The sequence below is a fragment of the Nicotiana tabacum genome, chromosome 18, assembly GCF_000715075.1.
Source record: "Nicotiana tabacum cultivar K326 chromosome 18, ASM71507v2, whole genome shotgun sequence".
Taxonomy (NCBI): domain Eukaryota; kingdom Viridiplantae; phylum Streptophyta; class Magnoliopsida; order Solanales; family Solanaceae; genus Nicotiana; species Nicotiana tabacum.
Window position 1 is genome coordinate 58,232,848 of NC_134097.1, and position 72,089 is coordinate 58,304,936.

Here is a 72,089-nt window from a genome sequence, read left to right on the forward strand (position 1 = left end):
TTTTCCGCTGTATATGATTTAACTACACAAGTTTATTTGGTAGTCTGGTCCTGGCCTCATCACTACTTCGCCAAGGTTAGGCTAGGCACTTACCAGCACATGGGGTCGGTTGTGTTGATACTACACTTTGCACTCTTTTGTGCAGATCCTAGTGCTATAGACCTCGGACCACACTGAGATTGTTGTTTCTTGTTCATCAGGCGACCCGAGGTAGTCCTGTAGGCGTCCGCAGGTCTTGGCATCTCCCTCTATCCCTTTACTCCTGTTTCATTTACTTAGTTCAGAAACAATGTATCTTTTATTTCTTTTAGACCTTTGTAGTACTCCTAGACAGTCTGTGAAGTTGTGACACCAGTCTTGGGTAAATTTGTTATGGATTGGCATTAGCAGTATTATTAAATCTTTACAATACAGTCTTTCGCTTATTCAATTCTGTTGTTATCTAATTATTGGCTCTAAACTGTTATCGGATTAAAAATGGAAATACGGTAAATAGTTCAGTTGGTTGGCTTGCCTAGCTTTCACTAGTAGGTGCCATCACGACTCCCGAGGGTGGGAAATCTGGGTCGTGACAATTGTACTCATACTACACTTTTTCACCTTGCGTGCAGATCTTGGAGCTGATGTTGCGGTGTATGGCGGCAGTTGGCATTAAAGATATACATGTTTTCTGAATATAGCTTCCACTTGTATTTTGTTGCTTTAGATTTGCAAATCTATTAATGTATACTTCGAACAGATGATGTATTTATTTTGTACCAGCTTTGTAAATTTTAAGTCTTAAAAGCTCATGTTTTGTACTACTAATCCTTGTTTGTATAGAATTCGGTTATTTTTACTCATTGATTACTATTATTCTTAGTTGAGTGGTGTTGAATGTTATTTGTCTTGCCCAGTGGGTTGAATTAGGTGTCATCGCGACTAGTTGGATCTTGGGTCATGATGGCAAAACTGTTCTCTTCGGATATATTAGTCAATACATGAAGTGCTTTATCTATATTGATGGATTCTCTCCCAAGTCATTGGGGTGATGTGTTGGCTTGCATTTATCATAATTTTTCGAATGAGAACCTTCGAGTATATACTCAGGCGCTTGAAACTGAGTGGGAAAAAAGGACATTCAAGCTAAAATTAAGAAATCTTGGCTTCAAAAGACATGTCTTAGGCCTCGATTTTATCAACCTTGTCCCATAGACAAGCTAGCTAAGACTGATATTATTGTAAATCATTGTCACCAGCGTACTGAGGAGGATGACATGTAAATATAAACAAATGTATATATGACTTGTAATTGTGTAAGTTCTAGTATGAATATTTAATTTTCTGTCTCTTTTGTTATATTTTTTGTTGTTCATTGGTATATATAACAGAGTGTTGTAAGAGAATAACACTTAAAGAATCTGTGTTATTCTAGTCATGGATATCAATATAATACACACTAAGAAATATTTTCCACTTTTGATTAAACGTTTGGACTGTAGATGATGATTGAAAACTATGTGACCTTTCGATTCTACACTAAATGTGAAGTCATTATAAGAACTTATTTTTTTGAGTGTATATATCACATGCAATATTGATGGATGAAACTTGCACGATTGTGTCTTATAAGTATAATAGGCTATGACTTCAAAAAGTATAATTGTTTATCTGAATAAGGGTGATAAATTAAACAACAATTATTATTCTACATTGAATCGTAAGATATGGTATGTATTGAAAGAGCAAGATGCTCTAGAGAATATAAATTATATGATGTGTCACCATGAGGAGGATAATACTGCCCAACATAGGAAAGATCTCAATGCTTATAAAGCATGGATAAAAAAAGATTCCACTCTCCATGGAACAATTATAAGTTATAATGGTGATGATCTCATCCATGAATATAAATAATATCCTACTGTTCATGCCACACGGGCACACTTATGAGAGACATATAGCAGTACAACTCTGACTCGCCTTAGATAGTTGAAAATCAATTTTGACAGATACAAGAAGCTAAATGATCATAGTGTCAAGCAACACCATAAGGTGATGTTTGAAATAATTTCTCAACTTAAAAGTGTTGGTAATGTTCACTCCGATGAGCAGCAAGCAGTGTTCTAGTCTCTTTCTAATAGTTGGGAACTTTTGAAGGTTAATATATTCCATAATGATAACATAAAAATCTTTTCGATGTTGCCCATCATGTGGAGCTTGAAGACGAGTGTCTTGGTGCTGCAAAAGCTAACCTAATGCCTATGTGGCAATCTCAAGTGATAAAAAGCTTTTAGACTTTAAACATAAGAAAATTTGATACAAGGCAAAATGATAAAAAGACTGGATAGAGATACTTCAAGAAAACTAAGTTTCCAAATTCCAAGAGAGAAAATGGCATAACAAGAAGAGAGATAAAAGTAAAATAAAGTGTTGCAACTTTTAGCATTTGTTCTTCTTATATAAGATTTCTTTTCGGCAGTAATATTGTCAAGAGTACTCTAGAGAATGTTTTTATGGTTCCGACACATATGATGGTTTATTTGTGCTAAATAGTCATTATTCCATGTATGACTATTATGTGGGTTAATGAATCATGGCATATTAGATTAGGCCACATATGATAAGATCGGATGAATAGATTGATTAAGGAGGGATATTTAGTTTTTTTCTCCAGAATAGACATGCCAATTATTTAATATTATCTTATCGGAAAGATTACACATAAACAATCAGGGAAGACTGAGAAAACTAACTTTCCATTGCAATTAATCTATTAAGATATTTGTGATCCAATAAATGTGAGGGCTAGATCTGTGTGATGACCCGACCAGTTGTCTCCTGAGTTACCGCTCCGTTTCCCCCATTTATGCTCCTTACTTCTTTGTTTATCGGTTCTATGGGTGATCGAGTTGGTTGGCTCTGGTTCGGAGAGGTTTTGAGAAGGTTTGAGACACTTAGTCTCTTTTGAGGAAGCTTAAGTTGGAAAAGTTAACCGGATGTTGACTTATGTACTAGAGGGCTCAGATGTGAGTTCATATGGTTCAGTTAGCTTCGGGAGGTGATTTGGGATTTATAAGCGTGATCGGAATGAGTTTTAGAGGTTCGTAGTAGATTCAGGTTTGAATTGGCGAAGTTGATATTTTGGCAATTTTCGGTTGGTAGGTGAGATCTTGATATAGGGGTCGAAATGGAATTCCGAGAGTTGCAGTAGTTCTGTTGTATGATTTGAGATGTGTGTGCAAAATTTCAGGTCATTCAGAAGTGGTTTGGTTGGGTTTTTGATCGAAAGCGTAATTTGGAAGATTTTAGGAAAATTTGGCCTGAATCCGATGTGTTTTGGTTGATTTGATGTTGCTTGAGGTGCTTTGATGATTGGAACAAGTTTGAATAAGGTATTGGGATATGTTTGTGCTTTTGGTTGAGGTCCCATGGGCCTCGGGGTGATTTCCGATGGTTGATGGAAAGGTTTGAGACTTGTGAAGTTGCAGAATCTCAGCTGCTTCTGGTACTTCCGCACCTGCGGATTGGGGACCATAGGTGTGATGCCGCATATGCGGGAGACGATTCGCAGAAGCAGATTTTTGAGGAGTTGTTAGGAACCGCAGACGCGGCTGCGGACCGCACCTACGAAGTCGCAGATGCGGGAAGAGTATCGCAGAAGAGAAAATGGCCTGGTGAGCAGCGACCGCAGAAGCAGGTTGATCCAAAGAAGATAGAGGCGGTTCAGAGTTGGCCCAGACTGTCCTCAGCCACAGAGATTCGCAGCTTTCTTGGTTTGGCGGGCTATTATCGCCGGTTTGTTCAGGGGTTCTCGTCTATCGCATTGCCCTTGACCAAGTTGACTTAGAAGGGTGCTTCATTTGTATGGTCGGATGAGTGTGAGGAGAGCTTTCAGAAGCTCAAGATAGCCATGACCACAACTCCAGTGTTAGTTTTTCCATTAGCTTCAGGTTCAGATATCATGTATTGTGATGCTTCAAGAGTTGGTATTGGGTGTGTATTGATGCAGAAGGGTAGAGTTATTGCTTATGATTCTCATCAGTTGAAGCCCCATGAGAAGAACTAACCTGTTCATGATTTGGAGTTGGCTGCCGTAGTTCACGCGTTGAAAATTTTGAGGCATTACTTTTATGGTGTGTCTTGTGAGGTGTTTACTGATCATCAGAGCCTCCAACACTTGTTCAAACAGAAGGATCTCAATTTGAGGCAGCGGAGATGGTTGGAGTTGCTTAAGGATTATGATATCACTATATTGTACCATCCGAGAAAGGCCAATGTGGTGGCCGATGCCTTGAATTGAAAGGCGGTGAGTATGGAGAGTTTGGCATATGTTCCAGCTGGGGAGAGGCCTCTTGAAGTTGATGTTCAGGCTTTGACCAATCGGTTCGTGAGATTAGATGTTTTGGAGCCCAGTCGGGTATTGGCTTGTATGGTTTCTCGGTCTTCCTTATATGATCGCATTAGAGAGCGCCAGTATGATGATCCACATTTGCTTGTCCTTAAGGACAGAGTTCAGCATAATGATGCCAGAGATGTGACCATTGGTGATGATGTGGTGTTGAGGATGCAAGGCCGTATTTGTGTGCCCAATGTAGATAGGCTTCGAGAGTTGATTCTGGAGGAGGCCCATAGCTCGCAGTATTCCATTCATCTGGGTGCCGCGAAGATGTATCAGGATCTGAGACAGTATTATTGGTGGAGGAGAATGAAGAAAGATATTGTGGGATTCGTAGCTCGGTGTCTCAATTTCCAGCAAGTGAAATATGAGCATCAGAGACCGGTGGCTTGCTTCAGCGGATAGATATTCTCGAGTGGAAGTGGGAGAGGATCACTATGGACTTTGTTGTTGGACTTCCACGGACTTTGAGAAAGTTCGATGCTATTTGGGTGATTGTGGATCAGCTGACCAAGTCCACGCACTTCATTCCTGTGTGTACTACCTACTCTTCAGAGTGGTTGGCAGAGATCTATATCTGGGAGATTGCTCGGTTGCATGGTGTCCCAATTTCCATCATTTTAGATAGGGGCACTCAGTTTACATCGCAGTTTTGAAGGTCTGTGCAGCGAGAGCTGGGTACTCAGGTTGAGTTGAGCACAACTTTTCACCCTTAGACGGACGGGCAGTCCGAGTGCACTATTCAAATATTAGAGGACATGCTGCGTGCTTGTGTCATTGATTTTGGAGGGTCATGGGATCAGTTTCTACCGCTTGCGGAGTTTGCTTATAACAACAGCTACCAGTCGAGTATTCAGATGGCTCCATATGAGGCTTTGTATGGGAGGCGGTATAGATCTCCAGTTAGTTGGTTTGAGCGGGGTGAGGCTAGGCTATTGGGGACAGACTTGGTGCAGGATGCTTTAGAAAAGGTGAAGGTAATTTAGGAGAAGCTTTGTACAGCGCAGTCAAGACAAAAGAGTTATGCTGACAGGAAGGTTCAGGATGTGTCCTACATGGTTGGTGAAAAGGTTCTGTTAAACGTTTCGCCCATGAAGGGTGTTATGAGATTCGGAAGAAAGGGAAATTGAGTCCGCGGTTTATTGGGCCTTTTGAGGTGCTTTGGAGGATTGGGGATGTGGCTTATGAGCTTGCCTTGCCAACCAGCTTGTCGAGTGTGCATCCGGTATTTCATGTTTCTATGCTCCGGAAGTATATTGGAGATCCGTATCATGTTCTGGATTTCAGCACGGTTCAGTTGGATGATGATTTGACCTATGATGTGGAGCCAGTAGCTATTTTGGGTCGTCAGATTTGAAAGTTGAGGTCGAAGGATATAGCTTCAGTGAAAGTACAGTGGAGAGGTCGGCCCATGGAGGAAGCTACCTGGGAGACCGAGTGGGAGATGCGAAGCAGATATCCTCACCTGTTTGAGACTTCAGGTATGTTTCTTGACTCATTCGAGGACGAACATTTGTTTAAGTTGGGGAGGATGTGACGACCCGGCCAATCGTCTCATGAGTTACCGCTCCATTTCCCCCATTTCTGCTTCTTAATGTTTTGTCTATCGGTTTTATGGATGATCCGGTTAGTTGGCTCGGGTTCGGAAAGGTTTTGAGAAGGTTTGAGACACTTAGTCTCTTTTGAGGAAGCTTAAGTTGGAAAAGTCAACTGGATGTTGACTTATGTGCTAGAGGGCTCGGATGTGAGTTAGATGGTTTGTTTAGCTTCGGGAGGTGATTTGGGACTTAGTAGCGTGATCAGAATGAGTTTTGGAGGTTCGTAGTAGATTTAGGCTTGAATTGACAAAATTGATATTTTGGCGATTTCCGGTTGGTAGGCGAGATCTTGATATAGGTTTAGGAATGGAATTCCAAGAGTTGCAGTAGTTCCGATGTGTGATTTGGGATATGTGTGCAAAATTTCAGGTCATTCGGATGTGGTTTGGTTGGGTTTTTGATCGGAAGCATAATTTGGAAGATTTTAGGAAAATTTGGCTTGAATCCGATGTGTTTTGGTTAATTTAATGTTGTTTGAGGTGCTTTGATGATTGGAACAAGTTTGAATAATGTATTGGGATATGTTTGTGCTTTTTCTTGAGATCCTGGGGGCCTCGGGGTGATTTCAGATGGTTGACGGAAAGGTTTGAGACTTGTGAAGTTGCAGAATCTTAGCTGCTTCTGGTACTTCCGCACCTGCGGATTAGGGACCGCAGGTGCAACGCCATATATACGGGAGACGAGTGGCAGAAGTGGATTTTTGAGGAGTTGTCAGGAACTGCAGATGCGGCTGGGGACCGTACCTGTGAAGTCGCAGATGCGGGAAAAGTATCGCAGAAGCGAAAATGGCCTTGTGAGCAGCGACTGCAGAAGCAGTTAGTGTGACCGCATCTACGATGTCGCAAATGCGGGAATGCGATCGCAGATGCAAGTTTTGTCGTTAAGTGATTTTCGTAGAAGCGGAGGAATGAACTGCAAATTTGGTACCACAGAAGCAGGTGTTGGGCCGCAGATGTGAAAAGTTCTGGGCAGAAAGTATAAATTGTGGCCTTCACGAATTTTAGCTAATTTCACCATTTTCAACTCAGCTTGGGAGCTTTTTTGGGCGATTTGAAAGAGGGATTTCAAGGGAACTTCATTGAGGTAAGGAATTTGGACCTAAAACTCGTTTCTATGCTATTATTTCATGGATTAGAGCTAGAAATTATGGAAATTAAGAGTGAAAATTGGGGAAACTAGGGCTTGGAAACTTAGACCTTTGCTTGAGGATTTGAAGGACCATTTGATGTCGGATTTTTGATATTTTGATATGTATGAACTCGTGGGAAGATAAGGAATCTATTGATGTAAGAATTAGTGAATCCGAGATGTGGGCCCGAGGTCGGGTTTTTGGTAATTTCGGGATTTATGTTGTAAATTAATTATTTTCGCTTGGGCTTCGTTCCCTTAGCATATTTTGACGTCCTCGTTCTGATTTTGGATAGATTCAATGTGAGTGAAGGCCGATTCAAGGGGCAAAGGCGTCGCGATCTAGAGATTTGACCGGTTCGAGGTGAGTAATGATTGTAAATGATGTTCTGACGGTATGAAACCCCGGACTTGCACATCGTTGCGCTATATTGAGGTGACGCACACGCTTGATGACGAGCTTGGGGTCGTGCACTGTTGGGGATTATGACTTGGTCCGTCCCGAATGACTATTTTACCACGTATTTGACTGAAATCTATTTGCTATCATCATGATTTAGGCTGAATGCCATATTTGTGCCAACTATTTGAACCCCTCGAGGATTTTTACTGGTATTTCCTCACTATTTTGACTTTATACTTGAACTTAGTCATGTTATATTTCACTGTTTCGTACTCAGCCATGTTTACTATGTTTTAACAATTACTTGATCTTTTAAATGATATTTTGGGTTGAGAAACATATTTTACTACTGCCCGAGTGGCTTGTGAGGATTTTTGACTGAGTAAGGCCAAGGGACTATATTGTGAGGAAACATTTGATACTGATTATGAGGCCGATGGCTTGAGATATGTACGCCACGAGGTGACTTGATTGATATGAGGCCGTGAGCCTAGTGATGATGCCACAAGGTGGCTTGATATTGCGCTTGGGCCATAAGGGGCCCCTCCAGGAGTCTGCACACCCCCAGTGAGCGCGGGTACCCATTGTGATGTGAGATTCCGATGGGCTGGTATTATTCTGAGATGTTGCCCGAGGGGCGGATTTGTTGATACTGTGCCCGAGGGGCAAACTTCTATTTGTTTACTTTACCTTAACTACCTGTCAATTACCTGTTTACTTGTTGAAAAGGGATTTTACTTACTTCACTGGTTTATTGCTTTTAAATCATTTTGTTGCTTCATTATAGAATGCCTTGTGCCTTACATATTTTCTTACTTTCAGTTGTTATTTACATTTGTTACTCACTGAGTTAAAGTACTCACTTTACACCCTGCACCCTGTGTGCAGATTCAGGCGTAGCTGGTCCCGCTCTCGAGCGCTGATTCATTCCAGCTTCACGTGGATCTCGAGGAGTCTTTAGGTAGCTATTGGCGTTCTCAGCCCGGAGCTCCTCCCATCTCTTTTCCTTTATGTCCTTATTCAGTATTAAACTCTATAGTTACATTTGAGTATTTAGTGTTGTTAGACGCTTATGACTTGTGATACCCCGGTTAAGGTTGTGTTGGGTTGTTCTTCTGCGTATTTATGATGTTATCTGCTATCTATTGTTTCTTAATGCTTAATTGTTAATAAATTGGAAAAATGGGAAGTATCGGCTGGCCTTGTCTTCACGAGAGGCACCATCATGACCGAGTCCGGGTTTAGGGTCGTGGCAGTCTGATGCTTTATATTTCATTATGTTCATTGATGATTTCATGCGCTTCGATTATGTCTATTTGATTTCTCATAATTCTGTAGCTCTTGAATGCTTTAAGAAATATTTTAATGAAGTTGAGAATCAATTAGACAAAAGGATTAAGACCTTAAGAACCAATAGAAGGTGTGAATATCTATCAAATAATTTGAAGAATTGTGTAATCAAAAGGGCATCACCAGACGGTTAACTATTCCTTACACATCTCAACAAAATAGTGTAGTGGAAAGGATGAATAGAACACTATTGGACATGATAAGGTCCATGACAACACATTCAAATTTACCTATTTCCTTTTAGGGAGATGCGTTATTGACTGCAGCCTACATATTGAACAAAGGGCCTTCTAAATCAATTTCTTCTTCTCCTTATGAGCTTTGACTGGTCAGAAACAAAACTAAAATAATTTACGACCTTAGGGTTGTGCTGCATATGTAAAAGATTCTTTTAGCAAATTTGGTAAATTAGGTCCAAAAGGCAAAAAAAATATCTTTTTAAGATATTCAGAACACTCCAAAGGGTATGCATTCATTGGTGAATTAGAGGATGAAAGTGTTATTGATATTGAATCACGAGATGTCACATTTTTGGTAAATAATTTTTCTAAGAAGAGCAGGGTAAAGAATGGAGAGACACTTTATGAAATATTCAACTCATACAGTTAGCAAATGTCTTTTGACACGGTTGGTAATTAAAGTAATCAAGATCTTGTTCTTGATTCAAGTGGGAGTGGGAATTTTCAATCCCAAAATGCTTCTAACGACTCTAAATTTCAACTATGAAGAAGTACCAGGAAAGATATATCCAAACATACTTATGAGATTGAAGATTACTTTTTTGGTATCTCCTACGTAAATGGATGAGACAAAGTGTGTGACTGAATCTTTATCGAGCCCTGAAAAGATATGTGGATGAAAACAGTGAAAGAAAAATTAGAGTCTATGAAAACAAACAAATTCTGGATCTATTTGACTTCCGCATGGGCGTAGAGCTATTGGTAACAAATGGGTTCTCAAAGTTAAATACAAAGCGGATGGGTCAATAGAAATATATAAGGCACAATTGGTGGCAAAAAGCTTTAATTAAGGAGTTGGAATAGATTATGAAGAAACATATTCACCAGTTGTGAAATTTATCTCAATTCGCTTACTTTTGGCTATTGTTGCACGTTTGGATTTGGAATTACACCAAATGGATGTGAAGACAACTTTTATAAATGGAGAACTAAACGAGAAAATCTACATGGAACAACCTGTAGGTTTCATCGTTAAAGGCCAAGAAAAGAAGGTTTGTAAATTGAAAAGATCTATTTATAGCCTGAAGCAATCTTCAAGGAAATGATAGTTGAGATTCACAATGAGGTGATCTCGTATGATTTCACCATGATCAATGAAGACCATTGCATTTATGTGAAGAATGCCAATGGGATGTTTCTAGTTCTTTCTCTTTACGTGGACAATATTTTTAGCTGGAAATAATCTGAAGTATTTGAAAACTATCAAGTCATGACTTTCAAAGTCATTTGACATGAAAAATATAGGTAAGACAGATATATCCTCGGAGTTAAGATCCAAAGAAACCATTCTAAAAAGTTATTGAGTCTCTCTCAATAAACTTGTATAAAGAAAATTTTGGAACGCTTCCGAATGAATAATTGCAAACTCATGGATACTCCTATAGCGAGAGGTGAAATTTTAAGCTTTGAAATGTGTTCGAAATACTAAAAATGAAAAGGAAGACATATCTTGAGTTTTATATTCAAGTGATGTAGGGCACTTAATGGACGCTATGATGTGTACCCAAATATTTATTATGCCATAGGTTTATTAGAAGGTATCAATCCAATCCCCGAAGAGATCATTGGTAAGAAATGATGAGGATCTTCGATACCTAAAGGAAATTGTAGATTATTCGTTATGTTATAGTGGAAATAATTTACTCTTAAGAGAGTATACAGATGTGAGAGACACCATGGCAAGTAAATAAATAATATTACAATACATACCTACGCAAAAATGATAGTTGATCCTCTTACAAAATTAATATTTAAGACATGTTTGAGAAATATTTTGTGGCTCTAGGTTTGAGAATGATATGATAATGTTTATGTATTGTAAATATTTTGGTTATAATAATATACTCATCAAAGATATGTTATTGAAATTGTGTTTGTATTCTGAATGCATATGATAATATCCATGTGATGTATATAAGTGTGTCGAACAAGTCACGAGATCGGCTTTCTCACACGGGCAATTGCCTCTGACGTTGAGGAACGTGCAGAGATGAGACTATTAGAACCTTGATTAGCGCAATGTCATATATATTTTTGAATAAAATGGCCGGTCTTGACTGTGAGCACGTAATTTTTGCCTTACATGAATTACACCTACAGAATTTCAAAAATTAGATTTTTCTTTTTAATTATTTGTTATTTTAGGAACTATTGTAGAATTTTACTGATTGTTTGCCTTTTGTGTGCATGTTTAATTTTATTTTAATTCACAAAAAATACAAAAACAAGTGTTGCATTTGCATTTAGGACTTAATTTTACATTTTTTTTGATTAATTAGTAAATTAGTGTTTTACAAAAATTGGAAAATCACAAAATAACTCATTTTTGCATTTTAATTTTGAGTTTCGAATTTTGGTAGTTTTTCTTTTAATTTGGTATTTAATTATTTGTGGTAGTTGTTATTTAGATTTAATTAATTTAATTTGGTAGGATAATTTGTATTAGGAATTAATTTAGATTCTATTTATAATTTTGAAAAAAAAGAAAAATAGTTTTTAAAATAAATGGAAAAAAAAGAAGTGAAAAGAATTAGATTTTTGGGCTAATTTCATTAAATCCCAAGCCTAATTGATTTATTCCCCATTAACCCTTCCAAACCCGGTCAAAATCAGCCCATGCCCGCGATTTTTACCCGGTCCAATCCCACTCAAAACCAAACAACCCCGTTTTTGTGGTCCCTAATTTGAGCCGTTTGATCTCGTTCAAATCAACGGATGGGAATTGGTTACATGACAATATAAAACTGTCTAAAGGTTGACCCCCCCAAACCCGTCTCTCTCAATTCTTCATCTACAGAGATCCGAACACAAACCCTAGCGCCGCCTCATTTTCCACCGTATTCGCCCAGTGGCGCCACCCCCAAATATCCCTAAATCCACACCACAGAATCCCCTTCACCTCCTCTTCCCCAATCCCTAACTCCTTTCCCTCGAATCACCCCAAAACTTCTCGAATCTCAAATCACAGCTCGAACCCTAAAATTCCAAAATCCCAAATCGGCGAGTCTATTTGAAGATTTGAGATTGAAATAGACTTTATTCGCGTGTTTTCATATGAGAACACACGATTAAAGTCTATTCCGGTCAGAAATCGAAGATTTCCTTTGAAAGTTGTCAAAATTTCATTCGTTTGGTTTTAGGTACTTTCAACTTCTCTTCCTCTTCTTGCATGTATTTCTTTTTATTCGTTTAAGTTCTTTTTTTTCTGCCTCCTCTATTCTTCTTTGTTATGTGTTCATTTTAATTTTTATTCTATTGCATAATTAGATTAATAACCAAGTATAGTTTACTTTTGTTTTGGTTTTTTTTGTTTGTTTAAAATTAATTAATTCATTTCCTTTTTCTTTTGATTTTGGGTTTCATCTTAAAGGTTTCTGGTTTCTTTTAGCCCGTTCAATTGTGATTTTGGGATTATGGCTCGAATTGGGTTTTGAAAATCAGAAAGCCCAAAAGGGGATTCAACCTGGGTTATAAAGACCCATAACAAATTTTGGGTCAGTTTGACCCATGTTCTGTCTGGCTTCAAGGGTAATAACAGGGTATTTAAGGGGTAATTTGTGAAATTTTTAGGTTATGACTTGAACTTTTGTGGATATGAGTTGAACTATCACGACCCGGCCCACACTGTGCATATATTGTCCGCTTTGGGCTTCACCCTCACGGTTTTGTTCTCCCCCAATCGAACATGGGGAAAAGGCCTATGCACATGTAGGTCCAAGTCCTACTAATATAGCCCAGGACTCCCCCTCTCTTTTCCGATGTGGGATTCCTGCGAGCTACAGGAGTGCTACAGCACCTGTACTGTACTCACCCCACCAACAAGAACACAACGTCCTCGTTGTGGGTACCCACCCATCGTACCTATGTAACCTAGGCTCTGATACCAACTTGTCACAACCCAAACCCCGCTCCGGTCGTGATGGCGCCTCTCGTGAAGACAAGGCCAGCCAACAAACCCATATCGCCTTTTCAAAAATAGTTAAACATTAATAAACAGTTTAAATATGATTTAATGATATAATTAACGGAAGCACAACCCGACACAGCCCTAACCGGGATGTCACAAGTCACGAGCATCTACTAAGGTATAAATACACATGAAATCCTGGAGTGTACAAATACAGACTAATGAAATGAGGAGAGAGAAAAGCAGTGTTGCGGACGCTGACAGCTACCTTGCTAAACCCTGATGACTCTGCCTCCGATCAGCCAAAACATACCTGAATCTTCACACAAGGTGCAGAGAATAATGTGAGTACTCCGACTCAGTGAGTAATAATAATAAATAAAGACTGAAGGCAAGAAATCACACAAAAACACAAGGTATTTCATACTGAAGCAGTAAAATCACTTTAAACAGTAAAGTAGTGAGAAATCAAGTGAAAATCCCTTTTTTTTCCAACAAGTAAAGCAAGTAGTTTACAAGTGAGTAACAAAAATGATAGAAATGTAAACAGCCCCTTGGGAAAAACATGTACAACAAACCGCCCCTCGGGCATAATATCAACAGAACCAGCCCCTCGGGCTCAATATCAGAACATTGCCAGCCCTTCGGACTCAATATCAGAATAGTACCAGCCCCTCGGGCTCAATATTAGAACAGTAACAGCCCTCGGGCTCAATATTAGATCAGTAACAGCCCCTCGGGCTCACTCTCAGGATAGTACCAGCCCCTCAGGCTACCTCACAATCACTCATATCAGCCCATCGAGCATAGTATCAATCACTCAGAACAATGGGTACCCGCGCTCACTGTGGGTGTGCAGACTCTGGAGGGGCCTTTTACGGCCTAAGCACTATATCAAGCCACCTCATGGCATCATCACTCAGCATATCCTCACATCACTCAAGCCACCGCGTGGAATATAAAGTATCTCAGGCCCTCGACCTCATATCACTCGGCCTCATATCACTCAAGCCACCTCGTGGCATAAATAGTAAATCAGGCCCTCGACCTCACATCACTCAAGCCACCTCGTGGCATAAATAGTATCTCAGGCCCTCGGCCTCATATCACTCAGCATATCCTCATATATGACCCTCGGACTCACTCAGTCCGGAAATCATCATAAGCCCCTTGGGCATTTGTAAAACAATAGTTCTCAGCCCAAAAATACCATTTAGAAATATCATTTGAGTTTTCAAATCTGCATAAAAGCGGCTGAGTTTGTAAAACAATAATTATCAACAGGACTGAGTTTAAATATAAGTCAAAACAGTGAGAAAATAGTGATAAAAATTCCCAAAGAATTCAAATAATTGGCACGAAGCCCAAGTATGGCAATCAGCCCAAATCATGATGATAACAAATAAGTTTCAATCAAATATGCGGTAAAATCATCAATCGGGATGGACCAAGTCACAATCCCCGGTAGTAAAATGACCTCCGAATGCCTCGAATCTAGCCACAATAATTCGATTCAGTTAATAAAAATTATAGGAATTAATTCCATATGAAATTCTATATTTTCCATTAAAAATTCGAAATTGCACTCAAAATTCGTCCGTGGGGCCCACGTCTCGAAACCCAACAAAAATTACGGAATATGAAACCTCATCCAACCACGAGTCCAACCATACCAATTTTACTAAAATCCAACATCAACTCGACCCTCAAATCTTCAAATTAAACCAAGAGGGTTTTCAAGATTTTCCCAACTAAAATCACCAATTAAATGCCAAAACTAGTAATATATTTGGGTAATCTAACCAAAATTAAGTTAAGAACATTTACCCCGTTGTTTTCTTTGAAAATCTCCCGAAAATCGCCTCTCCCCGAGCTCCAATTTGGTAAAAATGAAAAATGGGACGAGTCCCATTTTCAGAGCTTGAATCTGTCCAGAAAATGTCGTGGGCACTGTTCACGCGTACGGTACTGTTCACGGGGTACTTTACACGGTACTGTATATGGTACTGTTCATGGGGTACTGTACACGGTACTGTTTCTGCAATTTTCTGCAATTTTTCCTAAGTCCGAAATCACTCCGAGACACCTCCGAAACACTCCCAAGCCCTCGGGGCTCCTAACCAAACACATACACTAACTCAACAACATCTTACGAACTTAACCGTGCGATCAAATCGCCAAAATAATGTCATATACCATGAATTAAGCTTTAAAATCCAAGAATTCTTTCAAATTTCATAAAACATCAATTTTTCCATTTTGAGTCCGAAACACATCAAACGACGTCCGTTTTCAACCAAACTTTACAGAAAGTGCTTAAACCATATATAAGACTTGTACCGGGCATCGGAACCAAAATACGATCCCAATATCATCACTTTCTAATCAAATTTTATTTCCATTTTCCTTAAATATTTTCAGAAAATAATTTTACTCAAAAATTCATTTCTCGGGCCTGGGACCTCAGAATTCGATGATTCTTGTTCCCATGAGTCACAAATAATGATATGAACATATCCCTTTAGTAGAAACTCAATTCGGAGCTCATTTGCTCAGTTCAATACCCATTTCACTCGTTAAACAATTAGCTCATGTTTCGTGTCAAAAACCCAATCGCGACTTGATGAAATTAGACCAAACTTTCCAGATCGGTCCTATAATTCATTATCAAAATTTTGGAAGTCCCGAAATCAAATTTCGATCTCTAAAACTAAAAATGGACCTTTGGAACATTACATGCTTATGCTCAAAACGGAAAAATCTTCCAAAACTTATCCGAGCCTCATGGACCCCGACAAAAAATGCCAACATAATTCATAACATCATTCAAACCTGATCAAATCATCAAAACACCTCAAACAACATCAAATTACCCAAAACTCATCGAATTCAAGCCTAAGTTTTCAAAAACTTCCGAAATACTTTTTCGATCAAAAACCCGACCAAACGATGTCCGAATAACCTGAAATTTCTCACACACATCAAAAATGACATAATGAAGCTACAAAAACTCTCAGAATTCGATTCTGACTACTATATCAAAATCTCGCCTATCAACCGGAATTCGCCGAAATACTAACTTCGCCAATTCAAGCCTAATTCTATACCGGACCTCCAAAACAAATTCAGATCACAATCCTAAGTCAAAAATCACCTAACGGAGCTAACCAAATCATAAAAATTCCAATCCGAAATCAAATACACATAAGTCAAATTTTGGTTAAACCTTTCAAATTTCAAGCTTCAACTGAGAACTGTTCTTCCAAATTCATTCTGATTAACCTGAAACCCAACACCAATGATTTACATAAGTCATAATACACCACATGGGGCAAGTAGTGCCCAAGAACTGGCGAGCAAAGTGCAAAAGCTCAAAACGACCGGTCGGGTCGTTACAAAGGTGCTTTTAGGACTAGATTGAAAATCTGATTTTTAAGCTAAGGGTATTTGAGCAAAAATGAAAATATCAAAAGGTTTAAGTGCAAATCTGAATCCCTTTTATGTTGCCCTAAGACTTGCCTATAAAGGCATCTTTTCTTCTTTAGCAAGTCAGATTTTAGAGACATAAAATCCTGAAAAATCTAAAACGACTGGAGCCTGGGGAAAAACCTTGAAAAAGCATTGAAATCCTTGCATTTCTTTGTTACAAACTACCAAAATTCTGTTTGTTTTGGGTTTCTGATTCTCTTCTTTAGCTAAAACCCTTGAAAAATTCCATAGTTATACTTCTGGTTTGAGAAATGGCTTGAGTTTTGGTTTGAAGTTGGGTTTTGAGTTGTTGTTCCTCCACTGTTTTATCGACTGTTTTTGAGCTGTTTCTACTGTTTCACTGGCTGAATCTGGGCTCTGTTCTGCTACTGTTGGTTACTGTTTCTTCACTTCTTTGTTTTCCTTTTATTTCTAGGTATTTCCTTCAAACCATGAATTGAAATGAAGTTTATTATGGCTGTTAAGTGAAGCCATGTAGTTCAAGTTGAAGAAATTGATAATTGTCACTTCTTTGTTGTATTACCATCTTTTAAGTTTGTTATATTTGGTTTTATGTTTCTTCTAGCCAAACTCTCTCATGTGTAGCCAATCATGTCATCAAATGCTACATGTTTATCTTAAGATTTAAGTATGGGTTTGTTTGAGTGTAATCGACTCAGAAACATCTTGGATTTTATGTAATATGCTAATTGAATCAATAGTCAGTTGTTTTGCATTCAACCATGCTAAATAGTACTATGTAGACTGCCTTTGAATTCTGTTTACCTTGTGTTTCAGTTAAATTATTATCAACATGTTTGTAGGGCACAAATGACCATTTACCTCATGGATGATTTCCAGGCTTATAGTTGGCAGATCTAGGCAGTACTTACTTTTAAAATCCATGTTCTATGGTTTATGTTTGAATGTTAGGTGTTTAAAATCACGGTCTCATAATATCAATCTCTCTAGGATTTATGAGTTTAATTGAGGTTCAAGTCCTCACGCTTTGATTGTAAAATAGTTTGAGCTTTTAAATTAAAGTGGCATACTGTGCAATTGGAGTCATTAGAGTAATTGCATTTAAGAAATAATTTTCTTTTAAAATGGCGTTCTGGCTTAGTGATTGTTTCACCCTTTACTCTGTTACTTTATTTGGTTAAAATTTGACATGGATTAGTCTGTAGTTCTAAATCCCAACGTATGCTGTTTTGTGCTATTCAAGGGACTCGATCATGAGTCCCAGCTTTGGGACGATAGTATGTCCTCAGAGTTGGGTTCCCTTTTGGGCTTAGCTTAAGCTATTGTGGAATCAGCCACTTGGTAGCCTTGCAATTTTCGATAGGCTATTAGGCTTCACTTCAAGCCCAGGCTTTGAATAGACTAGACTTCATTTAATATTGGTCCGTCTGTTTAAATGAATCAAGTCCTGGTTTTAGTTTAGAATAATTATAATTCCTTTAAACCGTCCTGAATTAATTATTTGGGCTTTTAAAAGTAGATTGTAGGCATGCCATATTAGGTAAGGCATAGTTTATGGCCCTCCAAGGTTTAGTTCAAGTTCCCTTTAAAAAATTGGAATCGAGGTGTGCCGTGCCAAACAAAACCTCAAAATGCATAGCCCTCGCTTAATTAATATTTTAATCCTTAGAAATTAAGGCATGCCATTTTGTTGAATTTTCCATGGCCCTCGCTATTGTGAAAAAGCGTAGTTGCTTTAGGCGCGCTATTTAAAAATTACTCTCCTAAACTCGGGTGTGCATTTATGTGACCCAAATCCAAACCTCAACAACGTTAGATAAATGTGTTGTGGACCATGGGTGCATTTATGTGACGTGGTTCAAGACGTGTTTTAGATGACGTTGAATCTTTCTTAAAAGAAATAATTAATTAAAAGCGGTTATAAAGCTAAAAATGCACAATAGGTTAAAAGATGTAGTAAATCAGATAATAGGCCAATTATTAATAGTTTAAGCGACCGTGCTAGAACCACGGAACCCGGGAATGCCTAAAACCTTCTCCCAGGTTAATAGAATTCCTTATCCAGAATTTCTGTTTCGCAGAATTATAAAGTAAAGTCGAAATTTCCTCAATTTGGGATTTTAAAATAAACCGGTGACTTGGGACACCAAATAAACTATCCCAAGTGGTGACTATGATAATTTAAATAAATAATCTCATTTCGAATAATGTCACTTTAATCAGAAAAACTCCCTTATATCGCCCTCGGGGTGGTAAAAAGGAGGTGTGACAGCTCTGGCGACTCTGCTGGGGATCATAACCTAGAATCTCTGGTTCAGGGTTCAAGAATTCGAGCTTAAAATAACTGTTATATTTGGCTTTATTTTATTATCTGATTTTTATATGTTTGGGCCTGATGTGCTAAATGCAGCTTTTTACCGCTTTAATATTATTTGAACTGTATATAAAGTGTTACGAAACCCTTCTCTTCTCATCTTCGGGAATGTGCACGCTGGCGTGACTCCTCTTTCTATTAGTGTCATACCTTGAAATAAGAGAGAAAATGTTTCAAAAGTTTCATGTCTTTTCTCTATTTTATTTTTTTCAAAGCTGACCGAACTACGCAAGTTTGATTCTCACCGGATGTGGGGTACGTAGGCAACCCCCATCGGGTCCAACTCCATTTTTGCAAAAATAACCCAAAAAATGAATTGTTGTTTATTTTGTCTTAAATAAAATTAGGTAGTGTCGTTCTTGTCTAAATAGCCTAAAATGTCCCCAAAAGGACGCCGAAAGGCCGTTTTTGCAAGAATAACCACCTACAACCCTTTTTTAAAATTTTGGCTACCGAGCAAGCACAACCTAAAATCTTCCCCTTTCGAAGTGCTGAAGGGCCGTATTTGCAAAAGTAGCTGTGTTATTTAAATGTTTGCGAAATTGACCTCTTTTGTAAAAAAAATTGAATAAATCAATCAAATTTAAATGTGCAGAATGAGCACGGGTCAAAATTTGCAAATAACAGTCATGACCAAGATTCCTTTGGAGCTGTATATGTGGTGGGAAGATCTAGGTGAATCAGGACAAGATAGGGTCAATCTCTACTTGGGAGGTCTCACCGGGTTATTGAAGATCAGGCCTAGAGGAGACATAATAAAGGCACTGATTACGTTTTGGGATCCAGCTCACAACGTATTTCACTTCTCGGATTTTAAACTCACACCCACTGTGGAGGAAATAGCCGGATATATTGGGATTACTGAAGCTCCTCTGAGACACAAGTATTTGGTCGCTCTAAGAGTCGTCGCTGCACACAAGTTTCTAGATTTGCTAAAGATAAGCAGGGGGTCCACTCCCCAGATTTGGCAGCTGGTTTTTCCACTTCATAGTTCATATACCAGCGATACAGACACATAGAGGGGTTCAACAATCCAAAAAGCAAAATTTGCAGCAAAGGGAATCGCCTAAAATTGGAAGAACACAGGTGCTTCGCTTTTATGGTGGTATTTTTGGGTCTTCTAGTGTTTCCCAGGAAAGATGGGAATATCGATATACGGATAGCTGGGGTCATCAGCACTTTGCTTACTCAGGCCAAAAGCACCCTCGCACCCATGATAGAGTCTAAAATCTTCCGAGCTCTCACAGCCTGCAAAGCCGGAGGAGACTTTGTTGAAGGTTGCAACTTGTTGCTACAAATGTGGATGATTGAACATCTATGTCATCGTCCTCAATACATGAACTATGGGTAGACATGGAAAAGCTACATAAAGGAGTTTTATACAAGGGTCGATGGGTTTAGCATGCCAGAAGGGGTCACAGAATGGATATCACATCTCCGCTCTGTCACTGCAAATCAAATAGAATAGACGTTCGGGTGGCTTCTTGTGGATGAAATCATATACATGCGAGCCACCGGGCCTCACTTCCGCCTGATGGGTCTCAGAAGTATCCAGCCTTATGCCTCATACCGGGTTTTGAGATAGTTAGGGAGATGTCAAATAGTGCCCAAGGATGAAGACCTTAGCTGCCATGTGGTCGAGATCAGTCCTGATGGACAGTTTCATGAAAAAGTAGTTCACCAGATTTGGAGTGAATGCCAATATCTAACAGCAAATACTCGAGTGCGCGATTTATCCCGAAGTGATGTCTCGCTCGGCTACCTCGCTTGGTACAAAAGGGAAGTTGAGTTTGGAAGGCCAATTAAAAGACCCCACCTCCAGGAGTTTGTCGAAGCATCACATGAACAGTGGGAGTGGTTGGCAAAAGAAAATGAATATCGGGCCACCATAAGCATGTTAGAAGGATAGATCAGAGACCTCATGTTCTCTAGTAATGTGCAAGCCGCTGCAGATGAGGGTGAGAATAAAAAGTTAGCCCAAGAAAATGAAGCCCTCAAAGCTCAAATCCAGAAAATGAGAATAGCTGCTAGAAACTCGAAAAGAAGCTGAGCAGATGAAAGGCTTATAGGCAGTCTGAGAAAGAAAGTACTCGAGTGTCAAGATGACTTAGAGAAATCTAAAGCCAATCTAGCAAGAGTCCGAGCACAACTGGCAAAGAATGCAGAAGGGTGGGCACAGTTCGTGCAACAAATGAAAAGAAAATATGAGGGGACAATCACCAATAAGAAGAGAAAGCTAACCACCCTTGAAAATGAGGCGGACAAACAGGCTAGGAACTTTAAAGCCGATATGGAACATTGCTATGCTTCGATGGACCAGATGGAGGAAGATATGCAACAGTTGCAAAATCAAAGCCATCATAACACTCAGGTGCTAGAAACCCGGAATCAGCAAATCGGGCGTTTGCTCCAGGAAAAAGGTATTGTCCAAGAGAGGGTTAGAGCCATTGCCGACTACATTGTCATGAAATGCCACGCATGTGAGGACATGACTCAAACCACTTTTTTCGCTGCAGTAATCAAATAATGAGTGATTTGGAGCGGCTTCAGGGTGATCTCGCACGTAGGCCCGTGGCAAGAACGAATGATGTCCCACGGGCCCCAGGAGTCGAAGCACTTATGTACTCCTGATTTTCACTTATTGAGTCTGTATTTTAGTTTTTTTTAGTTTAAACGTTGTTTTGAGTCTGTTTGCAGTTTTTAAAATTCTAAGAAATGAGTAGTCTTTTGTAATAGAAAAGTTTAGCAGTTTTATTAATGAAAATTGAAAATCCCAAAAAATTGTTTCTTTATTTTTCGCTTTATTTTTCTTAAACTACGCAATGATCTGATTCACGTGGCATCGTGATACGTAGGCAATCCTCATCGGATCCGGTCATGATTTTTGTAAATAAATCAAATAAGAGAGATGTGAAAAGAAAGAACCGAAAGAAAAACCAAAAAGAAAGAAAAAGAGAGCCAAAGAAAAAATCAAAAGAAAAACAAAAAAGAGAGCAAGGAAAGAGAGGAAAGAAAAGAGCGGAAAATGAGAATAGAAGCATAAAAAGCCCAAGTGGAAAGAAAAGAAATTGGGGAAGGTAAGGAAAGCCAGGATGAAACATGCAACCATTGCGAAACACGTAGAAACACATTTAACTGTATAGGTGCATCACGTCCCGACGTGTAATTACCTATGTGTTATTTGCTTCAAACTGATTGGTTTGTTGTCTACTGTTAAGTCCAGGTTTTATAGTAAGGTGGTTGGTTTTGTGGTAGTCTGGCTTCACATCCATACTTCACGAGGTCAAAAAGGAAGCTTTGAAATGTCTTCAGAAATCCCTCTGCCTACAGTTCCGATTCCGGAGGATAGTCCGATCTTGGCCATCCCAACTTCTGAGTCAGCAACTGCTGAGGAAAATAGAATTCTGCATCTCCGTATGATAAAAATGTGGGACGCCTTGGCAAATGGAAAAGAACCACCCAGTGCAATCCCTGGATTTCTCGAGCTTTTTTCCAGGGCAAGTGGGACCTCCAACACCCTTATCCAAATACCCCACTGGGATATCCTACCATTTCTTCCCATTATGTGGGAACACATTTTGAGGCTCGCCCCCAGATGTTAACTTCAGGTGCGGCTTCAAACATATTCACTGCACCACCTTGTTCAGCTATGGCACTACCTGCTTTACCTAGGCCTAGCTTCGAGCTATCTTCCTTCACATTTCAAGCTCCATCTTTCCCTCTGGAACATACCCAGTTTACTACCAGTTCTTACCCTCAGCCGCTTCGGTACGAGTTTACTGCAGGGCAGGAGAAAACCGCAAAAACCCCTGAACAAGAGGAGATTGCTAGAAAGATGAGAAGCATGGAGCAAAGTCTCAAAAATATACAGGGTCTGAGTGGGCAAACGAGTGTATCTTACGCTGACCTGTGCATGTTACCGCACGTACATCTACCCTTGGGTTTCAAAACCCCGAAGTTTGAAAAATATGACGGGCATGTGGATCCCATTGCCCACCTCAAAAGGTATTGTAACCAATTACGGGGAGCGGGCGGAAAAGAAGAACTGCTCATAGCTTACTTTGGAGAAAGTTTGGTCGGTATTGCTTTAGAATGGTATATGGATCAGGATATATCTCGCTGGCATATCTGGGATGACCTGGCTCGAGACTTTGTCAGGCAGTTTCAATATAACATCGACATCACCCCTGACAGAAATTCATTGTCAAATATAAAGAAGAAGTCCTCGGAGAGCTTCCGAGAGTATACTGTCAAGTGGCGCGAACAAGCTGCCAGAGGTAAACCTCCAATGGACGAAATAGAGATGGTCAGTGTCTTCCTTCAAGCCCAAGACGCCTATTATTGTCAAAACATGATGTCTGCGATGGGTAAGCCGTTTGCCGAAGCTATCAAAATTGGTGAAATGGTTGAAAATGGGTTGAAAATAGGGCGAATCTTGAGTCAGTCTGCTATAAGGGCTACTTCCCAAGCAATCCAAGGTGGGTCTGGAGGAGTAGCAAATCGAAAAAAGAAGGAAGAAGCAGCAATGGCAACTTTAGGTGCAAGAAAACCCCCTTCACCCAGACCTCTTTTCTCTGAAAGAACCCCACAACATTACTATCCCCACCAAGATGTGGCTTATGCTCCTCAGCCATACACAGTGATGAATGCCCAACCCTACGTCAGGCCCCAACAACAATTTAATCAGAACAGAGCTCCATTTCCCAGAAATCAACCTCCTTACCAAGCTCACTACAATCCCTGGCCTCCACGAAACAACTTCAATGCCCGTGCACGGGAGCCGCCAAGGAAAACAAACTTCACACCTATTGGTGAGTCCTATTCTAGCCTATTCCCCAAATTGGTCCAAATGGGTTTGTTGCAACCCGTACCCCTGAATAGGCAAAACCCAGAGTCACCCTCTTACCAACCTGGCACCCGGTGTTCCTATCATTCAGGGGCAGAAGGGCATGATACAGATAATTGTTGGACCTTGAGGGCTATGGAAGATCTGATAGAACAAAAGAGAATAGTGCTAAGGGACAAAAACGTTCCTAATATAACCAACAATCCACTACCGGCTCATGACAATGGGCCATTTATTGGAATGATCTATGAAGATAGAGAATTTGATCCAGCTCTAAAAGCCATCATTGCCATAGCCTATGTGGAAAAGAAGCCAAAAGCTATCGTAAAACAAGACAAGGGGGAGAAAAAGAGTAAAACCACCCCTCAGAAGACTGAAAAGAAAGTGGAAGTTGAAACTGGGGCAGTGCCCTCCAAAGATGTCGTTCTCTATATCCCTCAAGGCCGCAAGAAAGAATAGATGTCGTTGAGCCCTCCCAGAAGGTTTGAGTTAAACAAGGGAGCTCAAATGTATGTGCCCAAGGTAACCTACGTGATGCAAGGGCCAATAATTCCACCAAGGTTGAGTGAGCCCGTGGTTATTGGCCGCGCGCCACAAAAGCCTATGACGGATTCCACCATTGTGCCATGGAACTATAACAAATCAGTAGTGACTTACAAACGTAAAGCGATCTCGGGAGAAGTTAAGGAAAATAACCCTGCTGAGAGGTACCTCAATCTGGAGGAAGTAAATAATGCCACAAAGAAGCATTTCCCACTTAAGAAGCCAGTGAGTGTTGAAGAAGCAGAATCGTTCTTCTAGAATGAAAATAGCAGACTACGAGATAATCGACCAGCTCCGAAAGTCTCCTGCCCAAGTCTCCTTTTTGTCTTTGCTAATGAATTCAACTGAACATCAAAAAGTGTTGATTAAAACTCTCAACGAAGCATATGTACCCATTGAAACCACTGTAGAACAGTTGGAGAGGATGACAGAAAGGTTTTTTTGCAGTCAATCAAATCTCTTTCAGCAAGAATGATTTGCCCCCAGAAGGGGCCGCACACAACAAGGCTCTTTACCTGACAATTAAATATGAAGGGTATTATGTGAAAAGGGTCATGCTCGATGGTGGTTCTGGGGTAGATATTTTCCCACTCTCAACCCTGCAATGTATGGAAATCGGTACTGAGAGAATCAGACCCAACAACATCTGTGTACGTCCTTTTAACAACATAAAGAGGGATACAATAGGCGAGGTTGATCTAATTATGACTATCGGCCCGGTGGACTTCGAAGTGACCTTCCAGGTCTTGGACATGGATACTTCCTATAATTTCCTCTTGGGAAGGCCGTGGATTCACACAGCAGGGGTTGTGCCTCCTACTCTCCACTAGATGGTAAAATTTGAACATGAGGATCAGGAGATTGTAGTTCACGGGGAGGATGAGCAATCGATTTATCGGGACCCATCAGTCCCTTGTCTTGAAGCTAGAGAAGGAAGTGAACATATAGTCTATCAAGCTTTCGAGATTATGGTCGCGGACCAGTGTAAAGAGGGAAACCCTTGCCCTCAACCCTTTCTTTCAAATACATCAATTATGGTGGCCAAAGAAATAATCAGACATGGCTACAAACCCGAGAAGGGACTCGGGAAATCATTGCAAGGAATCGCTGAACCCATCACCGTGATTGCTAGTGAGAAGTTCTTTGGGGTATGTTTCTAACCCACATCAGCTGATGGAAAATGGGCGGATGAAAGAAAGAACAATGGTTGGGTCTTGCCTCAACCAATTCCGCATCTTTATAGAACATTTGTCAAGCCTAAATACAATGAGGAAGAGGAAGATGAAGCCTTTACGACTGAGGAAATTGAAGAATCTGTGGGGCCATGAGGCAGATGCTGTATAAAACCCACATGGTCCAACCAGGGGAAGGCTCAAGCACCGCTGAGGTGCTATACATGGGACCCGGTGCCAAACTGCAAAATTGGAAGGCTACTCCACTCCCAATCAGGCGGGAATCTCGATAGTCCAATCCTGCCACTTTTTCTGCATCGCGAGTTATTTCAGGGTGTAACTCAGATGTTTTCTTTAGTTTCTTGTCTTTAAATTTCCAATGTAAACCCTGTTATCTTCAAATTCAAAGAAATGAAATCAATATTTCATCGTTCATCTCTCCACTCTTTCTGATTGTTGTTATTTTTCTCTTTTATTTTTCTTCTTTCAGTTCTAATAATGTGGCTTTAAATAACATGACATGCTTGCGGACTTCATGCCCAGATTCAAACACACTGTCTAACTGTGAAATAATGAACCAAGAACTGGAATATGATGAAGAAGAGGCTTTTAGGGAAATAAATCGAGAATTAAAACAATTTGAGAATAAACCTAAGCGGAACTTAAATGATACTGAGCCGGACAATTTGGGTAGTTCCGAAGAAGTCAGGGAAACCAAGATAAGCATTCGCAGAGATGAGAAAACCCAGGACGCATTGATCCAACTCTTGTTTGAATTCAAAGATGTGTTTTCTTGGTCATAGGATGACATGCCAGGGCTGAGTGTCGATTTGGTGGTTCACAAATTGCCAACTTATCCCCGATTATCCCCCTGTTCAGCAAAAGCAAAGAAAGTTTAAAACTGATATCAGTGACAAGATTAAAGAAGAGGTCACAAAATAGTTGAAAACGGGGGTTATCCGAGTAGTTTGGTACACCACATGGTTAGCCAATGTCGTTCCAGTGACAAAGAAAGACGGGAAAACCCAAGTGTGTGTGGATTATAGAGATCTGAACAAAGGAAGTCCTAAGGACAACTTCCCTTTGCCGAATATTCATATCATTGTTGATAACTGCGCAAACATGAGATACAGTCTTTTGTGGATTGTTATGCAGGATATCACCAGGTGCTGATGGATGAAGAAGATGCAGAAAAGAAAGCTTTCACCATACCTTGGGGCACATACTGTTACAGGGTCATGCCATTTGGTCTGAAGAACACCGAGGCAACTTATATGAGAGCCATGACTGCCATTTTACATGACATGATACTCCAAGAAATTGAGGTGTATGTGGACGACGCGATCATCAAGTCCAGGACCCAAGATGATCATGTTCGGGATTTGAGAAAATTCTTTGAGTGGCAACACAAATATGATTTGAAGTTAAACCCAGTCAAATGTGCATTTAGGGTCCCCTCTGGCAAACTCTTGGGATTCATAGTCAGTCGGAGGGGCATCGAGCTAGATCCAACAAAGATAAAGTCTATTCGGGATTTGCCTCCTCCGAGAACCAAGAAGGATGTGATGAGCTTATTAGGCAGATTGAACTACATAAGCCGATTCATTGCTCAGTTGACATCCATGTGTGAACCCATATTCAAGTTGTTGAAGAAATATGCGGCAATCAAATGGACATACGAATGTCAAGAAGCTTTTGACAAAATCAAAGAATATCTGTCGAATCCGCTAGTCTTGGTCCCACCTGAGCTAGGGAGGCCTCTATTCTTGTATCTGACAGTCTTGGAAAATTCTTTCGGCTGTGTCCTCAGCAACATGATGTGACCGGAAAGAGAGAGCAGGCCATTTACTATCTGAGCAAGAAGTTTACCAGTTATGAAGCCAAGTACACTTTATTGGAAAGAACTTGTTGCGCCTTAACTTGGGTTGCTCAGAAGCTGATGCATTATCTGCAAGCCTACACCACTTACCTCATAACCAGGTTGGATCCTTTAAAATATATATTCCAGAAGTCAATGCCCACTGGGAGGTTAGCAAAGTGGCAGATCCTGCTCACTGAATTTGACATAGTCTACGTCACTCGCATGATAATGAAAGCCCAGGCGTTAGCAGATCACTTGTCCGAAAACCCGGTTGATGATGAATACCAACCTTTGAGCACCTACTTCCCAGATGAATAGGTAAACTCGGTAGAGGCAATATCCGAAGATACCAATGCTTGGAAAATGTTCTTTGATGAAGCGATAAACACAAAAGGTGTTAAAATTGGAGCAATTTTGATCTCACCCACTGGTCAGCATTATCCAACCACAACCCGACTTCGATTTTTCTGCATAAATAATACTACCGAGTATGAAGCCTGCATTATGGGTATGAACATGGCAATTGACCAAGATGTCAAGGAATTGATAATCATGGGAGATTCGGATCTGATTATCAGACAAGCTCAAGGAGAATGGGAGACCCGAGATGTCAAACTTATTCCCTACAGGCAACATCTGGAAGATCTTAGCAGCCGATTCAAATCAATAGAGTTCAGGTACACCCCCCATTGTCATAATGAACTAGCTGATGCACTTGCCACTTTAGCTTCGATGCTGCCGTACTCAGGCAATGCTCACATTGATCCCTTGGAAATCCAAATCCGGGAAAGGCATGGGTACTGCAATACGGTTGAGGCAAAACCAAATATTCAGCCATGGTATCATGACATCAAAAGATTTCTGAAAACTAAAGAATACCCCAAGCAAGCCAGTGGAGACCAAAAGAGAATCATTAGACGACACACAAGTGGTTTTTTCTTGAGCGGTGATGTCTTGTACAAAAGGACTCCGGATCTCAACTTGTTAAGATGAGTTGACGCCGAAGAAGCTGGAAGGATCATGTATGAAGTACACACAGGAGTTTGCGGGCCCCACATGAACGTGTATGTTTTAGAAAAGAAAATCCTTCGAGCGGGCTATTACTGGATGACTATGGAAAAGGACTGCTTCAATTTCGTCCGGAAATGTCATCAATGTCAGGTGCACAGTGATCTGATTCATGTGCCGCCTACAGAACTACATCCCATGTTAGCACCTTGGCCATTTGTTGCCTTGGTCATGGACGTCATTTGGCCGATTGAGCCAAAAGCTTCAAATGGACACAGATTCATATTGGTCGCTATCGACTACTTCACAAAGTGGGTGGAAGCAATTACTCTCAAATCTATCACCAAGAAAGCTGTAGTGGACTTCGTGCATTCCAACCTCATCTGCCGTTTTGGTATTCCTGCAACCATTATTACGGATAATGCTACAAATTTGAATAGTCATTTGATGAGGGAGATATGCGAACAATTCAAGATAACGCATCAGAACTCTACTCCTTATCGTCCCAAAGACAATGGTGCCGTTGAAGCAGCAAACAAGAACATCAAAAAGATTTTGATAAAGATGATTCAAAGTTCCAGGCAGTGGCATGAAAAGTCGCCTTTTGCATTGTTGGGGTATCGCACTACTGTGCTCAGGTCGGTCAGAGCAACCCCGTACCTTTTGGTTTATGGCACTGAAGCCGTGATACCCGCGGAAGTTCAAATCCCTTCTCTCCGAATCATTGTTGAAGCTGAAATTGAAGACAGTGAGTGGGTCAAAACCCGTTTGGAACAGTTAACCATAATCGATTAAAAGCGAATGACCGCAGTCTGCCACGGGCAGTTGTACCATTAAAGAATGGCTCGTGCCTACAACAAGAAAGTGCGGCCTAGAAACTTTGAAGTGGGGCAACTCGTCTTAAGGCATATTCTTCCTCATCATCAGGAAGCAAAAGGAAAATTTGCTCCTAACTAGAAAGGCCCATACATCATCAGAAAATCGTTGCCAAAAAGGGCATTATATTTGGGAGACATTGAAGGAAATGACCCTGAAACAGCTGTGAATGCAGATGCAGTCAAAATGTATTATGTCTAATCGTTCTGCAGCAATAGCATTGTCCGATTGGTATGACGAGGGCTTTCATTCTCGCTACCCCAAACACTCCAATCTTTTTCTAACTCTTTGAGCCGGTTACCTTTCTTTCATTACCCTCTTTGGAACTCGAAGGCGCTTGTAAAAATATGATGAAAACAAAAACAAAAACAAAAACAAAATATTTTCCCTGAACTACATTCGACTTGATTCCGAAAGGATACGTAGTCAGCCTCTCTCTGGGGTTCAGTCACACCAAAACAAAAATCCAATTTCCCCCAAAAAGTGAAACTGGGGCAGATGTTATAATAGTTCGGCGTCGATACCGCCTGAATAGTTCCAAAGTTGTAATTTGATCCAAATTCTTTCTGCCTAAACCTTGTTCAAGTCCTTCCGATAAATCGGTGAAAGGTTTTCCAAATCGGAGAATGCAACCGCTTGGATTCGATACAATCAAGATGAGAGAAATAAAATGAGAGAGTCTTATTGGTGAAAACCCACGGGCACTATAAGTCGACGGTGAGTAGAGAAACTGAAAAACGAGAGAGTCTTGTTAGTGAAAACTCGTAAAGAGCATTATAAGGCGATGGTGAGAAGAGAAATAAGAGAGGTCGATTGGCAAAAACCCGCAAAGGGCGTCGTTGATCGAAAAGAAGAAACCCCTCACCACCATCGGTATTGAAAGCGTCCTGGCAAGGTTTCTCGTTTTTAAAACACGGGTCGCAATGAGTTTATGAGAAGTTGGATGGTTGTGCAGATCAGGCATCTAGTCCAAGAAACATGTCATGTCCATTGAATTCTGCATGCACTCCAGATGAATCCTTTCCTCCCAGAAAGGGACACTCTTAAATTTATTTTTTTGTCCTTTGTTTACTTTTCTTTGAATCCCTTTCGGTCGAACTCTGTTTCTGAAACTAATACAAAGAAAAAGTGGCAAGATTGGTTTTACAGGTTTCTTCTTAATAAAAGTCAAGTACAAAGAAAATTGCCCAGCCTCACCGGGTGCATCAAGTCGATCCCGACTGGCCATGATGGCCGATGCTCCGAATCAGAATTATTGAAAATAAAAAGAAATCCAAAGTCAAATGCCCATAAAGGCAGAATAAGATGAAAAGGCCAAAGCCTCACACGGGTGAGCCATCATGTGAAATTCTAGTAGAAGCCAAGTTACCTAGTTTTAGAAGAGAAGTCAGTCTCTAGAAAACCAGCAAGCAGTAAAAGATTTCAGCAAAAGGGTTGGGCCGAGATCAAGTGATCAAAGCAATCAAGGCCCAAACTGACAAATTGTTCTTTGATTTGAAAACAGGTGCAATCCAAAATAACCTCGCAAGGAGCAGGTACAATAAAAGCAGGGCACATATAGACCAAATTGTCATGCAGTAGAAACTAACCCAAAAGGGGAAGTTCCTCTCATACTCTCCATGCATTCTCTTGAATAAAGCATTAAGAGTAAAATGAAAAGAAGAAGAAGAAGAAGAATCCCAAAATCATGGTAGCATAGGGTCTCCAATCTCTAGCTGTGTCCTTTATAACATAGGGTCTTATTCTCTAGTTGTCCCCAGCATAACCCGATGACCTCCCTGGCATAACCGGAGGACCTTTTTCTTTTTCCAGCATAACCCGATAACCTCCCCGGCATAACCCGATGATCTTTTTCTTTTTCCGGCATAACACGATGACCTTTTCTTTTTCCGGCATAATCGGATGACCTCCCCGGCATAACCCGAGGACTTTTTCTTTTCCGACATAACCCGATGACCTCCCCGGCATAACCCGAGGACCTTTTTCTTTTTCCGGCATAACCGAATGACCTCCCCGGCATAACCTGAGGACCTTTTTCTTTTTTCGGCATAACCCGATGACCTCCCCGGCATAACCCGAGGACCTTTTCCTTTTTCCGGCATAACTCGATGACCTCCCCGGCATAACCCGAGGACCCTTTCTCTTCCCCAGCATAACCCGAGGACCTTTTTTTTCCGACATAACCTGATGACCTCTCCGGCATAACCCGAGGACCTTTTCCTTTTTCCGGCATAACCCGATGACCTCCCCGGCATAACCCGAGGACCTTTTATCTTCCCCGACATAACCCGAGGACCTTCTTATTTTCCGGCATAACCCAAGGACCCTTTCTTTTTCGGCATAACCCGATGACCTCCTCGGCATAAACCGAGGACCTTTTCCTTATTCCGGCATAACTCGATGACTTCCCCGTCATAACCCGAGGACCTTTTCTTTTCTGGCATAACCCGGTCATCTTTCTAGCATAACCTGGAAATCTTCCTAGTTTAGGGCTTTACTCCCTACTCCCAAGGATACACAATCTTGATTTTTATTGCTTTCAATAGAGAAAAGTTTAGATTTTAGTTACAAATAACTCGCGAAATTTTCCTAGTAAAACTGAGGCAGAAAAATTTCGTTTGTTTGTTTATTTTGGTGTCTGAGTAGGTTGTACCTCGAGGCACAGGGTTCGAGACAACCAAAAGAATGAGTCTCAATCCAAAATAAAGAAAAGAAGAAAAAGAGCAAAAAGAAATGAACTCAAAGTGCTTGAAGTAGAGAAGGATGCAGACTATTCAAGATATGATTGAAGTCGCAAGCTCCGCATATCCCGCCTTGATCCAAAGTTGAAGAAAGAACCAACACCTACAGCTGACAAGCATCAAGATTCAGATCGGAGTCCACATCAAGAACCAGCTAAGACTCAAGATCAAGCTTCAAGAGATTTATAGATAGGAATCTTGTAACTCTTAGTTGATAGGCTTAGCTAGTTTAGCTTTTTATTTTCCATTTTGGTGTAATAAGGAGCTCAGCAAGTAGCAGCAGCATCAACAGTGAAATCACAGCTTCCTGGTAGTCCTAGCTACCAAAACTTCCAGAACTACACTGACCTGATTCCTTTATAGCCAAGGATATGTAGGCAACTTTTGAAGCAAGGTTCAGTCAGGCTCTTTTCAAAAATGCTTCTTATGGAGTGTCTAACGGGCAAAAATCCCTCATGATTGCTCATTTATCTTTGACCGAAAACCTTTCGTGTCTCCAAGCAAAGAGGGGCAGCTGTGAGCACGTGATTTTTGCTTTACATGAATTACTCCTACAAAATTCCAAAAATTAGATTTTTCCTTTTAATTATTTGTTATTTTAGGAATTATTGTAGAATTTTCCTGATTGTTTGCATTTTGTGTGCATGTTTAATTTTATTTTAATTCACAAAAAATATTAAAAAAATGTGTTGAATTTTCATTTAGGACTTAATTTTAAATTTTTCTTGATTAATTAGTAAATTAGTGTTTTACAAAAAATAACTCATTTTTGCATTTAATTTTGAGTTTTGAATTTTGGTAGTTTTTCTTTTAATTTGGTATTTAATTATTTGTGGTAGTTGTTATTTAGAGTTAATTAATTTAATTTGGTAGGATAATTTGTATTAGGAATTTATTTAGATTCTATTTTTAATTTTAAAAAAAGAAAAAGAGTTTCTAAAATAAATGGAAAAAAAAGAAGTGAAAAGAATCAGATTTTTGGGCTAATTTCATTAAATCTCAAGCCCAATTGATTTATTCCCCATTAACCCGTCCAAACCCGGTCAAAATCAGCCCATGCTCGCGATTTTTACCCGGTCCAATCCCACTCAAAACCAAATGACCCCGTTTTTGTGGTCCCAAATTTGAGCCGTTTGATCTCGTTCAAATCAACGGCTGGGAATTGGTTACATGACAATATAAAACTGTCTGAAGGTTGACCCCCCCAAACTCGTTTCTCTTAATTCTTCATCATCAGAGATTCGAACACAAACCCTAGCACCGCCTCATTTTCCACCGTATCCGCCCGGCGGTGCCACCCCCAAATGACCCTAAATCCACACCACAGAACCCCCTTCACCTCCTCTTCCCCAATCCCTAACTCCTTTCCCTCTAATCACCACAGAACTTCTCGAATCTCAAATCACAGCTCGAACCCTAAAATTCCAACACCCCAAATCGGCGAGACTATTTGAAGATTTGAGATTGAAATAGACTTTATTCGCGTGTTTTCATACGAGAACACAAGATTAAAGTCTATTCCAGTCAGAAATCGAAGATTTCCTTTGAAAGTTTTCAAGATTTCATTCGTTTGGTTTTAGATACTTTCAGCTTCTCTTCCTCTTCTTGCATGTGTTTCTTTTTATTCGTTTAAATTCATTTTTTTCATCTTTTTCTGCCTCCTCTGTTCTTCTTTGTTATGCGTTCGTTTTAATTTTTATTCTGTTGCATAATTAGATTAATAACCAAGTATAGTTTACTTTTGTTTTGTTTTTTTTTGTATAAAATTAATTAATTCATTTCCTTTTTCTTTTGGTTTTGGGTTTCATCTTAAAGGTTTCTGGTTTCTTTTAGCCCGTTCAATTATGATTTTGGGATTATGGCTCAAATTGGGTTTTGAAAATCAGAAAGCCCAAAAGGGGATTCAACCTGAGTTATACAGACCTATAACAAATTGATTTGGGCCTGTTTGACCCATGTTCTGTCTGGCTTCAGGGGTAATAACAGGGTGTTTAAGGGGTAATTTGGGGATTTAAGCTAGGGAATATATCTGTTAACTGAATAGGAAGCTTCCTAGAAGGTGCCTTTAGGACTAGATTGAAAATCTTATTTTTAAGCTAAGGGTATTTGAGCAAAAATAAAAATATCAAAATGTTTAAAGTGCAAATCTGAATCCCTTTTATGCTGCCCTAAGACTTGCCTATAAAGACATTTTTTCTTCTTTAGCAAGTCAGATTTTAGAGACATAAAATACTGAAAAATTTGAAACGACTGGAGCCTGGGGAAAAACCCTGAAAAAGCATTGAAATCCCTGCATTTCTTTGTTACAAGCTACCAAAATTCTGTTTGTTTTGGGTTTCTGATTCTCTTCTTTAGCTAAAACCCTTGAAAATTCCATAGTTATACTTATGGTTTGAGAAATGGCTTGAGCTTTGGTTTGAAGTTGGGTTTTGAGTTGTTGTTCCTCCACTGTTCTATCGACTGTTTTGAGCTGTTTCTACTGTTTCATTGACTGAATCTGGGCTCTGTTCTACTTCTACTGGTTACTGTTTCTTCACTTTTTTGTTTCCCTTTTATTTCCAGGTATTTCCTTCAATCCATGAATGGAAATGAATTTTATTATGGCTGTTATGTGAAGCCATGTAGTTCAAGTTGAAGAAATTGATAATTGTCACTTCTCTGTTGCATTACCAGCTTTTAAGTTTGTTATATTTAGTTTTATCTTTCTTCTAGCCAAGCTCTCTCATGTGTAGCCAATCATGTCATCAAATGCTACATGTTTATCTTAAGATTTAAGTATGGGTTTGTTTGAGTGTAATCGACTTAGAAATATCTTGGATTTTATGTAATATGTGCTAATTGAATCAGTAGTCAGATTTTTTGCATTCAACCATGCTAAATAGTACTATGTAGACTGCCTTTGAATTCTGTTTACCTTGTGTTTCAGTTAAATTATTATCAGCATGTTTGTAGGGCACAAATGACCCTTTACCTCATGGATGATTTCCAAGCTAATAGTTGGCAGATCTAGGCAGTACTTCCTTTTGAAATCCATGTTCTATGGTTTATGTTTGAATGTTAGGTGTTTAAAATCATGGTCACATAATATCAATCTCTCTAGGATTTATGAGTTTAATTGAGGTTCAAGTCCTCACGCTTTGGTTGTAAAATAGTTTGAGCTTTTAAATGAAAGTGGCATACGGTGCAATTGGTGTCATTAGAGTAATTACATTCAAGAAATAATTTCTTTTAAAATGGCGTTCTGGCTTAGTGATTGTTTCACCCTTTACTCTGTTGCGTTATTTGGTTAAAATCTGATATGGATCAGTCTGTAGTTCTAAAGCCCAATGTATGCTGTTTTGTGCTATTGAAGGGACTCGATCCTTAGTCCCAGCTTTGGGATGATGGTATGTCCTCAGAGTTGGGTTCCCTTTTGGGCTTAGCTTAAGCTATTGTGGAATCAGCCACTTGGTAGCCTTGTAATTTTCGATAGGCTATTGGGCTTCACTTCAAGCCCAGGCTTTGAATAGATTGGACTTCGTTTAATATTGGTCCGTCTATTTAAGTGAATCAAGTCCTGGTTTTAGTTTAGAATAATTATAGTTCCTTTAAATCGTCCTTAATTAATTAGTTGGGCTTTTAAAAGCAGATTGGAGGCATGCCATATTAGGTAAGACATAGTTTATGGCCCTCCAAGGTTTAGTTCAAGTTCCCTTTAAAAAATTGGAATCGAGGTGTGCCGTGCCAAACAAAATCTCAAAATGCATGGCCCTCGCATAATTAGTATTTTAATCCTTAGAAATCGAGGCGTGCCATTTAGATGAATTTTCCATGGCCATCGCTAATGTGAAAGAGCGTAGTTGCTTTAGACGCGCTATTTAAAAGTTACTCTCCTAAACTCGGGTGTGCATTTATGTGACCCAAATCCAAACCTCAACAACGTTAGATAAATGTGTTGTGGACCGCGGGTGCATTTATGTGACGTGGTTCAAGACGTGTTTTAGATGACGTTGAATCTTTCCTAAAAAAATAATTAATTAAAAGCGGTTATAAAGCTAAAAATGCACAATAGGTTAAAACATGTAGTAAATCAGATAATATGCCAATTATTAATAGTTTAAGCGACCGTGCTAGAACCACGGAACCCGAAAATACCTAACACCTTCTCCCGGGTTAACAGAATTTCTTATCCAGAATTTCTAGTTCGCAGACTTATAAAGTAAAGTCGAAATTTCCTCGATTTGGGATTTTAAAATAAACTGGTGACTTGGGACACCAAATAAACTATCCCAAGTGGCGACTCTGATAATTTAAATAAATAATCCCATTTTGTATAATGTCACTTTAATTGGAAAAACTCCCTTATATCGCCCTCGGGTGGTAAAAAGGAGGTGTGACATTGACTAGAGTTCAAACATATGGATTTCACAATCCTTAACAACTTGTTTAATAAGCCAGATACAAGTTTCTCTAAGAAATTGGAGTTGAGTATAGCTGAAGTGAGAAACTTGGGTTAGACATTTAGAAGTGTTTAGACCAAGATCTGTACGATGTTGAATGAGACACACACACTAATATCAAGTGAGAACATCGTAGCACGTGTTTCATACCACGTGTGCAATCGACCATTGAGATAATGGAAGAATGGATCCCTGCTTCTTCATTTTGTGAGATCCCGAAATGGTTACATTAACTTTTAATGGAAATACCCTTTGACCTTTTACTGTCTCTTGAAGTACCTATCAGTATTACTACTTTAGCATGTCAGTAATAGCCATGAGGGATTCGGCAATACAGTGCATGTCTAGGAAAGCAAATGATTTGGAATTAATAGATTCGAGTAGAAAGGGAAGACAACTAAAATAAGTATTTAACTTATATTCACAAGTCGAGCATTACAGTTACCATGAGGGTATCAAGCGTAATTATGGGTACGATGTTATAAACATGAACTTGATTTCAACTCTTTCGAGGATGAAGGATCAGATAACTAGCTATTGGAGTAGCAAATGATAGTCTAGGATATTGCGAGCAACAAGATCCTCATGTTATTACTGAATCCTTTCCGCATGTGATTGGATTTCTACGTAGAACTTTTGTACAACCTTAATGGCTTTGGATTATTATAGCTCTTGAGACTCGCAGATCGCACAAACTATGTCTCTATGAAAACCTGTGTTGTCAGTATGATACTTGCTTGGGTCTAGCCCACCATGAGCGAAGTGGGAGATGTTGGAGTATTGGGTTTGGGTCGCTCCATGTGGGTTGATCCGACCCGGTTAGATAGAAAAAGTAAAAGAAGTTAGATGGGAGTCACAATACCAAAAAACTACAACATAGAAGCAGTACGCTTAAATGAGGAATTAGATTCCACAACTTGGTAACTTCTCTTTATGAGGAATTAGATTCCACAACTTGGTAACTTCTCTTTCAACCGTCTTCTTCCTTTTCTTCTTCAACAGAGAACAAATACTCTGTGATTTTTCCATCAAAAACACACAAGAGAGGAAAGACAACTTGTTTGTGGATATAAACTTCCTTTCCTAGTGAATTGAAGTTTGACTTAAGAACAACTTTTTGATGGTGAGTTCAACGATTCTTTCGTTGTATATAAAAAGGTACACAACTTATTGTTCTCGCCCCTCGGTTTAATCTAACAAGAATGATACAAAGTAAAACGGAAGTGAGAAACCAAATTATTACGATCAAGTGCATAAGATGAGCACAAGATAAATAGGGCACAGCAAAGAATGTTCAAATATAATAATTAACAACATGAACCATCCTGATCTCTCTGATGCATGTGATAAACCTAAAAATTGAATACACAGTGCCCGTATTTTTCGTCTCTACCCATCATGTAGTGTCCGATTTCATCCTGCAAAACAGCAAAAGCTACGTCTTAATCATAAAATACCCTTTTGCCAAAATTGGTGGTAATCCAAGTACTTAGAAGGAAAGAAAAAGAAAACTTAATGCCTGCAGTTTCTCATGCAGTGGCAGATTGTCATAGTAATAATATAATCCACTTTGCTAATAAGTAGTATTATATTGGCATGACGTTTGTGAAGGTACAGATTAAGCTGTTAGCTACATTAGTAATTTTGTGTACATATATGCTTGATAATCTGTGAGAATAACCAGTTATTAAGTGAAAAGGGAAATTATATCAAACACTTGAAGAAAGCAAACTTTGAGACGTACGCTGCAAATTCCTCGTCTGGTGATCAAAAAGTTCTCACCCAACATTTCTTTAAACCATTCATCAGAGAATATATGGATTATAGAGCATCTAAGAGAAGCTGGTACTCTGTTATCATCATTGTCATCATTATGATCGAAGACATCAGCTTCTGGCTCTGTTACAAACGAAAACAGAAGTTGAATATCAGATAAAAAGTGCACGAATGTCTCACCTATGGACAGAGAAAATGAGTATCTACTTTTATATAACCTGCTTCAGATAGCTAAATATTTAATTAGACTTGTTTTGGTGATCACATAGAATTGATACAATGACACTAAGGTATAAATTCACATGGTTTCCGCTTTCAAATCTCATCTGCTTTAAATTAGAAGGCATGTACAAAAATACATCCTGAGTACCGAAAGACAGCAATAATGGTAGAGCAATACTTACTGGAAGATCATCTAGCTTACCTACTGGATCTGGAATTGGTAAATTTCTCCGCAAGCCGTCGATCCCAGCAATAATTATACAGGCAAGACCAAGGTGTGGGTTTGCAGATCGATCAAATGTTTTAATTTCAAAATTGGTTACTACGCCATCTGGAGCTCCAGGAGGGCAACAAGCTCTTATAGTTAACTCTTTGCATTCCACCCCCCAGCAAAGGTATGATGAATTCCACGACTTAGGCATTAAGCGCTCATAACTGTACATAATTAACATATAAAATTCATTAAAATAAAGAGACTATAATTTTCAATTATCTCTACCCAGTTAAGTCCAATCGCACAAACACAATTATCTTCTTTGTCATTTAATTTATTTTTTAGGAAATATGTAGAGCATAATAATCCAAGAAATCCAAAGGAAAGATGGAAAGGGAATTTGATTTGAGATCAAAATATTCTTTTGATGTACTCGTGTGGGGGCCAAAAGCACGAGGTAAAGAGAAATATCCATTAACCATACATATAATGATGATGATGATGAAGGTCTGACAAAGAGGTAAAATAGGCTTTTCAAAGAGTCTTTGGTCTGCTTTTCGATGCACTATACCACCCAAACCTACCCATCAAGGTGTCTTCGTTTACAAGGGTAAAGTTTTGTGACTTTGCTGTTATATAGTGGGGAAAAGTTTAGTTACCATTTGACAAAAATAACTATGTGACATTATTGTTATAGTGGGTAGAATTTAGTAACTTATTGTGATAAGAGAGAGTTTTGTGACTAGCAATAGTGAGTAAAATTCAATGACTTGCATGAAAATAAACCTACAACGGGATATTTCTATCAGATAAATCTGCTCATATTGAACAATTGGCACTCTAGAAGAAGTGTATGCCAATGATCAACATATTTAAAGGAAGCAGTACATTAAGAGTAACAGAGAATATGCTTACCTGTTTTCAATAGGCATTGTAAATAAACATATGGAACGAAGATGATCTAACACCCCAGCCATGAACGATTCTCCAATCTTGGTCATCCCATACCGATTTGGTTCAATAGATGCCATAGAAACGTTTTCCCCATTCTTAGACAAACTGATGTGCAAATGTGATCCAGAGCCAACATCGTCTTTTGAATATTCATCATACCAGGGATAGACATTATCGTAATAATACCTAGACAGTAAAGTAAAGAAACATCAATTATAACTTGAATTGACCTTTCATCTTATCAATGTTAATGACATTGATAAGAAACAACGGAAGAAATTGCACAAGTGTACGCAGAATATGTTAATGATTCTGAGCATAAGGGTTCAATCTAATAAAGATGAAAAAAATATCCAGATAAACAAGTAAAAAGAAAAATGCACATGAAAATGCTGTGGTAAAATCTGCTACCAACCTTGGCATAAAACTTGCTAGCAGCCCATGTTTCCTTGCAATTCCTTTGATGATTTCATGTGTAATTATTAAGTTATTAGCTGCTCTATGACAATCTGTGTATTCCAGGACAATTTCGAACTGGCCTTTCCCAGCTTCTGAATGTAGCTGCATACTAAAAGGAGGAAACATCAAATGGGGCAGTATAGTAGGCCACACTGTAAAATATATGAGCTATCTTGTTCTCATTCTAGGTAAAAGTGAAAATTATGTAGAGATTGTTGATGGTGTTCATAAAGAAATGATCCACGTAAACCATAACAGCAAATAGACGAGTTATTCTTTTAGGTAAAGACTATCCATGGTCAACAGTAAATTAGTATAAATGGATCAGACTTTCTCTAGTTCTTCTTTGCAAGGTTCAACCAGGATTACACAACACAGATAGTTACAAGTCATATTCTTCGACCGAAAATTACTTTCTTGTCTATTCCAAATTAAGACACATTTTGACTCGGCACAGACAAAACAAAATACTTTTGAAACTCGTAGTCTTTAAAGCATAGAGGGTAAAATATTTGTGTGGCAGTAAAACCTTCTCATTAAGAGTAAATAGAAAACTTAAAGTTAAATTGTTTCCAAATATATAAATGTGTCATTCTTTTTCGAACAGATGAATAAGAAAAATGTGTCACATAAATTGAAACAGAAGGCGTACTAATTAAAGAACTAAAAAAATGCAAGAGTGTGAAAATATGGTGACAAAATATATGAGCTAAGAAAAAAAATTCTTGTCTTTATAACCAGAGGAGGCTCAACAATACTTGAGGCCCAAAGCCAAAGTTTAATTGGAGACCCTTAAATAATAATTTTAATAGATATTTTTATTTATGATCTACAGTAATTTTTCACTTTTTAAAATGCAAAGTAGTTAATTATTTTTCTTTGTTTAATTAATATTATTTGATCTACACACACACACACACACACACACACACACACATATATATATATATATATATATACACACACACACACACACACACACATATATTGTTACACCCCATATTTTCGTAAGTGAAAGTACGCCATAAGTAAATTGATGGAAGCTCCAAAATGAGATATTAGGAACGGAGGAGGAACTTCGCTTTTGGATTTCGCTAAAGCTTTTGAGCTGCTGATTGCGAACTCTAGCTTTCCGAAAAGGGAGGAGCATTTGGTTACATTCCAAAGTACAGGGACAAAGACTCAAATTGACTACCTCTTCCTCAGGAGGTGTGATAGAGGGTTGTGTAAGGATTGCAAGGTGATCCCGGGGGAGATCCTCGCGACACAACATAGGCTCTTGGTGATGGACGTTGGTATCATGATAAAGAGGAAGAAGAGGTCTATTCGAGGACAACCGAGGATCAGGTGGGGAGCCTTGACAAAGGATAAAGCTCAGGAGTTGGAGGGGAGGTTATCGGCTATGGGAGCTTGGAGGAGTAGTGGGGACGTGGCCGCTATGTGGACGACGATGGCGAACTATATAAGGGAGGTGGCGAGAGAGGTATTAGGGATCTCGAGGAGTTACTCTAACGGGCACAAAGGTGACTGGTGGTGAAATGAAGTGGTCCAAGATAAAGTGAAAGCGAAGAAGGCTGCGTACTTGAAGTTAGTAGGGAGCACAAGAGAGAAAGAGAGGAGAGCGAACAGAGAGAGGTATAAAGTAGCTAGGAAGGAGGCGAAGTTGGCAGTCACAGAGGCTAAGACTACAACGTTTGGTCGTCTGTACGAGGAATTGGGGGACAAAGGCGGGGATAAGAAGTTATTCCAGCTGGCCAAGGTGAGGAAGGCTTGGGATCTGGACCAAGTGAGGTACATCAGAGACGAGGACGGTAGAGTATTGATGGGAGAGGCACAGATTAAGCGAGATGGCGGACTTACTTTCATAAACTTCTGAATGAAGAAGGGGACAAGGATATTGTGCTAGGTGAATTGGGGCATTTTGAGAGTCTCCGAGATTTTGGGTAACTGTAGACGCATCGAGTTTGAGGAGGTCGTGGGGGCTATGCGTAAAATGAGCAGGGGCAAAGCAACCGGGCCAGAGGAAATTTTAACAATAACGTCATACATGCAAAAAGTATGATACTGGTCAATGTACTTCTACATATATTCTTATCCTTGAATTCAACTTTCGTTTTCCGAAACTAGGGAATATCCTTTTAAATTTGTGTGAAAATAATTTTCAGTATATTTATGTTTTGCAAATATAATAAATAAAGCACAAGGACAAACATCCTAAATATTAGACTATATATACTGCAATATATTTTCTTGCACAAACAACTGTATGTTGCACCTTCAAGAGGGATATCAAGATCGACAACAAGAATTCTGGTTAAGGTAGAGCAACCAAAGCAATAGGAGAAAACATACACAAAACAAAATCCACAAAGAAGTGTCCGTTAAGATACCATCATATTAAATACTTTTAAACTATAATACATTATTATCTAACTAACATGACAAAATTGATCATTTGTGCAAGTTTTGATGATGTTCTTTATTTTAAATTCATGTATTATGCTAATGTAATAATCTTTTTCGGCATTTAGATGATTGTTATATTATTAAACATAAAATTTCTCTCAGTGGTTAAATTTTATTGTTCCTTCATATAAATAATATTTAAATCATCACGTGCCATTATTAACGTGCAACGCACATTCGTAGATACTAGTTATTATAAAAGCACGAATGTTTTACACTAACACATTATTTTATTTGGTAATAATGATAATATGAGTTGAGCTTAAAAGAAGAAATGAGAATTCGTATCGTCAACCCCAATTTGTTTGGAACTAGGGCGTAATAGCAGTAGTTGTATGTTTCAAAGCAAGCAAGTGGTACATATGAGTCCATTTGTCAAGCTCAAGTAATATAATATCCTCAGACAAGTGATATTAGTTATGTGACATATAAAACAAAATTCCTCGTCATTTCGTAAATGAAAATTGCAAAATTCAACTAGCAATGAAAAATAGATTTTTCGCACTTTTTTCCCGGTATTTATAACATTGCTTCGTCATAAATGTCTTCTAAACGCAAGAATAATTCGGTAATGAACGTTAATTGTTGCGGAAGATCGTGGGTTAACTAACACACAATCACACACAAAGCAAATAGAGAAGAAAAAACAACACAAGGATATAACGAGGTTCGGCTTAGCCTAATCCCCGAGGCAGAAGCAGAGAGAGTTTTCCACTATGAATGAGAAGAAAAACACAATACAATCTATAGAATCTCAAACTACAACCCCTATATATAGATCCCAAATAGTCTCAAACCTACGAAAGAAAGGTTTTCCAATTTGACAAGGACAACAGATTTTCCTTTCCCAAATCTATTAGGACAATGAGTTTTCCCAAACCTATAGGGATTATGGGTTTCCTAAAAAATACAAGGAAATAATTCAAGCCACCAATAACAAATTTTCCCCTTTGGCTTGAATTCTCATCAAGAGGAACAACATCTCTCTACCTTGTCCTTAGCCCTCGCAAGGGCTCTACCCATTTTCACACACATCAACCAAGTCTAGGTAACGCCTAAACTTGTTAAGAGACTCAATCTCCTCAGTTATAGCACTAATCTCATCGAGTTGGTTCTGTACTCGGAATAACTTCTGGATAGCTATAACACTCAAACTCATTAACGGTTTCGGCAACTGCCAAAGCAAATCCCACAGGATTCGTATATCCAAGAAGATTCTCATCAACCTCGTTTGCAAACCTTTGCAGTCGATTGATCACTCTCTTCTCTCTGCTTGTTGCAATGTTATATGGTTGATGTTGCACATGTGCATTAATATTATCATTTTGATCAATATTTTGCACCTCATCCACTTCCTTTACTTTAGAATTACTGGGCTAGGCTAGTAGAGATTCAATTTCTAGCTCTAAGCGCTCACTGACACCACGATCTGTTTCTGCAATTGCCTTTTCCCTCTGACTGTCCAGTGAGGCAGATTCATTGAATGTTACACCCCTATTGATAATTAGCTCTGGAGTATTTTGATCTGTGCACCACAACCTATAATCTTTCACTCCAGTTGCATACCCTAGAAATATGCACTTCGTTGCTCTCGACTCAAGTTTTCCACCCCTCACACGAGCATAAGCAGGACAACCAAATATCCTTAAATTTGAATAATCAGCAGGCGAATAGGACTATACCTCAAAAGGACTTTTGAACTCAATAGTGTTAGATGGAGATCTGTTGACCAAATAACAAGTTGTATTGGTTGTTTCAGCCCAAAAATCCTTGCCAATACATGAGTGTGAAAGCATGCTCCGTGCCCTATCACAAAGCGTTCTGTTCATACATTCTGCAACACCATTATGTTGTGTTGTTCCGACACAAGTGAGGTGTCTCACTATGCCCTCTCTTTAGCGAACTCATAATTGCAAAATTCCAACCTATTGTCAGTTCGAAAACGCTTCACTTTTCTTTCATCTGCCTCTCAACCATCGTCTTTCATTTAACAAATGTCGGAAATGCCTCATCTTTTATTTTGAGAAAATACACCCACACCATCCTTGAGTAATCATCAATCAAAGTCATAAAATACATGGCACCACTCTTGGAGGGAACTCTGTTTGGACCCCACAAGTCTGAATGTATATAATCTAACTTGTCCCTAGTCATGTGCTCGGCTTCTTGCTGAACTTTACCCTTGTCTGTTTATCAAACACACAATGCTCACAAAAATACAAAACTTGATTTTTGTACCCGTTCAACAAATTCTGCTTACTCAACAAAGACAATCCCTTATCACTCATATGACCAAGTCGCAAGTGCCACAACTGAGACAGATTCATATCACTTTTCCCAGAAGCTACAGCACTTTCCTCTTCAACTATACTGGTCTGAAGATGATACTATTTAGAATGCAGTTTACTCTTCATGAGTACCATAGAGCCTTTACACACTTTAAGTATTCTATTTTCGGAGTGAAACTTACACCCTTGATCATCTAATGTCGAAAGAGAAATCAAATTTTTCTTTATCAGAGGAATATGCCAACACTCAATGTTTCTGACAATTCCATAGAACGTTCCCAAACTAATGTTACCAATCCCCTCTACTGGTAATGGATTATCATCTCCCATGTAGACAATCTCACTCATTTGCTTGTAAGTTGCAAACTAATTCTTGTGTGGACACATGTAGAAAGTAGCACAAGAATCAAGAACCCAAGAATTTTGCCCATGACTAGAACACACATCACAGACTTCCCCTACATAGTCACAATCATCAGAAGTATTGCTCTCTATTTCCTCCTTCCCTCTTTTCTCTTTTAGCTTGGGACAATCTCTCTTGTATTGACCTTACTCCCCCACTCATAACAATTATGCTTCGTTGCTCTAGACTTCGATCTGGCGGTGGACTTTTTCCTGTTAAAGTCTTTTTGTTGTGTTCTTCCTCTACTCACAAGGTTCTCGCCCTCAATTCTGCTGTCTAGAAAGCTCTTTTTCAACTCTTTAGATTTTAGCGCATTACTAACATCTTCCAATGAAATATTGTCTTTCCCATATAACAGCGTATCAGCAAAAGTATCATAAGACGGTGGTAAAGAACATAACACAATCAAGGCTTGATCCTCGCTCTCAATTTTGATATCCACGTTCTTCAGGTCCATTATAATTGAATCAAACTCATCAAGGTGAGTTTTAACGGGTGTACCTTCATTCATACGGAGATTGTATAATCTCTTTTTCAGGTAGAGACGGTTTGTCAGCGATTTCTTAGAATACAGATCTTCCAGCTTCTTCCATGTCGTTGCTCTAGAAGTTTCTTCAGCAATTTCCCGAAGAATGCTATCTGTAAGCTCATGAAGATTGCACTCAAATCCCTCTCCTTCAGGTTTGCCTTCTCTATCTCTTTCATCTCTTCAGGAAAATCCTCATCAATTGCCTTCCATAACCCTTGTAACACCAGGGACGATTTCATCCTAATCTTCCATAGACTGAAACTGGAACCCCGTCAAATTTCTCTACTTTGTATTTCGTTGAAGATGATGAAGACATCTTAGCCCTAGATTATATGTAGAAACTCGAACCTTGCTCTGACACCAATTGTTACAGAAGATCGTGGGTTAACTAGTGCACAATCACATACAAAACAAATAGAGAAGAAAAACAACACAAGGATTTAACGAGGTTCGGCTAAGCCTAATCTCCGGGGCAAGAGCAGAGAGAGTTTTCCACTATGAATGAGAAGAAAAGCACAATACAATCTATAGACTCCCCAACTACAACCCCTAAATATAGATCCCAAATAGTCTCAAACTTATAAGAGAAAGGTTTCTCGATTAGACAAGGACAATAGTTTTTCCTTTCCAAAATCTATTAGGACAATGAGTTTTCCCAAATCTATAGGGATTATGGGTTTTCTAAAAAAATACAAGGAAATAATTTTAAGTCACAAATAACAAATATTACTGAAAACAAAGAATAATCTCGTAAGGTCCCTCGTACCTACTGCAAAGCTTTACTTTGAGTAAAAGGAAAACATGTACTAGTAGTTTGTTCTGTTGGTCCGTTGCATGAAGTCCTTATTTAGGTATACTCTTTTAGTATGCAGTCATTTTTCCATGGAACTATAAAGAAAAGTACTGTAAAATATAGTAATAGTTGTAGCACTCTAAAAGTTCCTAATATAGTTTGCAGTTCTCTATATAAAATCAATTTCGCAAACTAAGAATCAAGGAAATGCAAACTAACCTGCTCGACAATAATATTCAAGGACTGCAATGAAACGAAAACCTCTTCAAGAACTGATGATGCAACATCTATTGCTGCTGTAGAGCAGTAAGAGGACCTGTCAATTGCGGCCCATGTTTCTTTTCCATCCCTGTAGTATTTCTTTTCACGTTTAGTGTTAAAAGTTATAATAAGAAACTCCAAACACATCATATATCATAGAAGGGAAACTCCAAAAACAAAATATAAGAGGGAACTTCCCTGACATACTTTATTACACTCTTCAAAAGGTAAAATTCAACTTCAATCCCTACATTCATGACCTGAAAATATAGATATGCATTAGATCAATAATATCTTTCAGCTCCTGTACAAAAGATCTTAAAACATACCAAGCCAAATTCATCTTCTAAAATTGTTGAAAATCTACGAAGCACATCCCTCGGACAGTACTGCCATGCTTTACCAGGTTCAGTTAACATGTCAACCAAAACCATTTCTTGGTTTCTTGCCCTGTATCAAAAGGTGCACATAAACATGCATGATTGCATATGTGTAAACTCTGGAATAGTATCAGTCCAAGTTATAGAGAAACTTGATAAGTTAATTGAACAGTTGCCAAGCCAAGGTCCATATCTTCTCGTTGACAAGACAAAACAATGAAATAATTAGACATGAGTTTGTCCACAACTTCAAACTATTCAACTAAAAATTATTTAGTTTGATGCTATATTCTGCCCATTTCCTAGTTTGATGCCATATTCTGCCCATTTCCTATAAGTTGTCAAAGTAGCCGTATATCACATAGTATAATGAGAATTTAAAAACCTTCATCAATAGAGCGCTCTCTCTCTCTCTCTCTCTCTCTCTCTTTCACACACACACACAAAACCAAAAATACCTAAAAAGAGATCACATTTATTTTATTTATGAATTGATAGGTTGTTAACCCTGATTTAGCGTCAGTTAATTGGTCATTTGGAAATAAGTTTATAGTTGTTGGCTCGAAAGTTAAAGGGATGGCTTAATTCGCAACCTGTTTTCCTAACATTAGATGTTTAGAGAAAATTATGCACAAGTTGCTTCGAGATTTTAGAACTTTCATGATAAATGTCTCTTAAGTTGTTTTCGTGTTCGTTTAGACTTATCAGTGTGCTTATTGTGTTAGCGTGATTAAGGTCGGGTAGTTGCAACTTATCTTATTACTTATTAGCCTTTAGTATATCGTAGGTTACTGTGGTTGTGGGGGAAGATGGTGGATTAAGGACATGTCCTCGGGTAGGTAAGGGAGTGGGGCAGAGGGAAGGAGGTGGGTTAGGGGCCAAGGGTGGTAAGGGGAATAAGGGAGCTATTAGGTTGAGAATTGGATCTTGGAACATAGGAACTTTAACAGGGAAGTCTATAGAATTAGCTAAGATTCTTCAGAAGAGAAAGATTAATATAGCTTGTGTTTAGGAGACTAGGTGGGTAGGGTCTAAGGCGCGGGAGGTGGACGGGTTTAAACTGTGGCACTCAGCAGGTAAGAGGGGTAAGAACGGAGTAGGCATCTTGGTGGACAAGGATCTCAGGGAGCTAGCGGTAGAGGTTGGGCAGGTGAATGATAGGCTGATGGCTATTAAATTAGTAGTTGAAGGGCGTACTTTGAATGTTATAAGCGCTTACGCGCCCCAAGTGGGCCTGGATGAGGAGGTTAAAAGGCGCTTTTGGGAAGGTTTGGATGGGGTGTGCGTGGTATTCCGCCCATTGAAAGGATATTCACAGGAGAGGATTTTAATGGGTATATTGGGAGGTCTGTTGGGGGCTATGATGAGGTGCATGGCGGCTCTGGCTTTGGGGTCAGAGACGGAGGAGGTAAGTCGTTGTTGGATTTTGCTAAGGCGTTTAATTTGGTGATAGCAAACTCGAGTTTTCAAAAGAGGGAAGAGCACTTGGTTACCTTCAAGAGCACGGCAGCCAAGACCCAAATCGACTATCTCCTTCTCCGGAGGTGTGGTAAAGGTCTATGTACTGATTGTAAGGTTATTCTGAGTGAGAACCTCACGACGCAGCATAAGATTTTAGTGATGGACTTAGACATCATGCTAAAGAGGAAGAAGTGGGTTGGGTGTGGTCGACCGAAGATCAGGTGGGGAGCTCTAACTAAGGACAAGGCCCAGGAGTTGCAAGAGAAATTGTTGGTTATAGGGGCTTAGGGGAGTAGTGGGGAAGCGAGTAGTATATTGACGAGGATGGCAGATTGCATTAGGGAGGCCGCGAGAGAGGTGTTAAGGGTCTCTAAAGGTTACGCTAGAAGCCACAAAGGAGACTGGTGGTGGAATGAGGAGGTCCAAAGAAAAGTAAAAACCAAGAAAGTAGCATATTTAAAGTTAGTAGAGAGCACGAACGAGGAGGAGAAGGGTATAAGAAGGCTAAGAAGGAGGCGAAGTTAGCGGTCATGGAGGCTAAGACTGCAGTGTTTGCTCGTTTGTACGAAGAACTGTGGGACAAAGGCGGGGGCATAAAGTTGTTTCGGCTGGCTAAGGAGGGGGAGAGGAAGGCGAGGGATCTGGACCAAGTGAGGTACATCAAAGATGAGGACGCCCGAGTTTTAATGGAGGAGGCATAGATCAAGCGAAGGTGGCACACTTACTTCTATGAACTGCTAAATGAAGAGGGGGATATGAGCATTGTGATGGTCGATTTGGAGAACTCTGAGAGCCAGTGTGATCTTAGATACTGTAGGCGCTTTAGTTTCGAGGAGGTCGCAGGGGCGGTACGTAAGATAAGCAGGGGCAAAGCGACTGGTCCAAAAGATATCTAGTTGAATTCTGCAAGTATGCGAATAGGGCTGGATTGGAGTGGCTAACTGGATTATTTAACTCTATTTTTAGGAAGAAGAAGATTCCCGAGGATTGGAGGTGGAGTACGATGATCTCGTTGTACAAAAACAAAGGAGATATCCAAAATTGCAATAATTATAGAGGTATCAAGTTGCTTAGTTACACAATAAAAGTGTGGGAAAGGGTGGTAGAAGCGAGGGTTAAAAGTCTATTTTGAGAACCAATTCGGTTTCATGCTGGGGAGTTCGACTATGGACGCCATCCATCTTGTTGGGAGGATGGTGGAACAGTACAGGGATAGGAAGAAAGATTTGCATATAGTGTTTATTGACCTAGAGAAAGCGTACGACAAGGTACCTGGGGAGGTCCTTTAGAGATGCTTGGAGGTTAGAGGTGTTCCTAGGAATGTATGATGGAGCTAAGACTCGGGTGGGGATAGTGGGAGGAGACTCGGAACATTTTCCGATTGGGATGGGTTACATCAAGGATCTGCGCTCAGCCCGTTCTTATTTACTTTGGCGATGGATACTTGACACGTCATATCCAAGGGGAGGTGCCATGGATACTTGTGACTCACTCTTCGTCTTTACATGTATTACAAATACAGGTATGGATCCCGCACCTCAGTAGTGAGTTGAGATATTGAGCAGTTACAGTCAGAGTATTCTAATGAGTACTACCTTGTCTGTTGGAGCCTTAATTTATTCCAACATATTGTTTCTATTACAATTTTCTGCTGAGTTCTAAAGGATAACCCTAGTGTTTGCTCCATGAACTCATTGAAGTGTCTTCATTATGTTGGGATTTTCTATTTGAAGTTTAAGCCAGTATAGTAGAATTTTGAGACTGATTTTATTGCTTTTAGCTATCTGAAAACCTTGTGGTTACAAACATTATTGATGCATTTATGAATTATTTGAATGGAGTTTGGTACATTGATACAAATTTGAAGATGTCTTTTGATTTCAGGTCAAAATGTCTAATTCAGTAAATGCATGTGAAAACAACAACCTTGAAGACCATGGAGAAAATGGTGTGGATAACAGGTTTACTAGGCGAGTCTAAATCACCTAGTACCAGTCACGGCCCTAGTTTGAGTGTTGATTAGCATGATTTCAGCTGATTTGATTATATTTTAGAGATCTGATTTTATTTAATTTGATTTGACAGCTAGATTGATTGTATAGATTTATTTTATTTCCTTAATTAGTATTAGGGGCTTTGTATAAATTCACTTGCTCATGGGATGTAAACAAACACAGAAATACAAGAAGCCTTTTCTTCTTCTCAAAAATCTATAGTTGCTCAAGGGGAGTCTAGATTAGTTTGTCGAGTTCGTCAATCTCTTTATAGTCTCAAGCAGTCTCCCAAGGCATGGTTTGGCCGTTTTCGAACGTTGTCTAACAATTTGGAATGACCCGAACAAATTCTATAGGCATTTATCTAATGACAAATGTATCTTTCTAATTGTTTATGTTGATGATATTGTTATCACAGGTGATGATCATGAAGGTATTGCCAACTTAAGTAGCATCTTTCAAGTCAATTTCAAACTAAGGATTTGGGCATACTAAAATATTTTCTAGGCGTTGAGGTGGCACAATTTGGCAACGACATTGTCATCTCACAAAGGAAGTATGCCTTAGATATTTTGGAAGACATTGACATGTTGAACTGCAAACCTACGGAGACTCTATGGATCCAAATACTAAACTTGTTTCAGGATAAGGGGAGCCTCTAAAAGATCCAGCTAGATATCAGAGACTTGTTCGCAAACTCAACTATGTTATGATTCACAACACCTGACATCTCATTTGTTGTGAGTGTGGTTAGTCGGTTTCTCCCGTCACCTTGTGATAGTCTTTGGAATGCAATAATTCGCCTCCTAATATATGTCAAAGGTTCTCCGGGATAAGGTTTATTGAGTGAAAACAAGGGGCATACACACATTGTTGTGTATTCTATGCAAATTGAGCAAGTTCTTCCTCTAATAGACGGTCCACTTCAGGTTATTGTATTTTAATTGGATGCAATCTAATATCCAAGAAAAGTGAAAAGCAAGATGTGGTGGCTAGGTCAACCACAAGGCAGAATATTGGGGTATGGCATTGGCTACTTACGAGCTTATATGGCTAAGGCAACTTTTACGGGAGATAAGGTTGGAGGGGACAAGCTGACGAAATTGATTTGTGATAATCAAGCCGCATTATACATCGCTTCGAATCCAGTATTTCATGAAACAACGAAGCATATTGAAATAGATTGTCACTTCATTCGACAAAAGATTGAGTCCAGGTACATGATATGAGTTTTGTCAACTCAAAAGACGTTGCAGCTGCCCTCACAAAATCACTCTAAGCAATCAGAATTGGCAATATCTGTAGTAAGCTAGGAGCATACAACATGCACGCTCCAGCTTGAGGGGAAGTATTAAATATGGTAAGAATTGATACTATGTAAAGACAGAAAGATACACAAAATTGTAATTACACAAATCCCTGTAATTAAGTGATTAAGAGATTTTGTAGGCTTGTAATTGTAGTTTTTCCTTATTTGTATTTTTGTCAAAGTTTATTTAAACCAGAGCAGCTTGAGGGAATAATTAAGCACTCTATTCCCCATCTTTCTCGGAAATAATTGCTGAAAGTATATCCTTCAACATGAAGTTAGAAAGCCAAAGATGGATTATTTCTTGGGAAACAAAACATTCAAAGGACCTATCAGAAAAAGATAGAACGTTAGCTAGCAAATCAACCTTTACAGTGAAGGATATTCGAAGCTGTATTATGAAGAAGGAAAAGACTTAGTATCGGACAATGTACTGATGTAATAACCCAAGCTTAGTTGACTTCTATTTGCTCTGTTGATATGGATGAAGGCTCAATTTCATATATACTTTGAGTGTTTGAAATGATCAGGAACTGATTCCCTTTTGTTGGAAGTCGATTGAGACATGTTTAATAGGTTTAAATGTAGCACCCAAACCCTCCATATAGGTCTTAGAGGTCATTTGAACTCTCTTCATGTCAAAATATCACGTGTAAATGTTGTTTTAAGAGTTTAATAGGCTAGAAATTCACACAAGTGAACCCAACATAGATTTTTGAGATTGAGTTATTTTTCACAGCTAAATTGTATGGGCTTTCATATTTAGAGGTTGGATAAAGCAACTAGAAGTTTAGTTGGTAGAATCATGGGAGAACCTAGAAAACTAAAACCCTAGAATTTGAGATATGAGAAAATTGGAATACTGGTGGTTGATAATAGATTCAGCAAGCTACTATGTGGGTGACCTTAGTTGAAGCTTGGCGTCATATTAGAGGTTGCAAGTGAGTGGGGACCCTCTCCTTGGCTTGATTTCAAGGCTTGTACTTTAAAACAACGTGATTCTTACTTGTGGTGTCAGGACTCGGGACATGCTTATATGTTTACTTGTGTTTTAATGGAACTATAGGCTATACATGTACCATACATGCGATGAATGTATTAAAGAATTGTTATTTTATATTGTGAATCATGTTGTACTTGCATATAAGTGATTTATTTTATATGTGATGGAATATAAGCATATACTTGAGATAACTTATCCGACTGCTTAGATAACTTACTAGAAGCATTGAGCATTGTAATAATGCTATGAGGGTCTGTATTTGTTAAGATATGAAGGTACATACTTGAACTACTATACAAACAAACATAATATACTCACCCATGTCGTGGAGCTTACTTATAATCAAACTAATATACAAGACATATATAATGTGCCTACTCCTATGTTGAAGCTTATTTATACCCAACCCACCTAGACGTGGAGTTGACTGCATACCAGGTCCCTAGTTGCTCGGGGAATTGGAGAGCAGTCACCTGGTTAAAAGATATTTCATAAACCTTATTGCTATATTACAAATAACTAGTATTGGAAGTATGGTACTTCTATTTGTATTAGCTAGTATGAATTAGAAGTAGCATACTTGTAGTCGTATTAGCTTGTATATGGAATATGTGCTCTACATGTTTTCAAACTTTATGTTCCCAGCCTGCCTTGATTGGACAACCATTCATTGAGTCTGTAAACTCTACTGTATTGACATTTTGGCACAAACATCTGCTAGGGACTGGCCATCACCAGAGAAAGACATCAGTTGGTGAGCTCCACAGTGCTACATGGAGACTCCAATATTTATTGACTTGTTGCTTTGACTGCTTTATAAAGACACTGTTCGAAATAACATGACGGGTTAATTCGACCCGTCATGTTCGAACTATGACGGGCTAATATTTCGACAAGTTCGAAATAACACCCTTTAAGGCCAAAGGCCTTCGCCAAAAAGAAGAGTTTGACCTCGATCGAATGACGATGGGTCTGTATTTAAACAAGTTCGAAAACACCCTTTAAGGCCAAGGGCCTTCGCCAAAAAAAAGAGTTCGACCTTGATCGAATGACGACGGGTCAATTTTTCGATAAGTTCGAAATAACACATTTTAAGGCCAAGGGCCTTCGCCGATAAGAAGAGTTCAACCTTGATCGAACGACGACAGGTTAATATTTTGACAAGTTCAAAATAACACCCTTTAAGGCCAATGACATTCGCCAAAAAGAAGAGTTAGACCTCGATCGAATGACGACGGGTCAGTATTTCGACAAGTTTGAAATAACACCCTTTAAGGCCAAGGGCCTTTGCCAAAAAGAAGAGTTCGACCTTAATCGAATGACGAAGGGTTAATATTTCGACAAGTTCGAAATAACACCCTTTAAGGCCAAGGGCCCTCGCCTAAAAGAAGAGTTCGACCTCGATCAAACGACGACTGGTCAATATTTCGACAAGTTCGAAATAACACCCTTTAAGGCCAAGGGCCTTCGCCAAGATGAAGAGTTCGACCTTGATCGAACACCAACGGGTTCATATTTCGACAAGTTCGAAATAACAACCTTTAAGGCCAAGAGTATTCGCCAAAAAGAAGAGTTCGACTTTGATCGAACGCCGACGGGTTAATATTTCGACAAGCTCAAAATAACACCCTTTAAGGCCAAGGGCTTTCGCCAAAAATAAGAATTCAACCTTGATCGAATGACGGCGAGTTGGGTTAATATTTCGATAAGTTCAAAATAACACCCTTTAAGGCCAAGGGCCTTCACCAATAAGAAGCGTTCGACCTTGATCGAACGACGACGGGTTAATATTTTGACAAGTTCAAAATAACATCATTTAAGGCCAAGGGCATTCGCTAAAAAGAAGAGTTCGACCTCGATTGAATGACGACGGGTTAGTATTTCGACAAGTTTGAAATAACACCCTTTAAGGACAAGGGCCTTCGCCAAAAAGAAGAGTTCGACCTCGATCAAACGAGAATTGGTCAGTGTTTCGACAAGTTCGAAATAATACCCTTTAAGGCCAAGGGCTTTTGCCAAGATGAAAAGTTTGAACTTGATCGAACGACGAGGGGTTAATATCTCTACAAGTTTGAAATAACACCCTTTAAGGCCAAGGGCCTTCGCCAAAAAGAAGAATTTGACCTTGATCGAACGATGACGGGTTAATATTTCGGCAAGTTCGAAATAATACCCTTTAAGGCCAAAGGCCTTCGCCAAAAAGAAGAGTTCGACCTCGATCGAATAATGATGGGTCTGTATTTAAACAAGTTTGAAATAACACGCTTTAAGGCCAAGGGCTTCACCAAAAAAAAGAGTTCGACCTTGATCGAATGACGACGGGTCAGTATTTCGACAAGTTTGAAATAACACCCTTTAAGGCCAAGGGCCTTTGCCAAAAAGAAGAGTTCGACCTTAATTGAATGACGAAGGGTTAATATTTCGAGAAGTTCGAAATAACACCCTTTAAGGCCAAGGGCCTTCGTAAAAAAAAGAGTTCGACCTTGATCGAACGATGACGAGTTGGGTTAATATTTCGACAAGTTCGAAATAATACCCTTTAAGGCCAAGGGCCCTTGCCAAAAAGAAGAGTTCAACCTCGATCAAACGGCGACGGGTTAGTATTTCGACAAGTTCAAAATAACACCCTTTTAGGCCAAGAGCCTTCGCCAATAAAAAGAGTTCGATCTGGATCGAACGATGATGGGTCAGTATTTCGACAAGTTCAGAATAACACCCTTTAAGGCCAAGAGCATTCGCCAAAAAAGAAGAGTTCGACCTCGAGCGAACGATGACGGGTCAATATTTCGAAAAGTTCGAAATAACACCCTTTAAGGCCATGGGCCTTCGCCAAGATGAAGAGTTTGACCTTGATCGAAAGCCGACGGGTTCAAATTTCGACAAGTTCGAAATAACAACCTTTAAGGCCAAGGGCCTTCGCCAAAAAGAAGAGTTCGACTTTGATCGAACGCCGACAGGTTAATATTTCGACAAGCTCGAAATAACACCCTTTAAGGCCAAGGGCCTTCGCCAAAAATAAGAGTTCGACCTTGACAGCACGACGGCGAGTTGGGTTAATATTTCGACAAGTTCGAAATAACACCCTTTAAGGCCAAGGGCTTTCGCCGATAAGAAGCGTTCGACCTTGATTGAACGACGACGGGTTAATATTTTGACAAGTTCAAAATAACACCCTTTAAGGCCAAGGGCATTCGCCAAAAATAAGAGTTCGACCTCGATCGAATAACGACGGGTTAGTTTTTCGACAAGTTCGAAATAACATCCTTTAAGGCGAAGGGCCTTCGTCAAAAAGAAGAGTTCGACCTTGATCGAACGAAAACGGGTTGGGTTAATATTTCGACAAGTTCGAAATAACACCCTTTAAGGCCAAGGGCCATCGCCAAAAGGAAGAGTTCGACCTCGATCAAACGACGACGGGTTAGTATTTCGACAAGTTTGAAATGACACCCTTTTAGGCCAAGAGCCTTCGCCAAAAAAAAGAGTTCGACCTCGATCGAACGATGATGGGTCAGTATTTCGACAAGTTCAGAATAAAACCCTTTAAGGCCAAGAGCATTCACCAAAAAGAAGAGTTCGACCTCGATCAAACGACGACGGTTTAATATTTCGATAAGTTCGAAATAACACCCTTTAAGGCCAAAGTCCTTCTCCAAAAAGAAGAGTTCGACCTTGATCGAAGGACGACCGGTCAGTTTTTCGACAAGTTTGAAATAACACCCTTTAAGGCCAAGGGCCTTCGCCAAAAAGAAGAGTTCGACCTCGATCAAACGAGAATTGGTCAGTGTTTCGACAAGTTCGAAATAATACCCTTTAAGGCCAAGGGCTTTTGCCAAGATGAAAAGTTTGAACTTGATCGAACGACGAGGGGTTAATATCTCTACAAGTTTGAAATAACACCCATTAAGGCCAAGGGCCTTCGCCAAAAAGAAGAATTTGACCTTGATCGAACGATGACGGGTTAATATTTCGGCAAGTTCGAAATAATACCCTTTAAGGCCAAAGGCCTTCGCCAAAAAGAAGAGTTCGACCTCGATCGAATAATGATGGGTCTGTATTTAAACAAGTTTGAAATAACACGCTTTAAGGCCAAGGGCTTCACCAAAAAAAAGAGTTCGACCTTGATCGAATGACGACGGGTCAGTATTTCGACAAGTTTGAAATAACACCCTTTAAGGCCAAGGGCCTTTGCCAAAAAGAAGAGTTCGACCTTAATTGAATGACGAAGGGTTAATATTTCGAGAAGTTCGAAATAACACCCTTTAAGGCCAAGGGCCTTCGTAAAAAAAAGAGTTCGACCTTGATCGAACGACGACGAGTTGGGTTAATATTTCGACAAGTTCGAAATAATACCCTTTAAGGCCAAGGGCCCTTGCCAAAAAGAAGAGTTCAACCTCGATCAAACGGCGACGGGTTAGTATTTCGACAAGTTCAAAATAACACCCTTTTAGGCCAAGAGCCTTCGCCAATAAAAAGAGTTCGACCTGGATCGAACGATGATGGGTCAGTATTTCGACAAGTTCAGAATAACACCCTTTAAGGCCAAGAGCATTCGCCAAAAAAGAAGAGTTCGACCTCGAGCGAACGATGACGGGTCAATATTTCGAAAAGTTCGAAATAACACCCTTTAAGGCCATGGGCCTTCGCCAAGATGAAGAGTTCGACCTTGATCGAAAGCCGACGGGTTCAAATTTCGACAAGTTCGAAATAACAACCTTTAAGGCCAAGGGCCTTCGCCAAAAAGAAGAGTTCGACTTTGATCGAACGCCGACAGGTTAATATTTCGACAAGCTCGAAATAACACCCTTTAAGGCCAAGGGCCTTCGCCAAAAATAAGAGTTCGACCTTGACAGCACGACGGCGAGTTGGGTTAATATTTCGACAAGTTCGAAATAACACCCTTTAAGGCCAAGGGCTTTCGCCGATAAGAAGCGTTCGACCTTGATTGAACGACGACGGGTTAATATTTTGACAAGTTCAAAATAACACCCTTTAAGGCCAAGGGCATTCGCCAAAAATAAGAGTTCGACCTCGATCGAATAACGACGGGTTAGTTTTTCGACAAGTTCGAAATAACATCCTTTAAGGCGTAGGGCCTTCGTCAAAAAGAAGAGTTCGACCTTGATCGAACGAAAACGGGTTGGGTTAATATTTCGACACGTTCGAAATAACACCCTTTAAGGCCAAGGGCCATCGCCAAAAGGAAGAGTTCGACCTCGATCAAACGACGACGGGTTAGTATTTCGACAAGTTTGAAATGACACCCTTTTAGGCCAAGAGCCTTCGCCAAAAAAAAGAGTTCGACCTCGATCGAACGATGATGGGTCAGTATTTCGACAAGTTCAGAATAAAACCCTTTAAGGCCAAGAGCATTCACCAAAAAGAAGAGTTCGACCTCGATCAAACGACGACGGGTTAATATTTCGATAAGTTCGAAATAACACCCTTTAAGGCCAAAGTCCTTCTCCAAAAAGAAGAGTTCGACCTTGATCGAAGGACGACCGGTCAGTTTTTCGACAAGTTTGAAATAACACCCTTTAAGGACAAGGGCCTTCGCCGATAAGAAGCTTTCGACCTTGATCGAACGAAGACGGGTTAATATTTTGACAAGTTCAAAATAACACCCTTTAAGGCCAAGGGCATTCGCCCAAAAGAATAGTTCGACCTCGATCGAATGACGATGGGTTAGTATTTCGAAAAGTTTGAAATAACACCCTTTAAGGCCAAGGGCCTTCGCCAAAAAAAGAGTTCGACCTCTATCGAACGACAACGGGTCAGTGTTTCGACAAGTTCGAAATATTACCCTTTAAGGCCATGGGCTTCTGCCGAGATGAAAAGTTCGAACTTGATCGAACGACGATGGGTTAATATTTTGACAAGTTTGAAATAACACCCTTTAAGGCCAAGGGCCTTAGCCAAAAAGAAAAATTCGACCTTGTTCGAACGATGACGGGTTAATATTTCGACAATTTCGAAATAACACCCTTTAAGGCCAAAGGCCTTCGCCAAAAAGAAGAGTTTGACCTCGATCGAATGACGATGGGTCTGTATTTAAACAAGTTCGAAACAACACCCTTTAAGGCCAAAGGCCTTCGCCAAAAAAAAGAGTTCGACCTTGATCGAATGACGACGGGTCAATTTTTCGATAAGTTCGAAATAACACATTTTAAGGCCAAGGGCCTTCGCCGATAAGAAGAGCTCAACCTTGATCGAACGACGACAGGTTAATATTTTGACAAGTTCAAAATAACACCCTTTAAGGCCAATGGCATTTGCCAAAAAGAAGAGTTAGACCTCGATCGAATGACGACGGGTCAGTATTTCGACTAGTTTGAAATAACACCCTTTAAGGCCAAGGGACTTTGCCAAAAAGAACAGTTCGACCTTAATCGAATGACGAAGGGTTAATATTTCGACAAGTTCGAAATAACACCCTTTAAGGCCAAGGGCCTTCATCAAAAAGAAGAGTTCGACCTTGATCGAATGACGACGGGTTGGGTTAATATTTCGACAAGTTCGAAATAACACCCTTTAAGGCCAAGGGCCCTCACCTAAAAGAAGAGTTCGACCTCGATCAAACGACGACTGGTCAATATTTCGACAAGTTCGAAATAACACCCTTTAAGGCCAAGGGCCTTCGCCAAGATGAAGAGTTCGACCTTGATCGAACGCCGACGGGTTCATATTTCGACAAGTTCGAAATAACAACCTTTAAGGCCAAGAGTATTCGCCAAAAAGAAGAGTTCGACTTTGATCGAACGCCGACGGGTTAATATTTCGACAAGCTCGAAATAACACCCTTTAAGGCCAAGGGCCTTCGCCAAAAATAAGAGTTCAACCTTGATCGAATGACGGCGAGTTGGGTTAATATTTCGACAAGTTCAAAATAACACCCTTTAAGGCCAAGTGCCTTCACCGATAAGAAGCGTTCGACCTGGATCGAACGACGACGGGTTAATATTTTGACAAGTTCAAAATAACACCCTTTAAGGCCAAGGGCCTTCGCCAAAAAGAAGAGTTCGACCTTGTTCGAACGACGACGAGTTAATATTTCGACAAAATCGAAATAACACCCTTTAAGGCCAAGAGCCTTTTCCAAAAAGAAGAGTTCGACCTCTATCAAACGACGATGGGTCAGTGTTTTGACAAGTTCGAAATAACACCCTTAAAGGCCAAGGGCCTTCGCCAAAAAGAAGAGTTCGACCTTGATCGAACGATGACGGGTTAATATTTTGACAAACTCAAAATAACACTCTTTAAGGCCAAGGGCCTTCGCCAAAAAGAAGAGTTCGTCCTTGATCGAATGACGACGGGTTAATATTTCGTCAAGTTCAGAATAACACCCTTTAAGGCCATGAGCATTCGCCAAAAAGAAGAGTTCGACCTCGATCAAACGACGACGGGTTAATATTTCGATAAGTTCGAAATAACACCCTTTAAGGCCAAGGGCCTTCTCCAAAAAGAAGAGTTCGACCTTGATCGAAGGACGACCGGTTAATATTTTGACAAGTTTGAAATAACACCCTTTTAGGCCAAGAGCCTTCTCTAAAAAGAAGTGTTTGACCTCTATCGAACAACGATGGGTCAGTATTTCGACAAGTTCAGAATAACACCCTTTAAGGCCAAGAGCATTCGCCAAAAAGAAGAGTTCGACCTCGATCGAACGATGACGGGTCAATATTTCGACAAGTTCGAAATAACACCCTTTAAGGCCAAGGGCCTTCGCTAAGATGAAGAGTTCGACCTTGATCGAACGCCGACGGGTTCATATTTCGACAGGTTCGAAATAACAGCCTTTAAGGCCAAGGGCCTTCGCCAAAAAGAAGAGTTCGACTTTGATCGAACGCCGACGGGTTAATATTTCGACAAGCTCAAAATAACACCCTTTAAGGCCAAGGACCTTCGCCAAAAAAGAAGAGTTCAACCTTGATCGAACGACGACCAGATGGCTTGATCGAACGACAAGTTCGAAATAACACCCTTTAAGGCCAAGGGCCCTCGCGAAAAAGAAGAGTTCGACCTCGATCAAACAACGACGAGTTAGTATTTCAGCAAGTTTGAAATAACTCCCTTTAAGGCCAAGGAACTTCTCCAAAAAGAAGAGTTCGACCTTGTTCGAACGACGACGAGTTAATATTTCGACAAAATTGAAATAACACCCTTTAAGGCCAAGAGCCTTCGCCTAAAAGAAGAGTTCGACCTAGATCGAACGATGATAGGTCAGTGTTTTGACAAGTTCGAAATAGCACCCTTTAAGGCCAAGGGCCTTCGCCAAAAAGAAGAGTTCGACCTTGATCGAACAATGATGGGTTAATATTTTGACAAGCTCGAAATAACACTCTTTAAGGCCAAGGGCCTTCGTCAAAAAGAAGAGTTCGTCCTTGATCGAACGACAATGGGTTAATATTTCATCAAGTTCGAAATAACACCCTTTAAGGCCAAGGGCCTTCGCTAATAAGAAGAGTTCGACCTTGATCGAATGACGATGAGTTAATATTTCGACAATTTTGAAATAACACCCTTTTAGGCCAAGAGCCTTCGCCAAAAAGAAGAGTTCGACCTCGATCGAACGACGACGGATCCGTGTTTCAACAAGTTTGAAATAACACCCTTTAAGGCCAAGGGCCTTCGACAAGATGAAGAGTTCGACCTCGATCGAACGACGATGGGTTAATATTTCGACAAGTTTGAAATAACACCCTTTAAGGCCTAGGGCCTTCACCAAGAAGAAGAGTTCGACCTTGATCGAACGACGACGGGTTAATATTTTCATAAGTTCGAAATAACACCCTTTAAGGCCAAGGGCCTTCGCCAAAAAGAAGAGTTCGACCTTGATCGAACGATGACAGGTTAATATTTCGACAAGTTCGAAATAATACCTTTTAAGACCAAGGGCCTTTGCCAAAAAGTAGAGTTCGACCTCGATCGAACGACGACGGGTCAGTTTTTTGACAAGTTCGAATTAACACCCTATAAGACCAAGAGCCTTCGCCAAAAAGAAGAGTTTGACATTGATCGAACGAGGACGGGTTAATATTACGACAAGTTCGAAATAATAACCTTTAAGGCCAATGGCATTTGCCAAAAAAAGGAGTTCGACATTGATCGAACAACGATGGGTTAATATTTCGAAAAGTTCGAAATAACACCCTTTAAGGCCAATGACCTTCTCCAAAAAGAATAGTTCGACCTTGATCGAACGACGACAGGTTAATATTTTGACAAGTTCGAAATAACACCCTGTAAGGCCAAGGGACTTCGCCAAAAAGAAGAGTTTGACCTCGATCGAACGATGACGGGTCAGTGTTTCGATAAGTTCGAAATAAAACCCTTTAAGGCCAAGGGCCTTCGCCAAAAAAAAGAGTTCGACCTTGATCGAACGACGACGGATCAGTGTTTCAACAAGTTCGAAATAACACCCTTTAAGGACAAAGGCCTTCGCCAAAAAGAAGAGTTCGACCTCGATCGAACAACGATGGGTTAGTGTTTTGACAAGTTCGAAATAACACCCTTTAAGGCCAAGGGCCTTCGCAAAAAAGAAGAGTTCGACCTTGATCGAGCGATGATGGGTTAATACTTTGACAAGCTCGAAATAACACCCTTTAAGGCCAAGGGCCTTCGCCAAAAAGAAGAGTTTGACCTTAATCGAATGACGAAGGGTTAATATTTCGATATGTCTGAAATAACACCTTTTATTGCCAAGAGCCTTGGCCAAAAAGAAGAGTTCGACCTCGATCAAACGACGACGGGACAGAGTTTCGACAAATTCAAAATAACACCGTTTATGGCCTAGGGCTTTCGCCAAAAAGAAGAGTTCAACCTTGATCGAGCGATGACGGGTTAATCTTTTGACAAGCTCGAAATAACACTCTTTAAGGCCAAGGGCCTTCGCCAAAAAGAAGAGTTCGACCTCGATCGAACGACGATGGGTCAATATTTTGATAAGTTTGAAATAACACCCTTTAAGGCCAAGGGCCTTCGCCAAAAAGAAGAGTTCGACCTTAATCGAATGACGAAGGGTTAATATTTCGATAAGTCTGAAATAACACCCTTTATTGCCAAAAGCCTTGGCCAAAAAGAAGAGTTCGACCTCGATCAAACGACGACGGGTCAGAGCTTCGACAAATTCGAAATAACACCCTTTATGGCCTAGGGCTTTTGCCAAAAAGAAGAGTTCGACCTTGATCGAGCGATGACGGGTTAATCTTTTGAAGAGCTCGAAATAACACTCTTTAAGGCCAAGGTCCTTCGCCAATCAGAAGAGTTCGGCCTTGATCCAACGACGACGAGTTAATATTTCGACAAGTTTGAAATAACACCCTTTAAGGCCTAAGGCCTTCGCAAAAAAGAAGAGTTCGACCTTAATCGAATGACGAAGGGTTAATATTTCGATAAGTTCGAAATAACACCCTTTAAGGCCAAGGGCCTTCGCCAAAAAGAAGAGTGCGACCTTGATAGAACGACGACGGGTTAATATTTCAACAAGTTCGAAATAACATCCTTTAAGGCCAAGGGCCTTCGCCAAAAAGAAAAGTTCGACCTCGATCGAACGCCGACGGGTCAATGTTTCAACCAGTTCAAAATAACACACTTTAAGGCCAAGGGCCTTCGCCAATATGAATAATTCGACCGTGATCCAACGACGACAGGTTGATATTTCGACAAGTTTGAAATAACATCCTTTAAGGCTAAGGGCCTTCGCCAAAAAGAAAAATCGACCTTGATCGAACGACGACGGGTTAATATTTCGACAAGTTCGAAATAACACCCTATAAGCCAAGGGCCTTCTCCAAAAAGAATAGTTTGACCTTGATCGAACGACGACGGGTTAATATTTTGACAAGTTCGAAATAACACCCTTTTAGGCCAAGGGCCTTCGCCAAAAAGAAGAGTTCGACCTCGATCGATCGATGACGGGTCAGTGTTTCAACATGTTCGAAATAACACTCTTTAATGCCAAGGGCCTCCGCCAAAAGAAGAGTTTGACCTCGATCGAACGATGACGGGTCAGTGTTTCGATAAGTTCGAAATAAAACCCTTTAAGGCCAAGGGCCTTCGCCAAAAAAAGAGTTCGACCTTGATCGAATGCAGATGAGTTTTTCGAAAAGCTCTAAATAAAACCCTTTAAGGCCAAGGGCCTTCACCAAAAAGAAGAGTTCGACCTTGATCGAATAACAACGGGTTAATATTTTGACAAGTTCGAAATAACACCCTTTAAGGCCAAAGGCATTCGCCAAAAATAACAGTTCGACCTCGATCGAACGACGATGGGTCAGTATTTCGACAAGTTTGAAATAACACCCTTTAAGGCCAAGGGCCTTCGCCAAAAAGAAGAGTTCGACCTTAATAGAATGACGAAGGGATATTTCGATAAGTTCGAAATAAACCCCTTTATTGCCAAGAGCCTTGGCCAAAAAGAAGAGTTCAACCTCGATCGAACGACGACGGGTCAGTGTTTCGACAAGTTTGAAATAACACCCTTTAAGGCCAAGGGCTTTCGCCAAAAAGAAGAGTTCGACCTTGATAGAGTGATGACGGGTTAATATTTTGACAAGCTCGAAATAACACTCTTTAAGGCCAAGGGCCTTCCCCAATCAGATGAGTTGGACCTTGATCGAACGACGATGAATTAATATTTCGACAAGTTCGATATAACACCCTTTAAATCCTAGGGCCTTTGCCAAAAAGAAGAGTTCGACCTCAATTGAACAATGATAGGTTAGTATTTCGACAAGTTCGAAATAACACCCTTTAAAGCCAAGGGCTTTCGCCAAAAAGAAGAGTTCGACCTTGATCGAGCGATGACGGGTTAATATTTTGACAAGCTCAAAATAACACTCTTTAAGGCCAAGGGCCTTCCCCAATCAGATGAGTTGGACCTTGATAGAACGACGATGAGTTAATATTTCGACAAGTTCGATATAACACCCTTTAAGGCCTAGGTCCTTCGCTAAAAAGAAGAGTTCGACCTCGATTGAACGATGTCAGGTCAGTATTTCAACAAGTTAGAAATAACACCCTTTAAGGCCAAGGGCTTTCGCCAAAAAGAAGTGTTCGACCTCGATTGAACGATGATGGGTCAATATTTCGACAAGTTCAAAATAACACCCTTCAAGGACAAAGGCATTCGCAAAAATGAAGAGTTCGACCTTGATCAAACGACGACGGGTTAATATTTCGACAAGTTTGAAATAACACCCTTTAAGGCCAACGGCCTTCGCCAAAAAGAAGAGTTCGACCTCAATCGAACGGTGACAGGTCAGTGTTTCAACAATTTCGAAATAACACCCTTTCAGGCCAAGGGCCTTTGCCAAGATGAAGAGTTCAGCCTCGATCGAACGACGATGGGTTAATATTTCGACAAGTTCGAAATAACACCCTTTAAGGCCTAGGGCCTTCGCCAAGAAGAAGAGTTCGACCTTGATCTAACGTAGACGGGTTAATATTTCGACAAGCTAGAAATAACACCCTTTAAGGCCAAGGGCCTTCGCCAAAAAGAAGAGTTCGACCTCGATCGAACGACGACGGGTCAGTGTTTCAACAAGTTCGAAATAACACCCTTTAAGGCCAAGGGCCTTTGCCAAGATGAAGAGTTCGGCCTCGATCGAACGACGATGGGTTAATATTTCGACAAGTTCGAAATAACACCCTTAAAGGCCAACGGCCTTCGCCAAAAAGAAGATTTCGACCTCGATTGAACGGTGACAGGTCAGTGTTTCAACAATTTCGAAATAACACCCTTTCAGGCAAAGGGCCTTTGCCAAGATGAAGAGTTCAGACTCGATCGAACGACGATGGGTTAATATTTCGACAAGTTCGAAATAACACCCTTTAAGGCCTAGGGCCTTCGCCAACAAGAAGAGTTCGACCTTGATCGAACGGTGACAGGTCAGTGTTTCAACAATTTCGAAATAACACCCTTTCAGGCCAATGGCCTTTGCCAAGATGAAGAGTTCAGCCTCGATCCAACGACGATGGGTTAATATTTCGACAAATTTGAAATAACACCCTTTAAGGCCTAGGGCCTTCGCTAAGAAGAAGAGTTCGACCTTGACCGAACGACGACGGGTTAATATTTCGATAAGTTCGAAATAACACCCTTTAAGGTCAAGGGCCTTCTCCAAAAAGAAGAGTTCGACTTTGATCGAACGATGACGGGTTAATATTTCGACAGGTTCGAAATAACACCCTTTAAGGCCATGGGCCTTTGCCAAAAAGTAGAGTTCGACCTCGATCGAACGACGACGTGTCAGTTTTTCGACAGGTTCGAATTAAAACCCTATAAGACCAAGGGCCTTCGGCAAAAGAAGAGTCCGACCTTGATCGAACGACGACGGGTTAATATTTCGACAAGTTCGAAATAACACCCTTTAAGGCCAAGGGCCTTTGCCAAAAAGAAGAGTTCGATCTTGATCGTACCACGACGGGTTAATATTTCGACAATTTCAAAATAACACCCTTTAAGGCCAACGGCCTTCTCCAAAAAGAAAATTTCGACCTTGATCGAACGACGATGGGTTAATATTTTGACAAGTTAAAAATAACACCCTTTAAGGCCAAGGGCCTTCGCCAAAAAGAAACGTTTGACCTTGATCGAACAATGACGGGTCAGTGTTTCGATAAGTTTGAAAGAAAACCCTTTAAGGTCAAGGGCCTTCGCCAAAAAAAAGAGTTCGACCTTGGTCGAATGCAGATGGGTTAATATTTCGACAAGCTCAAAATAACACCCTTTAAGGCCATGGGCCTTCGCCAAAAAGAAGAGTTCGACCTTGATCGAATGACGACAGGTTAATATTTCGAAAAAGTTCAAAATAACACCCTTTATGGCCAAGAGCCTTCGCCAAAAAGAAGCTTTTGACATTGATCAAATGACGACGGGTTTATATTTCGACAAGTTCGAAATAACACCCTTTAAAGCCAAGAGCCTTCGCCAAGAGGAAGAGTTCGACCTCGATCGAACGACGACGGGTCAGTATTTCGACAAGTTCGAAATAACACCCTTTAAGGCCAAGGTCCTTCCCCAAAAAGAAGAGTTCGACCTTGATCGAGTGATGACGGTTTAATATTTTGACAAGCTTGAAATAACACTCTTTAAGGCTAAGGGCCTTCGCCAAAAAGATGAGTTCGACCTTGATTGAACGATGACACGTTAGTATTTCGACAAGTTCGAAATAACACCATTTATAGCCAAGGGCCTTTACCAAAAAGTTGAGTTTTACCTCGATCGAATGATGACGGCTCAGTTTTTCGACAAGTTCGAATTAACACCCTATAAGACGAAGGGTCTTCGCCAAAAAGAAGAGTTCGACCTCGATCAAATGACAATAGGTCAGTGTTTCGACAAATTTGAAATAACACCCTTTAAGGCCAAGGGCCTTCGCAAAAAAGAAGAGTTCGACCTTGATCGAACGACAACGGGTTAATATTTCGACAATTTTGAAATAACACCCTTTAAGGCCAAGGGCATTCGCCAAAAAGAAGAGTTCGACATCGATCGAATGACGAAGGATCAGTATTTCGACAAGTTTGAAATAACACCCTTTTAGGCCAAGGGCCTTCGCCAAAAAGAAGAGTGCGACCTTGATCGAATGACGACAGGTTAATATTTCGATAAGTTCAAAATAACACCCTTTATGGCCAAGAGCCTTCGCCAAAAAGAAGAGTTTGACATCGATCGAATGACGACGGGTCAGTGTTTCGACAAGTTCGAAATAACACCCTTTAAGGCCTAGGGACTTCGCCAAGAAGAAAAGTTCGACCTTGATCGAACGACGACGGGTTAATATTTCGATAAGTTCGAAATAACACCCTTTAAGGCCAAAGGCATTCTCCAAAACGAAGAGTTCCACTTTGATCGAACGATGACGGGTTAATATTTCGACAAGTTCAAAATAACACCCTTTAAGGCCAAGTGCCTTTGCCAAAAAGTAGAGTTCGACCTCGATCGAACGACGACAAGTCAGTTTTTCGACAAGTTCGAATTAACACCCTATAATACCAAGGGCCTTCGCCAAAAGAAGAGTTCGACCTTGATCGAACGACGACAGATTAATATTTTGACAAGTTAGAAATAACACCCTTTAAGGCCAAGGGCCTTCGCCAAAAAGAAGAGTTCGACCTTGATCGAACGACGACGGGTTAATATTTCGACAAGTTCGAAATAACACCCTTTAAGGCCAAGGGCATTCACCAAAAAGAAGAGTTCGACCACGATCGAATGACGAAGGGTCAGTATTTCGACAAGTTTGAAATAACACCCTTTAAGGCCAAGGGCCTTCGCCAAAAAGAAGATTTCGACCTTGATCGAATGACGACGGATTAATATTTCGATAAGTTCGAAATAACACCCTTTGTGGCTAAGAACCTTCGGTAAAAAGAAGAGTTTGACCTCGATCGAACGACGACGGGTCAGTGTTTCAACAAGTTCGAAATAACACCCTTTAAGGCCAAGGTCCTTCGCCAAAAAGAAGAGTTCGAACTTGATTGAGTGATGACAGTTTAATATTTTGACAAGCTCGAAATAACACTCTTTAAGGCCAAGGGCCTTCGCCAAAAAGAAGATTTCGACCTTGATCGAACGATGACGGGTTAATATTTCTACAAGTTCGAAATAAAACCCTTTAAGGCCAAGGGCCTTTGCAAAAAAGTAGAGTTCGACCTCGATCGAACGATGACAGGTCAGTTTTTCGACAAGTTCGAATTAACATCCTATAAGACCAAGGGCTTTCGCCAAGATAAAGAGTTCGACCTCGATCGAACGACAATGGGTTAATATTTCGAAAAGTTCGAAATAACACCCTTTAAGGCCAAGGTCCTTCGCCAAGAAGAAGAGTTTGACCTTGATCGAACGACGCCGGGTTAATATTTCGACAAGTTCGAAATAACACCCTTTAAGGACAAGGGCCTTAACCAAAAGAAGAGTTCGACCTCGATCGAATGGTGACGGATCAGTGTTTCGACAAGTTCAAAATAACATCCTTTAAGGCCAAGGGGCTTCGCTAAGATGAAGAGTTCGTCCTTAATCCAACGACGATGGGTTGATATTTCGACAAGTTCGAAATAACACCCTTTAGGGCCAAGGGACTTCGCCAAAAAGTACAGATCAACCTTGATCGATCTACGACAGGTTAATATTTCTACATGTTCAAAATAACACCCTTTAAGGACAAGGTCCTTCGCCAAAAAGAAGAGTTCGACCTTGATAGAACGACAACGAGTTAATATTTCGACAAGTTCGAAATAACACCCTTTAAGGCCAAGATCCTTCACAAAAGAAGAGTTCAACCTTGATCGAACGATGACGGGTTAATATTTCGACAAGATCGAAATAACACCCTTTAAGGCCAAGATCCTTCGCCAAAAAGAAGAGTTCGACCTTGATCGAACGACGACGGGTTAATATACCGACAAGTTCGAAATAACACCCTTTAAGGCCAAGGGCCATCGCAAAAAAGAAGAGTTTGACCTTGATCGAACCCAAACGGGTTAATATTTCGACAAGCTCGAAATAACACCCTTTAAGTCCAAGGGCCTTCGCCAAAAAGAAGAGTTCGACCTTGATCGAACGACTACGGGTTAATATTTCGACAAGTTCGAAATAACACCTTTTAAGGCCAAGGGCATTCGCCAAAAAGAAGATTTCAACCTTGATCGAACGACGAAGGGTCAGTATTTCGACAAGTTTGAAATAACACCCTTTAAGGCCAAAGGCCTTCTCCAAAACGAAGAGTTCCACTTTGATCGAACGATGACGGGTTAATATTTCGACAAGTTCGAAATAACACCCTTTAAGGCCAAGTGCCTTTGCCAAAAAGTAGAGTTCGACCTCGATCGAACGACGACAAGTCAGTTTTTCGACAAGTTCGAATTAACACCCTATAATACCAAGGGCCTTCGCCAAAAGAAGAGTTCGACCTTGATCGAACGACGACAGATTAATATTTTGACAAGTTCGAAATAACACCCTTTAAGGCCAAGGGCCTTCGCCAAAAAGAAGAGTTCGACCTTGATCGAACGACGACGAGTTAATATTTCGACAAGTTCGAAATAACACCCTTTAAGGCCAAGGGCATTCACCAAAAAGAAGAGTTCGACCACGATCGAATGACGAAGGGTCAGTATTTCGACAAGTTTGAAATAACACCCTTTAAGGCCAAGGGCCTTCGCCAAAAAGAAGATTTCGACCTTGATCGAATGACGACGGATTAATATTTCGATAAGTTCGAAATAACACCCTTTATGGCTAAGAACCTTCGGCAAAAAGAAGAGTTTGACCTCGATCGAACGACGACGGGTCAGTGTTTCAACAAGTTCGAAATAACACCCTTTAAGGCCAAGGTCCTTCGCCAAAAAGAAGAGTTCGAACTTGATTGAGTGATGACGGTTTAATATTTTGACAAGCTCGAAATAACACTCTTTAAGGCCAAGGGCCTTCGCCAAAAAGAAGATTTCGACCTTGATCGAACGATGACGGGTTAATATTTCTACAAGTTCGAAATAAAACCCTTTAAGGCCAAGGGCCTTTGCAAAAAAGTAGAGTTCGACCTCGATCGAACGATGACGGGTCAGTTTTTCGACAAGTTCGAATTAACACCCTATAAGACCAAGGGCTTTCGCCAAGATAAAGAGTTCGACCTCGATCGAACGACGATGGGTTAATATTTTGAAAAGTTCGAAATAACACCCTTTAAGGCCAAGGTCCTTCGCCAAGAAAAAGAGTTTGACCTTGATCGAACGACGCCGGGTTAATATTTCGACAAGTTCGAAATAACACCCTTTAAGGCCAAGGGCCTTAACCAAAAGAAGAGTTCGACCTCGATCGAATGGTGACGGGTCAGTGTTTCGACAAGTTCAAAATAACATCCTTTAAGGCCAAGGGGCTTCGCTAAGATGAAGAGTTCGTCCTTAATCCAACGATGATGGGTTGATATTTCGACAAGTTCGAAATAACACCCTTTAGGGCCAAGGGACTTCGCCAAAAAGTACAGATCAACCTTGATCGATCTACGACAGGTTAATATTTCTACATGTTTAAAATAACACCCTTTAAGGACAAGGTCCTTCGCCAAAAAGAAGAGTTCGACCTTGATAGAACGACAACGAGTTAATATTTCGACAAGTTCGAAATAACACCCTTTAAGGCCAAGATCCTTCACAAAAAGAAGAGTTCGACCTTGATCGAACGATGACGGGTTAATATTTCGACAAGATCGAAATAACACCCTTTAAGGCCAAGATCCTTCGCCAAAAAGAAGAGTTCGACCTTGATCGAACGACGGCGGGTTAATATATCGACAAGTTCGAAATAACACCCTTTAAGGCCAAGGGCCTTCGCAAAAAAGAAGAGTTTGACCTTGATCGAACCCAAACGGGTTAATATTTCGACAAGCTCGAAATAACACCCTTTAAGTCCAAGGGCCTTCGCCAAAAAGAAGAGTTCGACCTTGATCGAACGACTACGGGTTAATATTTCGACAAGTTCGAAATAACACCTTTTAAGGCCAAGGGCATTCGCCAAAAAGAAGATTTCGACCTTGATCGAACGACGACGGGACAGAGTTTCGACAAATTCAAAATAACACCGTTTATGGCCTAGGGCTTTCGCCAAAAAGAAGAGTTCGACCTTGTTCGAACGACGATGGGTTAATACTTCGATAAGTTCGAAATAACACCCTTTAAGGCCAAGGTCCTTCGCCAAAAAAAGAGTTTGACCTTGATCGAACGACGACGGGTTAATATTTCGACAAGTTCGAAATAACACCCTTTTAGGCCAAGGGCCTTCGCCAAAAAGAAGAGTTCGACCTCGATCGAACGATGACGGGTCAGTGTTTCGCTAAGTTCGAAATAACACCCTTTAAGCCCAAGGGCCTTCGCCATAAAGAAGAGTTCGACCTTGATCGAACATAGACGGGTTAATATTTCGACAAGCTCAAAATAATACCCTTTAAGGCCAAGGGCCTTCGCTAAAAAGAAGAGTTCGACCTTGATCGAATGACGAAGGGTCAGTATTTCTTCAAGTTTGAAATAACACCCTTTAAGGCCAAGGGCCTTTTCCAAAAAGAAGAGTTCGACCTCGATCGAACGACGACGGGTCAGTGTTTCGACAAATTCAAAATAACACCCTTTAAGGCCAAGGGCCTTCGCCAAAAAGAAGAGTTCGACCTTGATCGAGCGATGACGGGTTAATATTTTGACAAGCTCGAAATAACACTCTTTAAGTGCAAGGGCCATCGCCAATCAGAAGAGTTCGACCTTGATCGGACGACAG

At 40.1% G+C, this 72,089-nt stretch overlaps 4 protein-coding genes across 4 annotated transcripts; 2 read left to right on the top strand and 2 right to left on the bottom strand.

Annotated features, from left to right (window-relative positions):
• Positions 1-27,765: 27,765 nt before the first annotated feature.
• On the top strand, positions 27,766-34,509 carry LOC142172515 (uncharacterized). The gene is made up of 2 exons (XM_075236147.1): positions 27,766-28,088; positions 34,437-34,509. The coding sequence occupies exons 1-2, from the start codon at positions 27,766-27,768 to the stop codon at positions 34,507-34,509; spliced, it is 396 nt and encodes a 131-aa protein (XP_075092248.1).
• Positions 34,510-37,441: 2,932 nt separating this feature from the next.
• On the bottom strand, positions 37,442-38,839 carry LOC107761408 (uncharacterized). The gene is made up of 3 exons (XM_016579636.2): positions 38,514-38,839; positions 38,058-38,212; positions 37,442-37,731 (listed from the first exon to the last, which is right to left on the bottom strand). Exons 1-3 carry the CDS (start codon positions 38,761-38,763, stop codon positions 37,666-37,668), a joined length of 471 nt encoding a protein of 156 aa, XP_016435122.1. The 5' UTR covers positions 38,764-38,839; the 3' UTR covers positions 37,442-37,665.
• A 491-nt stretch (positions 38,840-39,330) lies between these two features.
• On the bottom strand, positions 39,331-47,175 carry LOC107761407 (uncharacterized). The gene is made up of 6 exons (XM_016579635.2): positions 47,008-47,175; positions 46,886-46,938; positions 46,637-46,766; positions 39,895-40,040; positions 39,441-39,665; positions 39,331-39,340 (listed from the first exon to the last, which is right to left on the bottom strand). Exons 1-6 carry the CDS (start codon positions 47,110-47,112, stop codon positions 39,331-39,333), a joined length of 669 nt encoding a protein of 222 aa, XP_016435121.1. The 5' UTR covers positions 47,113-47,175.
• Positions 47,176-48,223: 1,048 nt separating this feature from the next.
• Positions 48,224-48,807, top strand: LOC107761406 (uncharacterized). The gene is made up of 2 exons (XM_075236148.1): positions 48,224-48,404; positions 48,512-48,807. Exons 1-2 carry the CDS (start codon positions 48,224-48,226, stop codon positions 48,805-48,807), a joined length of 477 nt encoding a protein of 158 aa, XP_075092249.1.
• The last annotated feature ends 23,282 nt before the right edge of the window (positions 48,808-72,089 follow it).

Excerpts from the sequence above, each read along its gene's own strand:
- LOC142172515 (XM_075236147.1), top strand. The coding sequence starts at position 27,766 with ATGGCAATTGACCAAGATGTCAAGGAATTGATAATCATGGGAGATTCG. Across the intron at positions 28,089-34,436 it reads AAACCAAATATTCAGCCATG|GTATTTCCTTCAATCCATGA; the intron begins GTATCATGACAT and ends TTTTATTTCCAG.
- LOC107761408 (XM_016579636.2), bottom strand. The coding sequence starts at position 38,763 with ATGTTAATTATGTACAGTTATGAGCGCTTAATGCCTAAGTCGTGGAAT. Across the intron at positions 38,213-38,513 it reads ACCAATTCCAGATCCAGTAG|AGCCAGAAGCTGATGTCTTC; the intron begins GTAAGCTAGATG and ends CGTTTGTAACAG. Across the intron at positions 37,732-38,057 it reads CCAGACGAGGAATTTGCAGC|GATGAAATCGGACACTACAT; the intron begins GTACGTCTCAAA and ends GCTGTTTTGCAG.
- LOC107761407 (XM_016579635.2), bottom strand. The coding sequence starts at position 47,112 with ATGGTTTTGGTTGACATGTTAACTGAACCTGGTAAAGCATGGCAGTAC. Across the intron at positions 46,767-46,885 it reads CTTTTGAAGAGTGTAATAAA|GGATGGAAAAGAAACATGGG; the intron begins GTATGTCAGGGA and ends GAAATACTACAG. Across the intron at positions 40,041-46,636 it reads TGAATATTATTGTCGAGCAG|CTACATTCAGAAGCTGGGAA; the intron begins GTTAGTTTGCAT and ends TTTAGTATGCAG.
- LOC107761406 (XM_075236148.1), top strand. The coding sequence starts at position 48,224 with ATGGCTATTAAATTAGTAGTTGAAGGGCGTACTTTGAATGTTATAAGC. Across the intron at positions 48,405-48,511 it reads TTTAATGGGTATATTGGGAG|CAAACTCGAGTTTTCAAAAG; the intron begins GTCTGTTGGGGG and ends ATTTGGTGATAG.